Below are 70,671 nucleotides of genomic sequence, written 5' to 3' on the forward strand. Positions count from 1 at the left end.
TAACAAACGTCGTGGTCAGTTGGTTAGGCTTCTGACCAAATTTTCCCCAAAGAGAATTCAGAAATAGCTTTGAAATTTGTCTCTTGGAGGCTATGTTTTCACTCTCCAATAATACACCTTCTTTTAAGAAATAGTCATCAACATAGCGCCGGCGATACGCTTCGTCCCAGGCCCACAATGGCCAGCCAGAGGCCTCCTGTTTGCCTTTCAGATGAATTTTGATGTACTCGGAAAATAAATCTGCGGTACTCTGTTCGTAATGCCATATCTAATGAATTTTTAAAACTCTGTACCCTTTATCTAAGGCTTTGAGTATCTCGATGCTGCACCAGGTTCCTGTTAAAGACCTTTCCGGATCATTGTGACGGCAAAGGCCGGTGGACGTCTGGGTTTCTGCACATGTACAACACAGAAGGAACATCAATTTAGCACAAATTCTTAAAGGGAGGACCGGAAAATACAAATTGCGAGGGGCTAACATGGTGATTTTAATGAGCCCGAAGTATTTCTTAAGATCGGCAAACTCCTCAAAAACAAAGGTCGGATGGCTGATCGGGTAGGTTTTTGTTTTGTTGACGTAAGGGTACAGACTTGTAAAATCGTAATAATGCATTTGCTCTTCACCTTGAACTTTATGATATAATTTGATAGCGTTAGTGCGCCCTCCATACAGGGCATCACGGGGATTGATAGGTTCAGAAAACTCAAAGCGCCTTAAGAAATCCTGAAGTTCCGAGTCCTTTTTTTTCATGCATTCCCATTGATTTTCCCAAAGCACTCTCACCATCAGATTAAATTTTTGACGCAATTTCTTGAGTTTGTTGTCAAATGTTCAAAACAATTTGCCATAAGGCGCCCCTGTGAGAGAATGTTTGGCTTGCGCCTCGTAGCATTCTGGACATCCGTGATAAAAGCAGCCAGCAAACTCAAAGGCTGTCGGGACACCCTGAACTTCGGCGTAACCATCTAGATAAAAGGACCCCATCTTGACTTCACCGTGCCGAATGTTTATTTTTTCCTTCCCGGAAAGAAACATTAGCCATTGAATAGAAGCATTAGAATAAGCTTTGTGAGTGCTTTTGTAATGGTAACTCGAAATGATTCTGATTGCATTATCAGGCATGCTGTTTTGTCTGTACATGGACAGGCAGAGAGAAGTTAGGGTCATACACTGAAAAGGATCAATATCACCGATCCTGAGCACTTCCTCTCTAAATTTCATGCACGCCGTTCTCAAAATAACCATGTCATTTTGACAATAGTAGGCCATTTCTTGTCTAAAGTTGAAGGTACCGCTTTTAATCAAGTTGTACCAAGACAAAAACTCCTCTCTTTCCTGGCTCATCATGTGTTGAAATCTGTAATATTTAGGCTCGGGTTACGGTCCAATGTAATTTTGATTTTCAGCGGTGTTAAAGAAATGGGGAAAGTACCCTTTTTGAGCCTGGAATCCCAGGGCTTTGGGCATACTGCTCAATTTCATAGGTAAGAAGTTCAACGAATCTATAAATCTCAAGTTATAATCTTCTTCTATAAAGCACATTAGTTTACAACCCTAAGATGTAACAAACAAAGTTTGTCCACTTTTGACGAGATATTTCATAAGGAAATAGCTGTCATACCCCTTAGAATTGTGAGCTTTTAACATGTAATCTTGGTATTTTGGGCAGAAAGACCCACCAGTTTTATCATATCATCAAATTCCAGGTCATATTTAGTCCACACATTCATATGACCCTCATGATTAAGACTACGCTTACAAAACTCATTTGCCACACGGCGGGTTACAGAGTAGGAGTATTTATCCATTTCATAAAATGACTGCATTACAGTGTCATAAATAGAGCTGGTATTTTTAAATTCATCCACAGTCTTTTCAACCACTGTGTCTATTTTGGGAATCGGCAATAGAATATTATAATACCCCAGAAATTTCACCGTCAATTGTTTCATCCAAGACTTATGGAAAATCTTCAGAATCTTCTGAAAACGACCTTGTCGGTAGGCGATTTCAGGTTCAAAAAGGCAGGTATGTCTAGACTGTCCAGGGTGATTTATATCACAGCCTTGACATTCTTTTTTCTGGTCGTAGTAGACAATAATGTCCAGCAGACATCAGTCCTTTAACAATTTGCAGGGCCTTTTTCCAGGTTTCAGACAGCACACCATCAGTGCAGTCCATATCTGTCTCAGAAAGTCCGATCGACATCGGTTCCTCTGGAACTTGTTTGTTCATCCAAGGTTGTCCTGGAGCTAGGTAAGAGGTTTCCGTCTGATCACCATTAGCGAAGACGGGGTAAGAACTCACCAGCCCTGGAGACTGAAATCCACCGTCGGTCTCAAGGTCTGTAGCCCAGAGAGTGTAATCTGGTCGTACAGTAAAATAACGCGGGTCACATTCTTGGAGGTCCTGAATGCCATCCACCCAGCCCGCATATAGAATTGGTAAGATTCAGGCTTTGGAGCCTCAGGCGGGGAACCCTGAGGATGTTACGCCAACCTCCGTCATTTCAGAGTCTGTAGCTGTCGAAATGCGGAGAGCTCTAGAAGCTTCAACGAATTCTGAGGTCTGGTCATTTGCCTGGATCCGGTGACTAACAGGTTGAGTATTTAGGGTTAAGGGAGGGGCGTGGCGTAGACTAAAGTTGGGTTTTCCTTATCGTTGCCGCCTGATTCTACCTTTGTTTCGCACTACTTAGTCCGACCCGTGTCCGCCGCTTCAGCTTCAAGAAACTCGGGCAACAAACATCTTTTAACCCTGCGGATCCGACGCTTCACTGGGACCTCAGTCATAGATTCCATTTCCTGGTCAGAGTCTTTAGAAAATGCTTCGCTATTTTATACCGCACTTTTAAAAGTGGCTGGGAAGCGTGGGGAGGCTGCCCGTTAAGTGCGGCCTGACCCGGGGGGCCGAAACAGGGTGCGATCGCACTGACTGGCTCAGACCGTGTCTGCGATCTGACAGTTTGTCTGTGAGATGGAAAAAAACCCTGGAGCTGCAAGTCATAAAGCAAAGATGAGATAGATATTTTAATTTCATGTTCATATTAAAAACATAGATAGAAACGAAGAAAATGCTTCGCTTTTTATACCGCCCTTTCAGAAGGGCTTTCGGCAGGGAGCACACGTCCTCCGGAGAGAGGACTGGGAAGTGTGGGGAGGCTGACCGTCAGGTGCTGCCTGACCGGGGGCCGAGGCAGGCCCTTCAGGTCAGCAGAGTATGGATGGGAACGTGCTGGGACTTGTCCAGGGCCAAGGCAGGAATCTGCCTGGACTTGTCAGGACATGCCCTGGGCATGTCTGATCTTGTCGAGGTAAAGGCTGAAACATGCCTGGTCTTGTTTTTTGGGAGAGGGGTGGGGGTAGATATCCATCAAACTTCCCTTGACAGTTTGTTTAATTAAGCAGGTGGGTTCAAGGAGGGGGCAGATATCCATCAAACTGCCCTTGGCAGTTTCCTGGAGCAAGCAGGTGGGTGTGGGGTGGGTTCAAGGAGGGGTCAGACATTCATCAAACGGCTCTTGACAGTTTCCTTAACCAATCGGGTGCAGGGGGCGGGTTCAAGACATAGTCTGGGTGGGGACAGGGTGCCCTTCACCAATCCACCATTAGGGGGCGGGGCTAGGTCACGTGGAGGGGCGGGACTTCCTGTGTGACACCATCAGGTCACATGATTGACAGTTTGACAGAAGGTGCCGGGCTTATACTACTGAAATGTGTTTTCCCCACCATGCCCTTGGATTTTTGAAAGGAAGAGACTTTGAAATGTTTTTATATATTATAGAGATGCTGTCTGAGTCTGAGTAGTGGGGTTGATGAGAAGTTAAATTTGAAGTGTGTTCGTAGGCTTTAAACACAATATCCATGTACAGTGATCCCTCGCTATATCACACTTCGACTTTCGCGGCTTCACTCTACCGCGATTTTTTTCTCATACACGCTTACGTCACTACGCATGCGCTTTCTGAGAACTTTTATCTAAGCCCTACGATGGCTCCTAAACATGCTGCTTTTTCTAAGCCTTCTGACAATAAAACTAAGCGCCGGAGGAAGATGCTTACTATCCAGGAGAAGGTGAAACTCTTGGATATGATTAATGGCAATACCCTACAAAAGCCTCCTCACGCATATGAAAAGACAGTGCCAGCAACTGCCTATCAAGATGTTCTTCAGCCGCTTACCCAGACACCCACTGCCTACTCCTAGTACTCCTTCAGCTGAAGAAGACAACAACGCACCTGCTGAAGATACTGCACCACCTCTGAAGACTCTCCTACTGAGGTCGTGCCTTCATAGGTCAGTGGTTGTGTGTAAGAACTGTGTGTGTTTTTGTGTGTTTAAATGTACAGTACAATAATCTACTATATAAAAGCATTCGGGATTGTCCTTCCGTCCCGTGAGTGCAAAGCGTATCGGTATTCCGCTTATTACAGACTTACTACTTGCGGCTTGAGGTACAAAGCGACGTGATGTGAGCAGAGTTCTGGTGCTCTTATCGTTCCCTTGCTTTTGTGCGCGATGTGCTGGAAAAATAGACAAAATTATGTCTCTGGAAATAATTAATGTTGATGGAGTACAAATACCTCACCGTGTAGTAAATATCAGGGGAGATGGTGCTTGCTTATTCTCATCTATAGCTTATTTAGTGCATGAAACTCCGTCTTTAGCGGTACAGATTCGGCTGACATTGTACGACTTTGGACAGGCACTTGAGGGATAAAAACATAGGTTTTCGGGAGATGTTATGAATGGGCACTTTGATGTTCTCATTCCCTACATTTACATGCCTGATGTACACATGGAGCGCACAAAAATTGAGGATAAAAGTCGGTCGCCTTAAAAGGTGAGCACGTCTAGTAATATGATATTTGTAACATCTAATATGTCTCATTTTCTCTTATTTTGTCTAATATATTGGGTAATACGAGTGTAATGGTGACTAAAGGGTGTTATTTCATGTCTAGAGGGCTCTAATAATGTTAAAAAACTAACATAACATAAACAGGTTTTCTATACTCTAACTGCGAAAATATTCGATTTATAAATAAAGAATCCTACTTCGCGAAAATTCATTTATCACAGTAGAGTCTGGAACGGATTAACCGTGATAAACGAGGGTTCACGATGTTTGAGAGTGTTGGAAAAGGTGTTTGTCATGCAGAGATGCAATAGATAAAAGCTTCTCTGTCTTAAAGTGCTTCCTACATTAGTTTTATATTCTGAGTAAATGAAGGGCAATTGGATTATTAGTGTCTTGAAGATTATTTGTATTTAATGGAGAACAAAGCTCGGAATATAAAGAAATACTGCAAGATTTTAATTCTATTGCAGACCAGGCTTGTGTATAGTCATCGATTTGTGACAATGTCCGGGTCTTTATAGTTTGTATATTTGCAGCCTAGTATTATGGGGATACTATGAAACAGAAAAAGAAGCTTGGGAAGGATGTTTGTCCCAACAGTGTTGATTCTCCCTGTTAATGTGAGATGAAGAGTAGGCCATCTGTTTATTTCTGGTTTAATTTTTTCCATGCAGACAGAAAAAATGTGTTGAAAAAGAGCTTTATATTTACTTATGATATTTAACTCTAGGTATTTAAACTGATCTGCTAAAATAAATGGGAAGGTGTCCGATCTAATACTGTGTACTGTAGAGTTCACTGGAAAAAGCACACCTTTATTCAAATTCATTTTGAGTCCAGATATCTTTTGAAAATCTGCTAGTGCTTTTAGGATTGCTGGCACAGAACATTATGGGACTGATACATACAGTACTATATCATCTGCATATAATGATATTTTCTGTTCAAATCCTTCTCTGAAAATCCCCTTTATCTCTAATGCATTTCGACAGTAAACAGCCAGTGGCTCAATGGTGATTACAAGGAGCAATGGTAATAGAGGGCATCCTTGTCGAGTACCACATTATAGTTTGAAGAAGTCTGAAATAATGTTGTTAATACAAACTGAGGCTTCTGGACTGATATACTGTAGAGTAATTTGATCCATACACATGTGTTTGTGCTGAACCCAAATATGTGCGCTGTGCTGAATAGGTAGTCTCATTCAGCCATATCAAATTCTATTTCTGTGTCCAAAAATAATAAGATCTCTAGCATGTTAGATTTAATGGGTGAATATATTGCATTAATCAAGCGTTGAAGAGTAAAAGCCAAGCTTCTGCCATTAATAAATCCAGTTCGACTTTGTGATGTTACAAACAGAAGCACTCTCTCAGTCCTTCTTGCCTGAACTTTGGAGAGAATCTTAATGTCATTATTCAGAAGTGAGATTGGTCTATATCAAGATTTCCCAAAGTGGTCGATTTGAACTTTCTAGGGGTCGATAGTTTAAATAAAAAAATTTGGGGGTCGACGACAGCAAAAATACACCCCCTTACTACTGCTATTTGTTTCTTACTTCAAAATATCTAGGATTCCAATAGGCACCAAATTAAGAAGTAAAATAATTTAAAAAAATGCTTTTTTGATAAAAACACATTACATACCAAACTTGCAAACGAAAAGGTAAAATGTGTCATTAAAAGAGTCACACGTGAGAATGCATGAAAATATATGTAGCAGAAACATGTCGGTGCATTGTCTTATCGAACGTATCAAAGCAAGTGTGGACATGAAAAATCGTTGCATATCCGCACTTGCTCGCGGTGGGACGAGACAACGGATATGTGATATTAGCAGAATCTATCAGTCTTGTATGTTCATGCTACTATAAATTGGTTCGTTTGATGTGACATGTACTTATTTGTGATTTGAACTTTGAATATAGTTATTTATTTAGGAGCAGTACTACGAAAAAGAAAATCAGAGGACACAGTTTATTTATTCGAGTTTGAACAAAGATCTTCTGTTTCAAGTAAGTACATACTTTATTGGTTTTTTTTTAATCACAGGGGCTGTCGAAATTGTTTGTTAATAAATTTTTTATTTCTTCAGATAATAATATGACTGAACCAAAAAAGAAATGCAGACAGTACAGCTTGGACTATTTGTACTTATTTTGAATTTACATATTTATTTCATAAATGTCAAAAATGTAAAAAAAACTCTGCTCATATATTTTTGCTTTGATTTTCATTAGTGCAGGTTTTGATATTAAATGTTGCACAAGATAATGCCATATTCCGTAGTCCTTTAATTACAAGTGATTAAAATGAATAGTTTGATATCTAGTGAAATATTTAATATCGAGTACTGTACAAATGTATTAATTTGAGTAAGTTAAGTAAATGACTATGGGGTAGACGGTTTTAAAAGTTTTTGGTAAAGGGGTCTGTGGCCGAAAAAAGTCTGGGAACTCTTGGTCTATATGATGCACATTGTAGTAAGTCTTATTTTTAATTAGGAAAGACGGTAATTAATGCTTGGAGAAATGTTTGAGGTAGAGATTTGTTGTTTCTAGCTTCTATAAACTTTCTAATAATAGTGGAGCTAACTTGTTTGAAAACTTTTTATAAAATTCCACTGGGTAGCCATCAGGGCCTGCTGCTTTCCCACTTTGAAGTGAGTTTATAGCGTCTAATAATTCTGAGAATATCAGAGGTTTGTCTAATTCCTCTTTATTAAGAGTATCTAGCTGTGATATCTGTAATGCATCAAAAAACATTAGATTGTGTCTTATCTTCTTTAAATGGAATAGAAAATAAAGATTTATAGTACTCTCTCAGTGTGTGGGTTATATTTTTATGGTCAGTGATTTTATTTCCATCAGTGTTGGTAATTACTATTCTTGTATTGTGGACTCCCCATGTATGGATTTGTTGAGCAAAGATCTTATTAGCCTTCTTTCCGTGTTCATAATAATAATGTTGTGGTTTAAAGATGAGTCGTTCTGTTTCTTTAGTTGTCAAAAGGTTAAATTCTGATTGGAAAACTTCTCTTTTCCTATAAAGTGCCTCATTTGGAGACCTGGCATATTTTCGATCTATTCTGGTAATTTCACTGATTAACTCTGACATCATCTTGGTTTTCCAATTTATTTTTGTGAGAAAGATATGAAATAACCTGTCCTTTTAAAAACGCCTTCAGAGTATTCCTGCAGTGTCCTGTGAGGATACATTTGTCTCTTGAAAATAATCAGTTTACTTGTATATAAATTCTGTACAGTTCTCATCAGCTAATGATGGGTGTTAAGATGCTAGCCATGAGATAAGTGTGTAGGGCATAGTGTTTTAAGCTCCATGATCAGAGAGGCATGGTTAGACATGACAATAGTGTTGTACTTGCAAGACTTTATGGTGGGCAAAAATGATTATCTATGAAAAAATAATGAAATCTTGAGTAACAATGTACTGAGTTAGATGTACTGGTGAGAAGAAGGAATTTGCATTTAAAAATCTCCATGGGTCTGATAAGTTAAGATCCATTACAAACTGTGTAATTATTTTTGCAGTATTGTATGTTATCAGTACCGTAGCTGAAGACCTATACAGATCTGGATTTAAAACACAATTAAAGTCTCTGGCCGTTATAATTTTATGAATGCTCACATTGGGAGTTGATGCAAATGACAGCAGGGATAAAAAGGCCATCCTCAGTTCCAATAATCCTCCAGGAATCGACAGATTCTCCTTGCCTGTTTCAGCCTGAGTTTTGCTCCTACTTTCGCTCTCGGCTGGAGCTGATGTTGTAACAGGTCCTAGCAGATCTGTTCCTTCGTCTGTCTGTTCCAGGTCAGTCTAAGGCAGGCTGCACCATGAGCTTGAAACTTTAGCTGCCTTATCCCTTACCTTTTCCCTTTCCTTCTCTTTCTGAGCCCTTTGTTTGTTGTTCATGCTTAAATATACTTGCATATAATGTAATTAAATTGGATTGGATTGGATTGCGTAAAAACAGGATACCTCGGGATGATGGTAAGAAAGGTAAAACAACACTGCTAATAACGGAGCTCTATCTAGACATCCATTTTCTACAATGGACGAGACCAACACAGATTTTTTTAGGATACTAGGGGGCTTTGCTCCCTGCTCGCTTCGCTCGCCAACACCCGTGTTTGGTTTTCCGGATACACACTTGTAAGATTTTTTTTTCTTTGAATTGTTGCTATTTCATTAGTTTCACTTTTATTTCAAAACTTCTGTAAAAATAATATTTGGAATCTGTCGTGTCCCAATATGCTGAATCTTTTAAATGAGGTCTGTGATACTTGTGTTTAATGACTTTGTACCATAATTTAGGATAGGTTCATCTGTTTGGAATTTCAGCACAGACAAAACGATCCACATCATCAGCAGTTAATAATTTATTTTGCAAAGTAACCAATACATGCATATGAGTTAAACCCGTTTTTGAAATTCTCTGACAAACTAATTTCCTTTTGTTTGTGTCAATGTGATCTGTACTATCTTTTTTTTGATACTGTAGCGACTGACGTAATAAAGTGTCACAAAAGTTCTACTTTAACAGTCGCCGACTGTGTAACCCCAAACACAACTTTCTAGCACCCTCTCCAACCCCTCCTCCCACAGGTCTCGCCCTTACCGCATCAATCAGCACCCAGCTATCAGTCTTCCATGCTGCACTCTGCCCTGCCTCGATCGGACCTAACATTCACTTAAAACAAAAAAGGCTTCAGCTTGGCTGGGACGTTACAATACTTTCGACTGTTACTGCTTTCATATTCTGTACCTTTCTCTGCATATGTATCGCGCCTTGGGTCTCTTTTCTCCGCGCTGCTCTTTCTTCTTTGCTGAGTGCACAGGATCTGTGTGTGCCACGTGACTTTACATGACTGAATATTTTGCTGGCTGTCCGTGTTCTTATTTGATAAGAAGGTGTGTGTCTTGCAAGAATCTTATGTTCCATGTCCCCGCGAGACTGCTCTGGGACAATCTCTTGGCACCAAGTCTCATGTTTATGGTCCCCGCCAGACGCTCCGTGGCCAGTCTTTTTTGTCTCACAGGTCTTTAAAATGTCTTTCGAGAACTTATGAGAAGATCACGTATTGTCACCTTGCTTTTCCATTCCAGGATTTTTTTTATATATAGAGAGAATTTTTTTCTACTGTATTTCCATGACTTTCATGATCGAGTTGACTGCACTAAGTCTGTGTACCAGTGTAAAGTATTGAATTCCAGATGTACCCAGGGCTTGCTTCACACAGCATGTAGAACTTGATAGCAAATCGTATCAGTTCAGATGCAATGTACTATAGCCATGACAGCCTTGCTTTATAACCCATGAGAATTTTGTCAATACTTATGTCATGATCGGTAACACGCACCTGCTGCATATTTTTAATGATCACCTGATACACCTTCCACAGTTTGTAGAGTTTGGTGCTGGGGGATTTTCTTTATCATAGTCATTGTCATTAGTGAAATGCAGATATTTCATAATGACTGAAAAATGACATCATATCTTTGCCAAAAATGTTTATCTGCAAAACTGGTTTGTGGACCAGTATCATCGCTGGACTGGTTTAACCATTATGCCTTTCAGTATCAGGAGACTTTAAAACACACACATGTCATCTGCAGCAAGAGGCTGGCAGTGACATGCAAATGATTTATTGTGAATGTTGTGACACTGCTCAACATAGCAGTTTGTTTCAACAACTATTTTCTCTACCAAACTCTCACTGCAAAAGCATAAGTAGACCAGATATGACAATCAATAAACATATTTAGAGCAGATTTACCTTTAAATGGGCAATGAAGAGGTGTAAGATTGTCAGCATTAGTATGAAACCAGTCCCAAACACAAACATTACTGAAAAGGTTGTAATCTACTGAACAGATGTAAGTTTCACTGTCCTTATAAACACCTATTGACCTATTCACATTGTCATCACTGTCCTTATAAACGGCTAATGAACAATTCACATCATCATCACTATTGCTTGATTTGAGCAGTGGTTCAGTTTCAGTTTGTTCTAAAACTGACTTTACAATTTTTCATTTGCCATTGTGTTTTTGGTTGAACTCCCTGTCCCACTCATGAATATTGATGAGTTACCATAAAGTGGCAGAACACATTGAATATTCATTTCATTCATTAATGGCAGCAGAATGCTGTCCTGAAAGATATTCTGGCTTAACACTGTATTCCAGGTAATTATATGCTACCCCAAGTCTGAGTCGTGCATCAGGTTAATGCTAAGGAGGTTAATGAAGCCTGCGGTGTATACCAGGCATATCAAACTCACTACCATTGGTGGGCCACTTCGTCTGCCATACGTGTGTCAGCGGGCTGCACTGTAACAAATACTATTATACAAAGCTACTGTAGCTTTCTTTCCAATACTTAAAACTATAAAAAAAGTAACACTTAAAGTTTAAAGAAAAGCAATTTATTTCCATACAATCTCCATGCAACAATGTGTACAATTAGAGTCTTAGCCTCTTAGCTAAGTCCTTATATTATTATATTATATTCATTGCTTATATAGGAGTCTTACAGTGTGAGATTTATTTCATTTGTCCCAACACTTGGCATCTCTTGTTAGTAACCAGTTCGTCAATATCAGTCTTGAAATCTTGTGCAGCTACAACTTTTATGAAGGATGAAAGGTGCTCGGCAGTTAGTCTTGAGCGATGTCGGGTTTTGGTAGCTTTCATTAACGAAAACAATTGCTCACAAAGGTAAGTGCTTCCAAACATAGACAGTACTCTCGATGCCAACTTACGGATCTGCACATACAAGGGTGGCAGGAAAGCATACAAGCCTGGCACACCAACTTCGTTGTATTTTGCCATCAGAATAGAATCTGACTGCAGTTCAATCAATTCCATTTGGATATTCTCAGGCGCGTTCTCAACGTTGTAAGAGTATGGTGACATAAACAGCACAAAGTCCTCTTCGTGTGAACTGAAATCGCGAAAACGCTCACTAAATTCATTGCTCAGTAATACATGTTGGAAAACAAATCCTCGAAAAATCAAATTTTACTTTACTAAGTTTACTTCAAAGTTAATATTGTAAAATAAGCCGATATGCAAAAAGCCCCCTGACCTACACTAATTATACAAACTCAAAATCACAAAAATCTGTTAATAAACAACTCCCCAACTTCTCACGTCCACTTCAGATCTTCAGCTGTAGTCTGCAGTAACTGTTCGTTACAATACTAGCACAAAATTACATAAAACTATAGCAAAAAACGTGAAAATATGTGTGCTATTACTACTCGTGATGGTCAGTTCTGCCCAGTGGCCAGTCTCAGCAGCCCAGCCAGTAGTGTAACCCAGTGGTCCACAACCTTTTTGACACCAAGGACCGCTTTACGCATAAAATTCAGCTCTGCCCTTCAGAAACATTAAATATGGCACTATTAAATGTTAGAGCTTTAACTAACAAGACATTTTTTATAAACAATCTATTAGTGATAGAAAAATTGATTTTATTGCACTAAATGAAACGTGGCTTAACTCAAATGGGGCGGCAGTTTTAATCGAATCTGCGCCTCCGGATTACAGTTTTACTCGTGCAGACCGCCAGGGGAAAAAGGGGGGCGGATTGGCAAACATTTACTCGAGCCGATTAAAATGTAAAGATGTTAGTTTTGGTAAATTTAAGTCCTTTGAGTATCTCGCCGTTGTTATTCATGGAGATTCTCACGTTCTAGTATTATCCGTGTATAGACCTCCTAAATATAACGCGTCTTTCCTTGAGGAATTCTCTGACTTAATGTCAATTTTAGTTACAAACTATGACGCACTCTTAATAGTCGGCGACTTTAACTTTCATGTCGACAATCAGTGTGACCAAAAGGTAAAGGAATTCATGAACCTCCTGGACTCTTTTGATTTGAGGCAGCTCGTAAATCAGCCTACACATAAAGCAGGTCATACGTTAGACTTAGTGATTACTAAAGGACTTAAAGTTGATATAAAGCAGGTCATTGATATTGGTCTATCAGACCATTTCCTTCTACTATTTAATATAGAAATAAAGATAGAAAACGCTCATGAGAAGCATTTTGTTAAAAAACGCTTCTTTGACTCATCAGCAGCTTTAAAGCTTACAACTATTCTAAGCAATCAGTCCGTTTATAATGCCAACTATAATAGCGAGGATAATGTAAATAGTAAAGTGGAAAACTTTAATTCTAAAGTAAGAACTGCTGTTGACATAGTTGCACCTGAAAAGACAGTTAAAAAATCCTCTAGTATTGTTATTCCATGGAAGACCCAAAGAGTGTCTGATTTAAAAAGAACATGTCGTAGAGCTGAGCGTAAATGGAGGAAAACTAAACTAACTATCCATTATGAGATATTGAAGTTAAAATAACAGAATACAATAACACTGTCCGTCTTGAGAGGCGCTGCTATTTCTCTAATATTATAAATAACAATGCTAGTAATCCCAGAGTCTTATTTTCAACAATTGATGTCTGTTAAACCCAGGTAACACAAAGGAATGCCCCAGAATACTTCCAATGAAACCTGTGAGAACATTGCTGTATTTTTCAATCAAAAATTAATGATATTAGAGATAACATAGTATATCTCCCCAACACTGCAGAACCTCCAAAGCCCGGTACTCCATTATAAACAAATTAAATGCTTTCACCAGGATAGATTTACCTGAATTACATAGTATAATCTCTCAACTGAAACCTCCACCTGCGTCCTTGACCCAATACCAACCAGGTTTTTCAAAGAAATATCAGGCGTCTAATTGACAATATTCTGGACATAGTAAATTCGTCATTAGATACGGGGGTCTTTCCAGACTGTCTTAAGACTGCTGTAGTTAAACCCCTGCTCAAGAAAATAATCTTGACCCTCTGCCTTTGAAAATTTTAGACCCATCTCTAACCTGCCCTTCTTAAGTAAAATTCTAGAGAAGGCAGTCATTATGCAGTTAAATGACCACCTCAATAAACATGCTATTCTTGATACATTTCAGTCAGGCTTCAGAACAAATCACAGTACAGAAACTGCACTTGTTAAAGTAGTAAATGACTTGCGGGTAAATGCAGACAGAGGCCATTTATCTGTTCTCATCCTCTTAGATCTGAGTGCTGCATTTGACACCATTGATCATAATATTCTTAGAAATCGCCTTAGTCAATGGGTGGGCCTCTCTGGCAGTGTCTTAAATTGGTTTGAATCCTACCTGGCAGGGAGAAAATTCTTTGTGAGTTGTGGTAATCAAATCTCAAAGACACATGATATCCGATATGGTGTTCCACAAGGCTCTATCCTGGGTCCGCTGTTATTCTCAATCTACATGCTTCCGTTAGGTCAGATTATCTCAGGTTACAATGTGAGCTACCACAGCTATGCTGATGACACACAGCTGTACTTATCTATAGCACCTGATGACTCTGACTCTTCGATACACTAACACAATGTCTTACTGGTATTTCTGAATGGATGAATAGTAATTTTCTCAAACTAAATAAAGAGAAAACTGAAATTTTAGTAATTGGCAATAATGGATTCAATGAGGTTATCAGAAATAAACTTGATGCACTAGGATTAAAAGTTAAGACGGAAGTAAAAAATTTAGGGGTAACCGTTGACTGTAATCTGAATTTTAAATCGCATATTCATCAGACCACTAGGACAGCATTTTTTCACTTAAGAAACATAGCTAAAGTTAGACCTCTTATATCATTGAAAGATGCTGAGAAATTAATTCACGCTTTTGTTTTCAGTAGACTAGATTACTGTAACGCACTCCTCTCAGGACTACCCAAAAAAGACATAAATCATTTGCAACGAGTGCAGAATGCAGCTGCTAGAATCCTAACTGGGAAAAGAAAATCCGAACACATTTCTCCAGTTTTGATGTCACTACACTGGTTGCCTGTGTCATTCAGGATTGACTTTAAAATACTGCTTATGGTTTATAAAGCCTTAAATAATCTCGCTCCATCTTATATATCGGAATGCCTGACACGTTATATTCCAAATCGTAACCTTAGATCTTCAAATGAGTGTCTCCTTATAATTCCAAAAGCTAAACTTAAAAGAAGTGGTGAGGCGGCCTTCTGCTGTTATGCACCTAAAATCTGGAATAGCCTGCCAATAGGAATTCGCCAGGCAAATACAGTAGAGCACTTTAAAACACTGCTGAAAACACATTACTTTAACATGGCCTTTTTATAACTTCACTTTAACTTAATACTGATACTCTGTATGTTCAATTCTTCATAATAACTATTCACAGTGGCTCTAAAATCCGTACTGACCCCTACTCTCTCTTCTGTTTCTTTTCCGGTTTCTTTGTGGTCGCGGCCTGCGCCACCACCACCTACTCAAAGCATCATGATGCACCAACATTGATGGACTGAAAGCCAGAAGTCTACGTGACCATCATCATCAGGTCCTTCCATGAAAACCCTAAATACAAAGAGGACTGTTTGACTAATGTTAGGTAGATTGCCCAGAGGGGACTGGGCGGTCTCTTGGTCTGGAACCCTACAGATTTTATTTTTTCTCCAGCCTTTGGAGATTTTTTTTTTTGTTTTTCTGTCCAGCTTGGCCATCGGACCTTACTCTTATTCTATGTTAATTAATGTTGACTTATGTTTATTTTTTATTGTGTCTTCTATTTTTCTATTCATTTTGTAAAGCACTTTGAGCTACATTTTTTTGTATGAATATGTGCTATATAAATAAATGTTGATTGATTGATTGATTGATTGATTTACTGGAAGCAAATTTTTCCAGGGACGGATGGGTTGTTGGAGGTTGGAGTTTGTGGGGTGATTATGGGAGGGTTCATTGGGCAGTTTTATACACAATTTACATTACATTTCTATTATTATTAAGTTATAATTTAGTAATAGAAATTATACAGCTTACCATAATGCAGAATCAGTGAGAACCCTGAGCTTGTTTTCCTGTAACCAGAATATCCCATCTGAGGGGAGGATGGAAGACAGTCGCACGCGAAGTGTGTTGATTATGTTCAGTCTACTCCGTAATCTCATTTTGGTTGCTGTCACTGCATAAAATGTGCATCACAAAGATAGGATGTTGGAAATGGAAGCAGCTTCAATAGCTTCATTCGTGTTAGTTTATCTTCTCCTGTCTACAAGTTATGCTGACGAGAATTTTTCTCAGCATTTCCTTGCGATAATACACTTTCAGGGTGCGAATGATGCCCAAACCCAATGGCTGAAGCACTGCCGTGCAATTGGGCAGGAGGAATTCAACGTGAAAATTATCTGAATGTGGAAGCATGTTGTGGTCAGCACAGTTATCCTTTTCTTCTTCTTCATATTGTGAGGTTTTTGAACTCTTTTGGGATCTGGGATCCACCCCACCCAACGGGAACGACACGCTGAAGTGCATCCCGAAGCGCTATTGCCACGTGTGAGATTGTTTGTCCGGGTCCCAAGAGAGTTTATAAACCTCATATTTTCTTCAAAGAGTGTCGCATTAATTGGAATGTTTCTTGAACAAGCATCACTGCAATCACATAAAAACGGCTTTTTCGGCGTCTTCAAATGCAGCAATTTGCATACGTTTGCAACCCAAGATTTTTCTTCTTTTTTGCATATAGCAAGTATGCCGTTTCTATAGAAGGGTGACTATGAGTTAAATTCCAATGGATGTTTTTCAAATGTAGATGAACAATAAGGAAAAGGTATTACTTAAAACCACACAAAACAAAAACAGCAAAAAAAACAGTACAAGGAATGTTCGAAGAAAGAACATTTTTTTTACAATGTTTCTGTTTGGGGATTGTTGTGCAAATGTCCACAACTGAGCTGTGACCGCAGAAATAACTGCTCTGTGGATGATTCATTCAAGCATTTCATGGTCACTTCGTTGTAATGAAAGTATCTGCTGCTGAACGTACTTCGTAGTAACGAGATTTCTGTGGACTCGTGTCATATGGGGAAACTGTCAGGAACATAAAAATGCAGAATGATTCAATCACAAATGATAGTAATCATTTTGTACAACTTTGGTGCCAACTAGGATCTGTCGTGCGGGCCGCATGCGGCCCGGGGGCTACGTGTTTGACATGCCTGGTGTATACAGTTTGTCATCTGCTCATAACTGGACTTCATCAGTTGCTTCAATGAAGAAGAAAAATGCCTTTTGATTGGGTACAGAACTGAAATCTGCTACCATCCAGCTGTTCACAGGTGGAGAAACACTGCCCTAATATATCCTTTGTACCTGTAGCTGCCAAGATGGACTGTTTTTGCTACAATTAGGCACAGTAACCTTAAAAATAATTGGAATAGATATTGTTGAAGTGGTTGGGCAAGTATTGTTGCCTGTATGGTTTTCTGTCTCCATATGTGGTTTTAAATGCTATTTGTTTATTTTTTGCATTGTTCTCCTGAAATGTGAGAAAAATCAACTTGCAAAAATGTCCGTAATGTTAAGTGGCCACTTAATTACACTCCACTTACCTCCCCCACTGGCCAATTTAGGCTAATAATATCATTTGAAAACTAATCTCTTTACCAACATTGAGTAATTTGGCAGTTTTAATGAAGCAGAAAATTATAAATTAAGTAAGTAAAGGAGCATAAACATCTTTATCATCCCAACAAATAAGATTTACTTCTCATTTCAAGAAGAATGTCTACAAAATGAAGAATTCTATAATTGGACTGCCAAAGATCCAAAATGATTCAACATCTGCAAAAGGCAGGATATGTCACTTTCCCTTTACTGTTACATACAATGGCATTTCTGCTGTAGGATCCTAACAGATATTAGAGGGACAGACATAGAACTTGTGCTTTCAAAAAAACAAAATATGTCCAAATTCTTGCTTGAAAAATATCCTGCTATATATGGTTGCACCATGGCTGCACCAAGGCTGCCAAACTGACATTTTTGTATCATGGCATTAAGCACCCTTATTCCAAGCAAATGGTAGGACAAATAGGCAAGCTGTACTATGTAGACAAAGGTAAACAATTTTTTTAATGGAAGTTATGTTTAGCCTCAGCATATTGGGGGCATTAGTCACCTCAGTTAAGTTAACTAACATGATGTATGATGCTTTAAGGAAAAGAAAAATACTGGTGACAACAGCAAAATCCAAAACAAAGCACAGCTGGATGAAACATTTAGGGTTACATTGATTGACTTTCATAGTGTAGATGGGGTGTGGGCTTGGCATTTTGTTTTCATTTGTTGAAATTAGAGAATTCCAGGTTGACCTTATTTTGAGCAAGGGAGTACGTATTACTAAAAATTCTCAAATCTGTTTAATCTTTAAAGCTGCATCATACTACATTTATCCAACATCTGAGATACAATTAGTTAACAATTCTGCTATTTTTCCAATTGGAGCACAGGCAGGTGAAGTGACTTGCACATGGCCACATGGTGTTAGGAGTGATATTTGACCCCAAAACCTCAGGGTCTGAAGTCCAAATCTTAACCAGTATGCCACACAACATATGTGGAGCCCTCCCCAACAGATCAAGTGCAAAATAGGAACCAATCCAATGGGACACTCCTCTATTGCTAAACACACACACTGACAGGAGTACGATCCACTTGCAGAGTTACACATGGGCAATTTGGAGTTGACTTAACACATCTCTCTATTATGATGAAAAAATCCTGGGATAATGGAAGTACGCAAATTCAAAAGTCTCAAAAAAAATGATAGTAAAGATCGCAACGGAAATTATTACTCGTTGAAATAACAGAAGAGTGAAATGAGATTGTATATATTGTTCGAATTTAAACTCGGAGACTTGTAGATCGTCTAATTCATGTTGTCATCAGGGAAAAGTAGTGTTTCTTCCCAATGAAGCGGTGTATCCACAAGAATTAAAAGATTGGTTGTTTGGTGAAAGTGAAATCCCACAAGACAAGACCTTATGCAAAGAGATTTGGAAAAGTCCTGCCCACATCTAAAACATTTACAACCATGCACATGGTTTAATCATTTCTCATTTGTGTGAATACTATTGTAAGACACAGTTTGTGTAGAGAGAAAGAAATCATATTCACTCACGGGCAGTTATACGTTGCATTGGAACGATGTAATTCCAAACACGGAATCAAAATTCAATGCAATATTGACGAAAAGGTAAAAGCAAAAAGAGATTGAATATATGGACATAGGTGATATGACAGAAGGATGTAGATATTGTTTGGTTTTAAACTTTAAGTCAGAGACTTGTAGATCATCTAATTCGTGTTGCCATCAGGGAAAAGTAGTGTTTCTTCCCAATGAGGAGGCCTATCTGCGAGAATGAAAAGTTTTGTTGTTTGCGAGTGGCAGAGATGCAAAGTTGCTGGTGCGTACTACAGGCAGGGGGGTTGGTGAGCGAAGCGAGCAGGGGGCAAAGTCCCCAAGTACATCTTTAAGATTTAGAAGGAAAAGCAATGCAGACAAAGAACATGCAAACTTCACATGGATACACACAACCACACTCATACAGTACATGGTTAATTCATCCTAGCCACACACATTTAGTATATGAGAGAAATTCAGAACTTCAAGAGAAATATCTTAAGATATGAGGGGAATGAGATTAAACATAACACAGTGATCAGTCCAGTCACATTGTAGACTTCATTGTTTTGGCCTGAAATGTTTGAATGTGAAAATGTGTTTAGCATGCCTTAAGACTGAGCAGCATCACATCCAGAGTTGCTTCTTGCACTGTGTCCTAATAGGTTCTGGTTCATTCTGACCCTGAAATCAAAGTAAATTGACATTAAAGAAAAGAGAGTGGTCAATTAAAAATATTTGTATACACAGTGCTTTATTTGAAAATGAATTTATTACTATTACAGTCATTTAGTTGGAACAGACAAATACTTAATTATATTAAATGTTGGATTTTGTGCAAGGTTTACTTTTAGGTGAAAATCAGAAAACTTAAATTCCACAATTTTTTTTTAAAGTTACCAGACAGTGTTGAGTTTAGAAAAGAAAAGCTTCTACCTTTCTCTGCATAATGCTTGGTAGGCACAATGCTAGGATTTTTGAATTCCCAATTCCATTCAGATGAAAATCTACACTGACTGACATTTTTGACTAAAATCTAAAAAAACAAAATCTTTTATTATTTTGTGTTTCTTACATGACCTCCTGAAATTGCTATTTTGACATATTAGTTATCCATATATTCATTGCTAAAGTGGAAAAGCTAAGAATTTTAATATTAGTAAAGAATGAATGCAGTAAAAAACATTCAGTAACTGTTGGACATTCAGCCTTTTTCCATGTCCTTATACTTTTTCATTGTATAGATATCCATGATCGATTTTAATTAAAAAAATATATAGTTTAAGGTCTATCAATTTCTCATTTCAATGATCTTTTTTAATTTTAGATAGTCTTTTTCAAGAATAGAAATGTAATAATTTTTTTAAGTTAATGAATGCCTATTACCACATTGCCATAAGGAGACATTAGCCATGAAAAGGACTTGGGGGTGAACAACCGAAAATGCCCTAACTGTTACTATAAATAGCTTTGTGAAATTATTAGCAGTGTTCATCAGGTGGGTGGATCACAGCAGTTCACACAGTTGACCACATCACCACAGCCACCATCCCAGAAACACTTTCCTACTCCTTATTCAGACACAGAATTCTGAAGGTATCGTCTGATACAGTGTTACAGACTGCCAGTTTAGCCATCAAAAAAAAACAGACATACAATCAATAATAATCAATAATAAAGAGAACTGACTCTGTTTCTGTATTTAGATTCTAGGTCCTTCTTCATTTTGTCTGCATCTGAATATAAGCAAAAAGCGAAATTTTCATATCCTTCCACCAAACCTTTTATTATTTGGTATTCTGCTTCTAAAACACAATAAAAGAATCTTTATAATTTAATGAGTTAAGCAATAACATTAACACTTTCAAATTTGAAGATCTGAAAAAGTATTATAATTATATAAACTGATATCGTGAACTTGTTGTTCGTTGTAGGATGAAATATTGGGACAGCTTAGCTATTAGCCAAACAAATGAGCTTAATGGACTGAATTGGCTCCTCTTGTTTGTCAAATTTCATTTGTATTTATGAGTGACATCAGTAGTAATGGGACCAGTGAAATGATGGAGACAACAGTAACTATGGAGTCTCAGTGCTTTTCCAGGTAAAGCAGAAAGAATATGATTTTGCTTCCACTCCATGAACATTATTACATGGCACAGTTAGTTTAACCAAAATACTGTAACTACCTTCAACACAGATTTCACAATAAGGAAATAAACTCATGAATTACCTAATTTACATGTCATTTGAGTTTCCACTGCCATTGCATATAGGAAGAGATGTGGTGTAGAGAGTCACTTAGAAATAATGGAGGACATTCTTCTAGAGCTTTTCAGAATCGCACAGCTAGCAAATCATTATGATGCCTTATACAATTACCTTGAAATTTTAGAAAAATGTGTTTCCTTTCATTATCCCATTAAATAAACTATCTTCTAAACAAAAATTAACTCCTGTCCTGTCCTTCTGTACTACTGACATGCCATGCTGAGATCTCCAGAAAATGACATGGCCTACAGGTGCCGGTAATAAAATTAGAATATCATGACAAAGTTGATTTATTTCAGTAATTCCATTCAAAAAGTGCAACTTGTATATTGGATTCATTCATTACACACAGACTGATGTATTTCAAATGTTTATTTCTTTTAATTTTGATGATTATAACTGACAACTAATGAAAGTCCCAAATTCAGTATCTCAGAAAATTAGAATATTGTGAAAAGGTTCAATATTGGAGACACCTGGTGCCACACTCTAATCAGCTACTTAACTCAAAACACCTGCAAAACCTTTAAATGGTCTCTCAGTCTAGTTCTGTAGGCTACACAATCATGGGGAAGACTGCTGACTTGACAGTTGTCCTAAAGATGACCATTGACACCTTGCACAAGGAGAGCAAGACACAAAAGGTCATTGCTAAAGAGGCTGGCTGTTCACAGAGCTCTGTATCCAAGCACATTAATAGAGAGGCGAAGGGAAGGACAAGATCTGGTAGAAAAAGTGTACAAGCAATAGGGATAACCGCACCCTGGAGAGGATTGTGAAACAAAACCTATTCAAAACTGTGGGGGAGATTCACAAAGAGTGGACTGCAGCTGGAGTCAGTGCTTCAAGAACCACCACGCACAGACGTATGCAAGACATGGGTTTCAGCTGTCGCATTCCTTGTGTCAAGCCACTCTTGAAGAAGAGACAGCGTCAGAAGTGTCTCACCTGGGCTAAAGACAAAACTGCTGCTGAGTGGTCCAAAGTTATGTTCTCTGATGGAAGTAAATTTTGCATTTCCTTTGGAAATCAAGGTCCCAGAGTTTGGAGGAAGAGAGGAGAGATACAGAATCCACGTTGCTTGAGGTCCAGTGTAAAGTTTCCACAGTCAATGATGGTTTGGGGTGCCATGTCATCTGCTGGTGTTGGTCCATTGTGTTTTCTGAGGTCCAAGGTCAACGCAGCCATCTACCAGGAAGTTTTAGAGCACTTCATGCTTCCTGCTGCTGACAAACGTTATGGAGATGCAGATTTCATTTTCCAACAGGACCTGGCACCTGCACAAAGTGCCAAAGCTACCAGTACCTGGTTTAAGGACCATGGTATCCCTGTTCTTGATTGGCCAGCAAACTAGCCTGACCTTAACCCCATAGAAAATCTATGGGGTATTGTGAAGAGGAAGATGCAATACGCCAGACCCAACAATTCAGAAGAGCTGAAGGCCACTATCAGAGCAACATGGGCTCTCATTAACACCTGAGCAGTGCCACAGACTGATCAACTCCATGCCACGCCGCATTGCTGCAGTAATCCAGGCCAAAGGAGCCCCAACTAAATATTGAGTGCTGTACATGCTCATACTTTTCATGTCCATACCTTTCAGTTGGCCAACATTTCTAAAAATCCTTTTTTTGCATCGGTCTTAATTGATATTCTAATTTTCTGAGATACTGAATTTGGGACTTTCATTAGTTGTCAGTTATAATCATCAAAATTAAAAGAAATAAACATTTGAAATACATCAGTCTGTGTGTAATGAATGAATCTAATATACAAGTTTCACTTTTTGAATGGAATTACTGAAATAAATCAACTTTGTCATGATATTCTAAATTTTATGACCGGCACCTGTATAGAATTGTCTGATTAAGACTGTAATTACTGCCAGTTAATGAACTTAAAGTACAGTACTATATTTATATCATGATTAGGATCTGTGTGCAATTAAAGCAGTTGCCAAGACTAGGAAGATTAACTGAGTCAGTTTAAAATAGCTGCTTAAAAAGTATGTAGTGATGCTTGTTTGCTAACACCTTGCGAGGACAATAGTACAAACAATTACTGCAGACGAAAATACTTCCATAATTGTCACCACCTTGCACATTTTACTATAACACATTCATTGTCATGTACACAAAGGTATTGGATCAGCGTCTGCCATTGATTTACATGATGACCCTGAGTCACCTTACCTGCCTGTGCTAAAACTGTAAACAAAAAATTATATAGAAACCGCTGTAGTGCAGCTGTGTTCTTGTAAGGTAACCTAGGATGAGAGTCACAATAAAAGGTTGCTATGTAAAATAAATTATTTAAGTGGATATCGAATCATTAAAGAAAGTTTGTAATACAAGATTCACAGAAGTCATTAAAGGAGCTGTTTTGTGAGGTGCATGCCATTTCAGATAAAAACACTGGGAGCTCGTCTCTGTTCTTCTTCTTGTTGTTGTTTCTGTGGTGAAGAGACTCGAGTTCGACATGATCGATCCAGCAGCAATTCTTTTTCCCTGGCAAGACAATGCCCTAGTTCCTGATGCTTGTAATTTCGATAAACCTTCAGAAATGAAAGGATGGCTAGGGAAATCCACAGTACACTGATGCACCAGAGGCCAAACTGTTGAATAAACAAGAAAAAGAAATATTAAATGCAGTATTTAGCTTAGCATGGTACTTCACAAAGCTGTCTTATAGATATACAAACGTGGCCTGTTTTTACCTTTGGTCACCCAGTGTCTGTGGAGTATTTGCATGTTTTCCCTGTGTCTCTATATTTTTTAGTCATATAGGTTACCTCCCACATTTGAAAGATTAGTACATATTAGTATATCCGTTGAGTTTAAATTGGTCCGGTGGGCATTTGTATCAGTGTGTTGTGTAAAATATGGGCATTGCATCCAGAGATGGTTGCTGTATTACATCTGGTGCTGCTAAAATAGACCCTGTTTCCCCAGCAATCCTGAATATGATCTATTTGTTAAATTCACAACTCCAAATAGATATGAAATAATCTTACATATGTAAGTCTTAATGTATGAAAGATTGTTCCCACAATGAATTTGTATTTCATCCATTATAAAATTGAATTAAATGAATGTAATAGATGAGGTGGGTGGGTGCCCTGCCCGGGGTTTGTTCCTGCCTTGCGCCCTGTGTTGGCTAGGATTGGCTGCAGCAGATCCCCGTGACCCTGTGTTAAGATGTAGCGGGTTGGAAAAATGGATGGATGGATGGAATAGATTGATGAATATATACATATACACTACACTAACTCCATACACTAACAATATAATAAAAGGTCTTTGTGTCCTGTCCCTCAGAGCAATTTGATTGATCAGTTTGGTTTTGGTGATTTGAAAAAAGACTTGATGATATAATCCCCTTCAAAGACAGCAAATACAAAAACCAGACAGGAGGCAAGAAAGGCACCTTGAAAATAATTACAGAGCCTGAAAAGCTGGCTTTACACTCACACACACACACACATATATATATATACTAGCAAAATACCCGTGCTTCGCAGCGGAGAAGTAGTGTGTTAAAGAAGTAATGAAAAAGAAAAGGAAACATTTTGAAAATAACGTAACATGATTGTCAATGTAATTGTTTTGTCACTGTTGTGAGTGATGAGTGTTGCTGTCATATATATATATATATATATAGTATACAGTATATATATATACTATAGATATATATATATATATACACACTCAGCAAAAAAGAAACGTCCTCTGACTTTCAACTGTTTTACTTTCAGTAAACTTAATGTGTAAATATTTGTATGAACACTAAAAGAGTCAACACCATAAGACATAAACTAAAAATGTTTCACAATGTGTCCCTGAATGAAGGGAGGCTCAAAATCAAAAGTACCAGTCAGTATCTGGTGTGGCCACCAGCTGCTTGAAGTACTGCAGTGCATCTGCTCCTCATGGACTGGACCAGATTTGTCAGTTCTTGCTATGAGATGTTACCCCACTCTTCCACCAAGGCACCTGCAAGTTTCTGGACATTTCTGGGGGGAATGGCCCTAGCCCTCACTCTGCGATCCAACAGGTCCCAGACGTGCTCAATGGGCTCTTCCACTGCGAGGATGATCAGCTGTCCTTCCTGTCTCCCTGTAGCGCTGTCTTAGGCGTCTCACAGTGCGGAGATGGCAATTTATTGCCCTAGCCACATCAGCAGTCCTCATGCCTCCCTGCAGCATGCCTAATGCACGTTCACGCAGATGAGCAGGGATCCTGGGCATCTTTCTTTGGGTGTTTTTCACAGTCGGTAGACAAGTCTCTTTAGTGTCCTGCGTTTTTAGAACTGTGACCTTAAATGCCTACCTTCTGTAAGCTGTTAAGGTCTTAACGACCATTCCACAGGTGCATGTTAATTAATTGATTATGGTTAATTGAACATGCATGGAAAACATTGTTTAAACCCTTTACAATGAAGATCTGTAAAGTTATTTGGATTTTTAAAACATTATTGTTGAAATACACAGTCTTGAAAAAGGGACGTTTTCTTTTTTTGCTGAGTATATATATATATATATATATATATATACACACACATATAAACATATATATATACTGCTCACAAAAATTAAAGGAACACTTTAAAGAAACACATTAGATACATCAGATCTCAATATGAAGTTGGATATCTATACAAATAACAACAGGGCAATGTCTTAGGAACAAAAGGATGCCAAGTCTTTTAATGGAAATAAACGTTTTCTGCCTACAGAGGGCTCAATTGTGTAGACACCCTAAAATCAGAGTGAAATGAAGATGTGGCAGGCTAGTCCATTTTTCAAAAACTTAATTTCTGCTACTCAAAATGCTTTTCAGTATCTTGTGTGGCCCCCACGAGCTTGTATGCATGCTTGACAACGTCGGGGCATGCTCCTAATAAGACTACAGATGGTGTCTTGTGGCATGTCCTCCCAGATCTGTATGAGGGCATCCCTGAGCTGTTGTACAGTCTGAGGAGCAACCTGGCGGCGCCTAATGGACCAAAACATAATGTCCCACAGATGTTCTATTGGGTTTAAGTCAGGGGATCGTGAAGGCCATTCAATTTTTTCAATTCCTTCATCTTCCAGGTACTGCCTGCATACTCTTGCCACATGAGGCCGGGCATTGTCGTGCATTAGGAGGAAACCAGGACCTACTGCACCAGCGTAGGGTCTGACAATGGGTTCAAGGATTTCATCTCAATACCTTATGGCAGTCAGAGCACCATTTCCTCGCAGTAGATGTCTGTGCGTCCCTCCATGGATATGCCTCCCCAGACCATCACTGACCCACCACCAAACCTGTCATGTTGAACGACGTTGCAGGCAGCATATTGTTCTCCCTGTCTTCTCCAGACTCTTTCACGTCTATCAAAGCTGCTCAGGGTGAACCTGCTCTTGTCTGTAAAGTACAGGGCGCCAGTGGCGGACTTGCCAATTCTGGTGTTCTTGAGCAAATGCCAGTCGAGCTCCACGGTGCTGAGCAGTGAGCACAGGGCCCACTACAGGACATCGGGCCCTCAGGCCATCTTCATGAAGTCTGTTCCTGATTGTTTGGGTAGAGACATTCACACCAGTGGCCCTCTGGAGGTCATTCTGTAGGGCACGAGCAGTGCTCAGCCTGTTCCGCCTTGCACAAAGGAGCAGGTATCGGTCCTGCTGATGGGTTGAGGACCTTCTACGGCCCTGTCCAGCTCTCCGAGAATAACAGCCAGTCTCCTGAAATCTCCTCCATGTTCTGGAGATTGTGCTGGGAGACACATTAAACCTTCTTGCTGCAGCACGTGTGGATGTGCCATCCTGGAGAAGTTGGACAACCTGTGCAACTTCTGTAGGGTTAAGGAATCGCCTCATACTGCCAGTAGAGATGATTACTCAAGCCAAAACTAGCACGAGTGGAAAACCAGCCAAAAAAGATCAAGAGGGAGAAACTTGAAATGACCTCCACATGTAAAACCAGTCCTGTTTTGAGGGTTTTCCAATTGTTGCCACTTTAGTGCACCTGTCATTAAGTCCATGAACACCAATACAGCTGAAAGTGATTAACAATGACCTCAGCTGCTTAACCAACCAGAAAATTATCAGACAGGTTTAATTGATTTCATGCCAGGCCCAATAACTTCCTTTAATTTTTGTGAGCAGTGTATATATACATATACATAAATATACACATAAATATATATATATACACACACACATACATATACATACATATACAGTATATATACATATATACACATACATCCACATATATATACATATATATACATACACACACATATATAAACATACATACATACAAACCGGATTCCAAAAAAGTTGGGACACTATACAAATCGTGAATAAAAACTGAATGCAATGATGTGGAGGTGCCAACTTCTAATATTTTATTCAGAATAGAACATAAATCACAGAACAAAAGTTTAAACTGAGAAATTGTATCATTTTAAGGGAAAAATATGTTGATTCAGAATTTCATGGTGTCAACAAATCCCAAAAAAGTTGGGACAAGGCCATTTTCACCACTGTGTGGCATCTCCCCTTCTTCTTACAACACTCAACAGACGTCTGGGGACCGAGGAGACCAGTTTCTCAAGTTTAGCAATAGGAATGCTCTCCCATTCTTGTCTAATACAGGCCTCTAACTGTTCAATTGTCTTGGGCCTTCTTTGTTACACCTTCCTCTTTATGATGCGCCAAATGTTCTCTATAGGTGAAAGATCTGGACTGCAGACTGGCCATTTCAGTACCCGGATCCTTCTCCTACGCAGCCATGATGTTGTGATTGATGCAGAATGTGGTCTGGCATTATCTTGTTGAAAAATGCAGGGTCTTCCCTGAAAGAGATATGACGTCTGGATGGGAGCATATGTTGTTCTAGAACCTGAATATATTTTTCTGCATTGATGGTGCCTTTCCAGACATGAAAGCTGCCCATGCCACACGCACTCATGCAACCCCATACCATCAGAGATGCAGGCTTCTGAACTGAGCGTTGATAACAACTTGGGTTGTCCTTGTCCTCTTTGGTCCAGATGACATGGTGTCCCAGATTTCCAAAAAGAACTTCGAATCGTGACTCGTCTGACCACAGAACAGTCTTCCATTTTGCCACACTCCATTTTAAATGATCCCTGGCCCAGTGAAAACGCCTGAGCTTGTGGATCTTGCTTAGAAATGGCTCCTTCTTTGCACTGTAGAGTTTCAGCTGGCAACGGCGGATGGCACGGTGGATTGTGTTCACTGACAATGGTTTCTGGAAGTATTCCTGAGCCCATTCTGTGATTTCCTTTACAGTAGCATTCCTGTTTCTGGTGCAGTGTCGTTTAAGGGCCCGGAGATCACGGGCATCCAGTATGGTTTTACGGCCTTGACCCTTACGCACAGAGATTGTTCCAGATTCTCTGAATCTTCGGATGATGTTATGCACAGTTGATGATGATAGATGCAAAGTCTTTGCAATTTTTCGCTGGGTAACACCTTTCTGATATTGCTCCACTATCTTTCTGCGCAACATTGTGGGAATTGGTAATCCTCTACCCATCTTGGCTTCTGAGAGACACTGCCACTCTGAGAAGCTCTTTTTTTACCCAATCATGTTGCCAATTGACCTAATTAGTGTTAATTGGTCTTCCAGCTCTTCGTTATGCTCAAATTTACTTTTTCCAGCCTCTTATTGCTACTTGTCCCAACTTTTTTGGGATTTGTTGACACCGTGAATCAACATATTTTTCCTTTAAAATGATACATTTACTCGGATTAAACGTTTGATCTGTCATCTACGTTCTATTACAAATATAATATTGACATTTGCTATCTCCACATTATTGCATTCAGTTTTTATTCACAATTTGTTTAGTGTCCCAACTTTTTTGGAATCCGGTTTGTACATATCTACATATATACATATACACACACACACACACACACACACACACACATATATATATATGAAAAATGAAAAACATTATTTGTACAAAATCTTAATTTATTTATCCATTCCTAAATAATTAAATGGGCAGGCTATTTCGTATCAGTGCAATATGCTGCTTGTTAAAACGAATGACTCCCGCTCTTTCGTGCAAGTCTGCGTGGATATTATGAACTATCATATCTGTTCAAGTTCTATTTAAATTTTAAATAGAAGGAATTTTTATTTAGTCAACAGAAATATCTTTGGAAGGAATGTAAGTTAAATGTAGGCATCATATCACCTTACATTCCAACCAAAGATATTTGTGTCGACTAAATAGAACTTGAAAAGATATATTTTTTCGAATGTGATCGCGCAATTCAGATCGAGTTGACGCGCACTACATCAAGCCCGCATGCTATTGTGGTTTCACCTGCGTGCTTCAATAAGTCACCTTCCCCTCGCTCGTACTTTTTACTGTTCATCTAATGCTTACACTGAGTATGGCTTTACCAAAACAATCATTGATGGCAAATAAAGTATCCATTATTCATAAAGCTTCAATTGGTCATCTGTATTTGTGCGTTAACCGCATATTTTTTCATACGTCTCAAACCAAGGGGATGCGAGGGTATATATATATACTGTATACTCGCGCTTCGCAGCGGAGAAGTAGTGTGTTAAAGAAGTTATGAAAAAGAAAAGGGAACATTTTAAAAATAACGTAACATTATTGTCAATATACAGTAATTGTTTTGTGAGTGTTATGAGTGTTGCTGTCATCAAGGATTTGATTATCATTATTTCTTTCAATCAGGTTCGTATTTGGAGGATGTGTTGTGTTCAAGTTACATTCCGTTTTTGTCAATCGTTGTAAAGATAACAGGTTTCATTCATCGATTCGTTTCTTACTGCATCAATAAACAGCTCGTCTTCCTCTTTATCTGAGACGTGACACACTGCATGCACGGGGTTTTTTTTACACTGTCTTCTAGCGGGACATTGACTTTTTCCACCGTGTGCTTTGTTTCCACAGTAGCTGCACTTATGAATATGATTGTATGTGTCAGACGCTTCATATTTTTTTGCTGCCTTCTCAATTGTGTAATTCAATTGTGTTTGGAACTGTTGCTTTTTGTCTGTGCACTGCGTCAGTTCACGTGAGCCGCTCGGTGTACATGCATCGAAGCGTCCCAGCTGTGCTGGTGCCATCTCGTGCGATGTCCACGGCTGTATTTAATGTTAGCTAAGACCCGGCACTTAAAAGTTTCTCTCGCAGTTTCGCTGAGTTTGTGCCAAACACCACCCTGACCATCTCATCTTCGCCTGCATAAGCACAGTCCTTTACCCGTGAATATTTAGTGGCAGTGTTTCTATTGGATTGCCGCTGACGGACGGCCTTATATGGGTAAGCACTAAATTACACAATCTATTGGATTGCCGCCTCCCACGGCCATCAAGCAGAAGTCTATTATAGTATATGGACGAAAAAATAGGTTCCAATTATGACCATTACGCGTAGAATTTCGAAATGAAACCTGCCCAACTTTTGTAAGTAAGCTGTAAGGAATGAGCCTGCCAAATTTCAGCCTTCTACCTACACGGGAAGTTGGAGAATTAGTGATGAGTGAGTGAGTCAGTGAGGGCTTTGCCTTTTATTAGTATAGACTAGCAGAATACCCGCGCTTCGCATCGGAGAAGTAGTGTGTTAAAGAAGGTACGAAAAAGAAAAGGAAAAATTTTAAAAATAACGTAACATGATTGTTAATGTAATTGTTTTGTCATTGATATGAGTGTTGTTCTCATATCTATCTATATATATATATATATATATATATATATATATATATATATATATAGAGCAAAATACCGCTTGGCAGCGAGAAGTAGTGTGTTAAAGAAGGAAAGAGAAAGAAAAGGAAACATTTTGAAAATAACGTAACATGATTGTCAATGTAATTGTTTTGTGTATTTGGTGGCAGCGTCACAAAGTTATTTTCGTCTAGCTGCATCAGAAAATGTACCACGACGCCTGACATGCCTCCTTTTTACTGTTTTATCACAGCTTGATTGCTGCTGTCATATATATATATATATATATATATATATATATATATATATATATACACACACACATACACATACATACATACACACATATATATATATATACACACACATATACATATACACACACACAAATTATATATATGTGTGTATGTATGTATGTGTGTATATATATATATATATATAATCTAGATAGGGGTGTGTGTGTATATATATATATACACATACATACATATATATACACATATATATACTTGTGTGTATGTTTGTATGTGTCTATATGTGTGTGTATAGCTTTGGTCACTGATTGCAAGGGAAAAATAATAAAATGTAGTCTATAAGTTATTAAACAGTAAAACATTAACGCTTTAAGAAGTACAGGTACATTGAGCACTACTGGAGTGGTTATGGTAAACTACATTTTAAAGACTGTGTAACACAACAGGTAAGTAACTAACAGCAGCTAAAATGTATATGGATCATCTCTCGGTAGTAGATCCCTTTTGAAAGGCGCTACACGACAGCTGTGGTATAGAAATTACATTTTCTATGTGAACTTTCAAATTTGTACCTCTGGTAATGTGCCTTACCGGCAATTAAAGAAAATTATTTTTGTGTCCTTTGCAATGTTAAGAGAGAAAGGCTTTGGTTTGGGATAAAAGGAAAAAGGTGTAAAGAAAGGAAAGTTGCCTTTCCTTTTATATAGTATAGAGAGATGTGTTCGCTGACGATATGAGCATCTTCTGGGACAGTCGCAGTGGGTCTTGTGTAGACTGGTGAGACGCCCCGCCATTAATCGGCTGTGATGGCACTGTCAGTCTTCCACTCCTGTGCGTATCTTCATAATCCGAGCTGAGGACCTCATAATCGTATACGTGCAAAAGAAAGTGTGAATCGCCTTAATATTATTTTGCCGTGGTGTAGAAAAGGGGTCCCGTGTTTGCACTTGTCTGGGCTATAGCGCAGGGGAGGAAGAAAAAAATTAAAAGTGCTCACTTTGACTTAAGGCAGAAGCGCAGTCAGCGCCTCAAAGGCCGGCACAGCTATGCACGCGCTGGCTGCTCGACTTTGCTGGGCAGGAGACCCCTTTTGTACACACGCTCATGATATCAAAAGTCTCAGCGTTCTTTGGAGGTAATTGATATATTATATATATAGCAAAATACCCGCTACGCAGCGGAGAAGTAGTGTGTTAAAGAAGTAATGAAAAAGAAAAGGAAACCTTTTAATAATAACGTAACATGATTGACATTGTCATGAGTGTTGCTGTCATATAAATGCCTGCCTAAATAAGTCACCCTCGCTTTGCTCTTACTTTTTTGCCGTTCATTTAATCATGGCTAGTGGCGGAAAACTTATAAAATGGAAGGAGGATGGCTTTACCAAAACAAATATTGATGGCGAATCGATTATTCATAAAGCTTGAATTGGTGATCTGTTTTTCTGTGTTAACCTCATATTTTTCATACTTCTTCTCAAACTAAGGTGGTGCGAGGGTAAAATGAATCGGGGTGCGCTGATCAATGTAATCGGTGTACCAGGAAATCATGCATTGACAAAAGCTCCCCTTTGCTTGTAATGCAAAGTGTGATTAAATGCATTATTTTTTAACGCGTTATGGAGCACATGCATCGAAGCTTCTCAGCTGTGCTTGTGCTAAGAACGAAATGAGATGAATGGGAGGGGTGATGATGACGTGACTCCCCCACCCGCCTTAACTGTCAATCCCCACAAACACAGTCTCGGAATTTGCATAAGCACACCCCTTCACCTACAATTTTAACTTAGTTACAAAGTGATCAAAACTCTCGTTTATATCCTGCGTCCTCTCATTAAACTTGTATCCCGCATTCCCGTGGGCATGTGAAACGCCAGCGGTAGCCTGTCTATGAACTTAATTTAAAGTTTAGGTTTGCACCTTGCTTTCTTTCCGAGGTAGCAGGACTCATAAATATGGTAGTATATGTCACTCGCTCGCTTCTTATTGTTTTTCGCTGCCTTCTCAATTATATAATGCAAGTTTTCTTAAGCGCTATTTTGGAGGTCTTCCTGATTTTCTACGCACTGCGTTGACAGTCAGTTCACGTGATTACGTGGGAGGCGTGATGATGTCACACCTAAACTCCGCCCCACGCCTTTCCAGCTAAACTCTATTACAGTTAATGGAGAAAAATACCTTCCAGTTATGACCATTAGGCGTAGAATTTCGAAATGAAACCTGCCCAACTTTTGTAAGTAAGCTGTAAGGAATGAGCCTGCCAAATTTCAGCCTTCTACCTACACGGAAAGTTGGAGAATTAGTGATGAGTCAGTGAGTGAGTGAGTGAGTGAGTGAGTGAGTGAGGGCTTTGCCTTTTATTAGTATAGATATACATACACACACACTGTACACATACACACACACACACATATATACTAGCCGTTCCCCATGATTCCGCCCGAATATTAGTGAAACAAGACAGTGAGGAGAGCCCTGCCTGGCCCCCCACTCCTGACATCACGCTTCCCCCTCCCCTCAATCTGCAGCTTCTGTCTCGGATTAGCAGGAATATATATCACTCCTGCAAGCGAACTATGATTCTTAGCACAATGAGAAAAGTCGCAAAATCAACCGGAATGTTCAATAAATTATAGAAAAAAAAAAACTATTTAAATCCGTTAAGTAATTCTCTTGTTTGTTAGTTAAGCGGATGTAAAATACACCTCGACCTGGCACTTGAGTGAGGAGGGTCCCGCCCCCCTCCCCTTGGCCCACTGCGTGTCCCTCAGATTTGCGCAAATAAATCAGTACCACAAGCAAATTATGATACATAGCGCAATGTTCAAGCAAATTATAGAAAAAACCCAATCTAAATCTGTTAACTACAGATACAGACAGTGTCGCCAAAGTGAAACCTCCGACGAAAGATAAACTTGCTTAGCTGCTAATACACAAGCGAGGCGAGAACATCAGCAAAACGAAACCTTTAAGGAGAGAGGAATTCACTTAGCTGCTGATAAACAAGGTGGGGGGCAAGCACGTCTGCAAAACAAAACCACTGACTCTGCATTAAATTTTTCTGATGATTTCAATAGTTTCTGGGAGCCCAGGCATTTTACAGCACAGGCTTACACAGCTAGTATATGTGTGTATATATACAAGTGCTATTTGAGTACATTGAAGGCTATAGCACCATCTACTGTCACACTAAATTATATATATATATATATATATATATATATATATATATATATATATATATATATATATATATATATATATATATATATATATATATATATATATATATATATATATATATATATATATATATATATATATAGGAACAGCCCGGACACAGACAGTCAGACATCATTTAAAGCACCACAACACATTTATTTACAGCTACTATATACAAGCGAACACAGCACACAACCCACTTTCACCCCAAAGTCCAGGCCTTCTTCCTCACTGTCTTTCCTTAGGTCCGCCTCCACTCCTCTGCTCCGAGCTCTATCCTTCTACTCTCCCAACTCCAGCCATCAAATGGAGGGAGGTGGCCCCTTTTATATTCACCCGGACGTGCTCTAGGTGCCTCCCGATTAGCTTCCGCCGGCCCTTCCTGGTGTGGCGGAAGTACCGGCTGCGCACCCGGAAGCAGTCTGGGTGTCCCTGGTCTTCGTCCCCCCAGCACTTCCGCGTGTGGTTGAAGTGCCAAGGCCAGGGCTCTTCAGGCATCCGGGCGCCCCCTGGGCTTCCAAGCTCTGTTCCTGTGGTCCCCATACCATCCAGGGTGGCTGCCCTCTCGTGATCTGGAGGAGGCGTAGTCCCTCTTCTGGTCCTTCCAGGCATCCCGGCTGGGTACCACCCCCAGCCGCTTGCCACTATATATATATCTACTAATAAAAGGCAAAGCACTCACTCACTCACTCACTCACTCACTGACTCACTCACTCACCGACTCATCACTAATTCTCCAACTTCCCGTGTGGGTGGAAGGCTGAAATTTGGCAGGTTCATTCCTTACAGCTTCCTTACAAAAGTTGGACAGGTTTTATATCGAAATTCTACGCGTAATGGTCATAACTGGAAACTGTTTTTCCATTTACTGTAATGGAGATGAGCTTGAATGCCGTGGGGGCGGAGTTTCGTGTGACATCATCACGCCTCCCACGTAATCACGCAGTACATAGAAAACCAGGAAGAGCTCCAAAAGCGCTTAAGAAAACTTGCATTATATAATTGAGAAGGCAGCGAAACAATAAGAAGCGAAGCGAAGTGACATATACAACCATATTCATGAGTTCTGCTACTTCGGAAACAAAGCACGATGTAAACCTACACTTTAAATTAAGTTCATAGACAGACTGCGCTGGCGTTTGTAATTTAGTGCCTGCCCATATAAGGCCGTCCGTCAGCGGCAATCCAATAGCAAACTCCCACTAAATATTCACAGGTGAAGGACTGTGTTTATGGAGAGGAAGATGAGATGGTCAGGGTGGTGTTTGACACAAACTCAGCGAAACTGCGAGAGAAAGTTTTAAGTGCCAGGACTAAGGTAACATTAAATACAGCCATGGACATAGCACGAGATGGCACCAGCACAGCTGGGAAACTTCGATGCATGTACACCGAGCGGCTCACGTGAACTGACGCAGTGCACAGATAAAAGCAACAGTTCCAAAGAGCGCTGAACAAAAAACGAATTACACAATTGAAAAGGCAGCAAAAAATATGAAGCGCCTGATAAGCATATTCATAAATCCAGCTACTGCGGAAACAAAGCACACGGTGGAAAAAGTCAATGTCCCGCTAAAGGAAGACAGTGTAAAAAAAACCCGTGCATGCAGTGTGTCAGGTCTCAGATAAAGAAGAAGACGAGCTGTTTATTGATGCAGTAAGAAACGAATCGATGAAAGAAACCTGTCATCTTTACAACGATTGACAAACACGGAATGTAACTTGAACACAACACATCCTACAAATACGAGCCTGATTGAAAGAAATAATGATAATCAAATCCTTGATGACAGCAACACTCAGTAACACTCACAAAACAAATACTGTATATTGACAGTCATGTTACGTTATTTTTAAAATGTTCCCTTTTCTTTTCTAGCTTTTTAACACACTACTTCGCTATGATACGCGGGTATATATATATATGTATATATATATATTCCGATCTACATACTCGAATAATGGATACTTTATTCGCCATCAATGATTGTTTTGGTAAAGCCATACTCAGTGTATTCATTAGATGAACGGTAAAAAGTAAGAGCGAGGGAGGATGCAGGCTGTAGTCTTGGCGTCAACTCTATCTGAATTGCGCGATCACATTTCAAAAAATATATCTTTTCAAGTTCTATTTAGTCCATATGTGTCAAACTCAAGGGCCACGGGCCACATCCGGCCCGGCGTGTAATTATATCCGGCCCGCGAGATCATTTTATATACTGTATTATTGTTATTAATGGCCCAGGTATATGAAGCGCTGGTAACACAATAAACTACAGATCCCATAATGCAGCGCTTCAGCTGCCTTGCTAACACTTACGCGTTAATCAAGTCTAGCTTATGATGCTGCAAGTTATTGCGAAGCTAGCTCACACGATGCTGAGAGAAAAGTTGATTCTGAAAATAGAGCCTTTAAAAACCGATGGGAGGCTGAGTATATGTTTACTGAACCTGTGTGTCTCATTTGTGGAGCTAATGTGGCTGTAATTACAGAATTTAATCTAAGACGGCACTATGAGACAAAACATCAGGGTAACCTGAATGCAATGCAGAAGATACAGAAAGCAGAACAATTAAATAAGAATCTGACACTTCAGCGGACGTTTTTACCCGTGCACAATCACAAAGTGATTTCAAGTGAAGCTGCTTTTATGGGAGACACAAATGCACCAGTGCAACGCCCCACTTTCCCTGTTGCCAAGTAATGTTAAACCAAGTCGTCACTACGGTGTTCCCAAATACGCACTTTGCTGATAAACTGAGCGCACTGAGTTTGCACGGCGCTTTGGTGACTTTGAAGAACAAAAAAAGTCCGTCTACATGCGGCTCGAACCTTGTGCATGTTTGGTAGCACATATCTGTGTGAGAAGCTCTTCTCAGTGATAAAGACTAACAAAACAGCACACAGGAGTCGCCTCACTGATGAGCACCTGCAATCCATCCTGAGAATCTCCACAACACAGAACCTCACACCAAACAGAAACGAACTTGTGGCCAAAAAAAGATGCCAGGTGTCCAGCTCTAAAATGACATATGAGCAAAGACAACTGAATGATTTGATTTGTTATTGCTGAAAGGAACACATTTTATTTATATTTCCAGGTTTTGTTATGCAGCATGTTCATATTTGAATTTGTATAATTTTGACAGGATATATTTTTATGGAGAGCAAAATCTTTTGGGATATTTAAAATCTAAGTTTATTTTTTATGTAAAATTACATAAGAGTAAAGAAATTTGAATATTCGTCGCTCCCGTCTCTACATTTCCTTCCTTGCTTCGCCACGGGATTCACGTTTCCCTACTGATATCTACAGCCTTTTTATTTAATCCACAGCTTCTCCTCTGTTTTATTGTTCGTTTATTACGATTATAGTTATTGTGTAGGTATTTTAGACTTACTTTACATCGATCAGGTACCCATTTCCTTTATCATTGCAACCCCCATTACCATGTCTATTGAGGTGATCACCATCGATCAAAGAACTGTCACTTACCGAGTGGTTTCCATGCCCGGAGATGGCACCAATCTTTTCCATTCTCTTTGTTACATATTGCACGGCCATATCAGGCTCACTCTTGATATCCGGAGGAACATTGTGTCTTATGTATTGAATGACTGGGACAGGTTCAAGGTGTGGACTGATGACGGTACAGGAGATACTTATACTACACAGGAGCATTAGAAGAGTGAAATGTTTAAGCCCTTCACCTATGGTTCTGCATGTGAGTTGATGGCTGCCGCTGAATTGTTCGGTTTTCACTTTCAAGTGTACCGAAATGGCCAAATATTTTACACCTTTCGACAACCGCCAATGCCTCTTAAACATATTAGGCTCACAGGTGACGATTTCAGTAGTGGACACTTTGATGTTTATGAATGTTTAAACTCTCAAAAGCTGGATGTAAAGTTATCGATGAAACTGGTTGTATACTTACAACGCTTGACAGATGCCGAATGTCACTTCAACACAAGTCCTGCAAATACTGTCGTAATTGAAACAAACCATGAAACTCAAACTGATTATGACAGCAGCAATCCAAGCTGTGAGATTTGAAACAAGATTACTGTTCACATGGCCAACTGTACGTTGCATGCTCAAGAGTAAGCTCAGCGCACAGCTTGGTCATATTACAACCGGAGGGCCGAACACACAATGTGGTATACAATGAGATCCTTAACAAATAATTTTTGGTATATTTTCCCTCAGTTTAAAAAGGTTTAATTTTCTTCTTAATAAAACTTTTAAAGCAGTACTTTGCCTCTGCGAAGCGCGGGTATTTTGCTATATATATATATATTTGACAGCAACACTCATCACTCACAATAGTGACAAAACAATTACATTGACAATCATGTTACGTTATTTTAAAAATGTTTCCTGTTCTTTTTCATTGCTTCTTTAACACACTACTTCTCCGCTGCGAAGCGCGGGTATTTTGCTAGTATATATATATATACACAAGCAAAAAAGTTCCACAGCAGGACATTAAGACAAGACAAAGTCTAGAGAGTATCTTACAAGCAGTGACCTTTATAAAAACAAAAGAATTGTCCACAGTTTTTTTTGCACTTTGTATTGTGTTTCACTACCTTAATTATTGCCATCAGTCTAAATGTCCAAAAAGAGCTCTCACTAGGATAATAGCATCTCAAGTAGTGTGAGCCATTAGCTAAACCATTACACTATTACATTCTATTTAACTTTAGTGGCAATACCCTGCACCACACCTTGATTCTGGGTGCAGGAGTGTCTATCTATCAATTTTGAGATATGGCTGGCCGTTCATCCCGGCCAATACCCCCACGCCGCTAGATGGAGCCCTTCTGGCAGCATAGAGATGCCCCGAATTCCAGCAGGGCATCATGGACATTGGAGTTTTCCTTCACAGACAGATGAGCTGATTTGGGAGGAAGGGTGGCTACGCGTCTGGGAGAGTGGATGATTTATTGTAAGTGTATTGAGTGGTTATTGTATGAGTATTGTGGAGTTTATGGTGCTTTGTGCACATTATTATTATAATAAATTCAATATTTGGACTTTTAACTGGTATCTGATCTGAGGGTTCATGGGGACGACAGTGCCCTCTATCTATCTAGTTGCACTGAGAAAGGGCACAATTTCTGATCTTAGAAGTTTTCCTTTCATTTTTGAATATCTTGACATTTTGTGGGCTTTCAGTCAGTCATATTTTAAGGTAGAATGTGGCCTACATGTATTCATAGAAGTATTCGAACACCTTTATGTATGTTTGTGTGTGTGTTTTTTTTATTATATGCTTGCCATTTCAAATTTTATATGGGGAAAGATTCAAATTTTAAACAGTTTATCCCAAGCAAATTATTGTTGTCTATAGTGTACTCTATTAAATTATTTTTAGTTTTTCCCAATTCTGAAAGCAAAAATTCTATAAAATTTTAATTTTGAATAAATTTGCAAAAATCTCAAGTAAACTTTTTTCACGTTGTCATTATGGGGTGTTGTGTGTAGAATTCTGAGGAAAAAAATGAATTTAATCCATTTTGGAATAAGGCTGTAACATAACAAAATGTGGAAAAAGTGATGCGCTGTGAATACTTTCCAGATGCACTGTACAGTGCAGGCAAAAATTATTTGTACACTGTGAAAAAACTACATTATTTGAAAATTATGTTATTATATTTTGAATAAAAGTTTTTCTTGTTTCTTTATATAGCACACAAATAATTGAAACATTTTAGGCAGCTTTTAGAATTTGTTCTTCAATATCCTCAATTTCGTTTCCATTTTTGACCATTTTTTCCACAGTGTACAAATAATTCTTGGCCGCACTGTAGTTTGTCTCAGTACGAGTGTGTGAATGTGCCATACAAGGACAAATGCTCCTTACCTATGTCTGATGCTGGCTCATGCTTCACAAACTTATAATAGATAAAATAGATGCATAAAACTAATGTTTTTTTTGACTGCTGATAATTTACGTCAAATGATGGCTCCCTGTACCATCATTCTGAATCAAAAGCACAACAAAGTGATGAACTGTAGTATATTTTTAGGTTAGATAAATTTAGTCAGATCCATATCTTTTGGTTCCAGTCCTGCACCACCACCTTTGTACAACTATGGAACCATTTTACCATTGTGTCAACCTTTCTTCTGTTGCTCTCTTACCTGTGCAATTCCAAACTGTGTGTAAAACGCTGAGGTGTCCACATCTAGCTGCAAGTTGGTATACTGAGCATCTTCACAACTGTGGCTGTAGAGAGACAAAGAAGCAGGTATTGTTAAGTCTAGGTGGAAAACCGCACCTTTTGATGTAGTGGCTTGAACAGTGGTTAGCGCTACATCTTTAAATGTCCAGATTTCTTGGTACAGATATCTCTGTATGGACTGTTTATATTCTTCTCATGTGGTAATGGGTTTTTCATTATGTTGCTAGTTTTAATTTCAAGACATTTTAGTTTAATTGGTCATTTTAAACTGGCCTGTGGTTCTGTCTGATGGTAAAATTGGCACTCCAGCCTCCATAAAAAACCTCACACAGTTTCATTCCATTTGAACTAGTGTGGTGCTGAGGTGTCACCTGTTGCATGGCTGCACTCAGGTCTTAATCTGGGATCCTGAGGAGGTTTGTCATGTGGTGGGTGTGGCAACAAGCTGTATCAGCACATGCTCCTAACCTCTAGTGTGACTGTGAACTTAGCCTACAAAGAAATGGGATCCCACCAAGGGTTTGCCCCTGCTTTATGCCCAGTGGTATAATGACACAGACAACCTGTCTACAGACCCATATTGTTTTGAAAAACTCATCACAAACTTCAAAGGATTATGTTGGACAGTTATCTTATCTAAAGATCTTGACCATACATTGTTCCTCTCTCTCCTGTTTAATTAATCTTAGCCTGAATGAACTTATTAATTTTTTACATTTAAGATTTTTCATTTAAAGATTTACCATTGTTGTTTCTTGTCCTAGTGTGTCGATATAAACACAGGAAACTTCAGTTTCTGTATTACATCTTGCCTGAAGAAGGGGCCCGAGTTGCCTCGAAAGCTTGCATATTGTAATCTTTTTAGTTAGCCAATCAAAGGTGTCATTTTGCTTGGCTTTTCTCTACATTCATAATGGCTAACATGGTACAACACCCTAGTACTACGTATTTCATAAGAAACACAACTGGTATCTTGTGTTAGAATAATGTGAGAAACACTCCTAAAACACATGTGCATGTAGAGTCTGTGGACAGTGGGTTATCACTTGCTACACACAGACAAACAAGAGCAACAAAATGTCATTTGTGACTGCTGTATGCTTAATTTGAATTTCTAACAAATAACAAATTAGAAAAGCAGTCTCTCTCAGTTCACAATTTCTTTAAAGTATACTAAAATAACAACAAACTAGTCCATCAAATTAGGTAGATTGTCAATATATTTGTTTTTATATATAGGTGTAAGGAGCATTGTTTTGTCTGATGATTTATAAAAACTAAAGACACTGCATGAATGAGCAAGTGAAAAAAAAAATTCTCTTAAAACTGTCAATCAGAGGAAAAGAACCAGCTTTGAACCGATTCCTGCAACCCTGCAGTAATATACCCGGAACTCATATGCTTAAGTATGGAAGTCTATAAACCTGCTTCTGCCACTTGATCTTCGTCCCTGCCTTCGTTCTAGTCAATAAATTATACAGTTAGTATAAAGGCGCTGGCAAGGTGTTGCCAGGGGAAGGATGTGGTACACGGTAGGGGAAGCTTCTTTTAAGGCTGAGAGATAAAGAAAGTCGGCAGAGAATTTCCTTTGGATGCTAAAGAGACTTCCAATTAGTTCCAAGGTTTGTAATTGCACACTTTTCCATAGAGGAAAATCTTCCAGGAGCACCCTAAGGAGGAAGATAGATAGAGGAAGAGAAAGAAAGAAAGAAAGAAAGAAAGAAAGAAAGAAAGAAAGAAAGAAAGAAAGAAAGAAAGAAGATGACACCTGGGAAAAAACCTATAACACTCCCTAAGGACACTAGGGGGTAGACAACTCAGTATACAGTGTCTTTAAAGGCAGCTAATTGTACCTAATGACTCTAGTTTCAGACGGCCACAGCTAACCAAATAAATGATTCTGAAGCCTGCCCAGAAGTAACTCCTGGAAGGATTTTTAAAGGTTGGTCCCTGTTAGAAATTAGCAGATCCCTGAGTCAGCAGAGAAGAGTCACTGCAGAAAAAGGAAAGGTCAGAAGAGACACGGAAAGAGCAATAAATATGAGAGATGAAGGGAACACACTTGTGTAGTTCTGAAAGGGAGGAGTATGTGAACTACTATACTGCTTATCATGAAAGGGATAACATTTTGCATGTTGGCCGGACATACAAATAAGAATGTAAACTGAAAATCAGTATACAATGACTACTCCAAGTCTTTCTTATATAATGTACTTTAGCTAACTATACTGCAATGTTTCTGAGGGTTTCCACAAGGCTTTAGTAACTGGGAGCATAACACTGACCTAGTGGTATGGAAACAGGAGAATGGAGTATATTGGGTAAGGGAAGTTGTATTTTCTATTAAGTAAAAAAGGAATTTTTTCTTTAAATACACTCCTGTTTATCAAAGTTCCAGAGAGTTCTGACAAGCTTTATATTGATCAGACTTGCAATTAAAAATTTCACTGTACTCTGTATATGTGGCAATACTACTACAACCACTTGGCTTAGAAGGGTGATGAAGCCTGTTTAGCTAAATGTTTTCTTTTTTACTGTGTTCTCCCTAAAATCCCCCCTTTGATTGATTAGTGAATTCTTAATTTTAATAACTTTGGGCTCTGTTGACACTAGAGAGCACTTTACTATGACATCATAATTCAATCAATCAATCAATCAACATTTATTTAAATAGCACATATTCATACAAAAAATGTAGCTCAAAGTGCTTTACAAAATGAATAGAAAAATAGAAGACACAATAAAAAATAAACATAGGTCAACATTAATTAACATAGAATAAGTAAGGTCCGATGGCCAGGGTGGACAGAATTGTAAAATGTACTGGTATTTATTATGATACTTGTGATGCTATAGTTAGTGATACGAGCACTTGCTTCAGGAACCCCAGTTCCATTCTTAGTTCACTCACTATCTCTCTGGATTTCACACATTCTTGTACTTTCCATAAGGGTTTTTCCTGAGTACTCTGTGTTTACCCACATCTCCGTGCCATCTGGGTTAAGTCAGTTAGTGAGCATGGGTGTGACTGGTCAGTGAGTTGTACTTGCACCCCATCCAATGTTGGTTCCTGCCATATCCATAAAACAACCATAATAGACTCAGGCGCACCATTAATGGAAGCAGGGTATATTTTTGTAAACCTGATTTTTTAGTTAGCACCATCCATAAGTACTTCATAAAATTAGTAAAAAAAGAACCTGTAAAGATTCAAATCATCTGTTTTGATACATTGTAATACAACCAGAGTGACATGCTTAGCATTACACAGTTCTCAATGTATCAGTCATACAAATCGGACTGACACTGAATATATTGTAATCAAACCAGTTTCTGAGTGCAATTATTTTTTGTCACTGTAGTAAGTTATCTCTAGTTGAGATTTGTCTCTGCCTAGAAAGTAAACATCATACATAGTGTAGTAATGTTATCAAGTCAGTAGAGTTAGAGCAATTTCTGTTTGTGGTGGTGGTGTCGTCGAGGTGTGTCACAGAATATCATTTTGAAAATGGGTGGAGAAGTTAACTTTTAAAATACTGCCAAGACCCTGTTAGAGTTCATCCTCTCATTGCATTTCTGCTTACAATGACTAATGTACAATTGAATGCATTCACTTGGAATAATTAGTGCCAATCACGTTGTGTTGCCAGAGCAGTCAAATCATGTGTAGACATTTCTTTTAAAATTGCCAAAGAGCATTATTCAACTTAAATATGATTCCCATCAACCTTGCCTTGAGAGAAGAGTATGTTGCCTTATGTGGTGGAGAATGCATATGGAACCTATAATATTGAGGATGAGGTGAGCTTAAATATCATTATACAATTGAGAGCCAAAAAGCAAATTGTAGTTAAACAACCTTGTCAATATGAAATTTTGTTCTTGTATAAAATGTACAAGGCAAATAACACTAGGGCTAGAAGTAGGGTGTCATGAGAGCATGAGAACAAAGGTTAAAAGGATATTATAAAGCAATAAGGCAGTCAGAGAGAAATATTGCAGAAAAGCTTAAAAATAACTAAAAGAGATTCTTGCTGTTTTATAGTAGTAAAAACAAGGAGATGAAGTGTATCAGGAATATTTAAGGTGAATCAAAACATATAGACAATAAAATAGTGAATGCTGCAGGACTTGCATTTTTCAGAAATTTATACGTGTAAAGAAACTTCCCAGTAGTAACAGGGAATCTCATGGTATGCTGACGGATATAAAAATTGTAGGGGAAAATGTGCTGCTTCAATTTAAAAGGAGTTAAATATATATGGATATATACACAATTGATAAAAGTCACTGCTGCCAGGGGACATTTTGAGGACTTGAAGCTGGCAGATATTATCTCCTTATATAAAACAGGTGAATGGGCTGAGCCAAGTAATTATAGACCATTGAGCTTTACATGCATCAGAGGTAAATTAATGAAAGCAATTATTAAGGAAAGGTTGAACATCACATTGCAAAAACAGGTGCATTAGTAAACAGCATGGGCTCAGACTAGTGGATCATCTTTCATTAATATGCTGAAGGCAACAAAACAATGTGATCAGAGAGGTGCACATGAAATTATTCATTTTGATTTTCAGAAAACTTTTTATACAGTACTACATGAGAAGCTAGGCCTCAAACTATAAGAAGTGGGAGTTCAAGATACACAGCTTAGAAGGCTGCAAAATTGTTTCAAATACAGGAAGGGTTATGTTAAAAATTATTTCCTTTATGGGTCAGTGGTGGGGCTAAAGCTCTTTTAATGCATATCTCTCTATTATAATAAAAAAATCCTGGAATGAGACATTTTAGCCTGGAACAAGATGTGACTTTTTCAAAGAGATACTTTCACTTCCCGTGAGACGAGACTTTGTGCCAAGAGATTTAACCACGCCCGGGGCTGGAAATTAAAGACAAAGAGTAGATGAAAAAGTAGAACGTTGTAAAGAATTCAAAAACATTGGCACGATACACATGCAGAGCAGGTTACAGATAATGAAAGTACTAAAATTTGAAAGTCTCAAAAAAATGATAGTAAAGATCGCATTAACACAAATAAATGGAAATTATTACTCTGTGAAATATTGGAACAGTGAAACGAGATCAAATATATTGTTCGGATTTAAACTTTAAGTCAGAGACTTGTAGATCGTCTAATTCGTGTTGCCAGCAGGGAAAAGCAGTGTTTCTTCCCGATAAAGAGGCATATCCACAAGAATTAAAAGATTTGTTGTTTGGTGAAAGGGAAATCCACATATGCAAGCGGCAAAGATGCAAAGTTGCTGGCGCATAGCACAGGATGGGGTGGGATTGGCGAGCGAAGCCCTATATTTGTAAATATTTATTCACCTTAATAAAAGGATAGGTGTCTGTCTTTGTGTCCATCTGTTGGTTATGTCTCTGTCTTTCCAACAGATGACATATCTCAAACATTTGTAGCACCATCTGCTGGAATGACAAATTCAATGCATGCACTATGAAATAGATTCCAATAGGTGCATTGCAAATATTAACTATGAGGTCTATGTTGATTGTTTAGATTTCAACCCATCTTAGATGGGTAAAAATGTGTGTGTTTGTGTGTAATCTATATTTGTAAGAATAAAACTAACAAGCTGCTTAAGTTTGCAGATGGTACCAAACTAGGTGGAAGATAGATAATCATTACAGAAGGACCTTGACATAACACAGGTTTGTGGCAGACATTTAATGGAAAAAATGTAAAATATTACATGAAGGCAATAAAAATGTTAGATTTTAATACACAACAGAATGTCTGAAATTTGAAAACATACAGTATGAGAAGGACATAGAAATCGTAATTGACTCATTACTATTTACTTCTATAGACAGATGCTATCATGACGGCTAATAAAATGTTAGGTTATATAACACAATGTATAAAGTACAAGTCAAGGAAGGGTACTCTTTACCTATATAACACACTGATGAGTCCACACTTGGAGTACTTCATGCAGTTTGGGTCTCCAGGCTACAAAAAAGACATAGCAGCGCTAGAAAAAGTCCAGAGAAGAGCAACTAGGCTAATTCTAGGACTGAGAGATATGAGCTATGAGGAAAGATCAAAGCTGTTGAATCTCTTCAGTTTAAGCAAAGTGATTAAGAAGTTTTTTTTTTTAAATTATGTAAGGAATTTGTACCATGGATCTCAGTTGTTACTTCAAATTAAGTTCTTTGACAATAATAAAGTCATTAATGGTAAATTTTACATAAATATTAGACATTGTTTTTTCATGGAAATAACCATAAGCATGTGGAATAAATTATTTAGTAGTGTGGTAGATAGTAGTAGGCCTACCTTAGGGATATTCAAAATTCAACAGAATGTTATTATGGATAAATTAGGCAGATAGGATTATTTTGCTTTCTTGGACTAAATGACGTGTTCTCATCAAAATTGTCCTACTGTCCTTATGTTCTGTTTATATTAGCACTAGATTGGCAGGAAACTACTTTGGTGTTTGTTACTGACCCTTGCATTTTTGTATATTTTTTGTTTCATAGAAAATATCAGCCTTTTATATTGCAATATAGAGACTTATTTAGAAACTTGACATTGTGTAAGAAATGTAAGAAGAAGTGCATTCTTCATTTGGTTCAATAATAAGAGAAAGAAGACAAGCTGTTAATTTTTTTCCTGGTCAGACTAAATGTGGTATCTATTGTATAAAATTCCAAAGTGGAAGATAAATTGTTTTATTTTTCAGGATCCAATGTTTTAGTTTTAGTTTGTGTTCTTTTGTTTTTAACCAAAATAACACTTTTAAAAATGTATGGGGATAACAGGAGGTTTTACGTTGTTTGGAAGGAAGGAAGTTAGGTTTATTAATTAAAAACTGTTTTCTTTGGAAATGTGTATGAAGTATAAGGAGTTGTACAAGGAAGTGGAGATACTGTAAATCGTGAATTTACAGACTTTTAATTTGAAAATTTGTATGACGTGGGGGAAATTGCGGTTTAGTTTTTAGGGAGACAGTCAAATGTGCTTGAGATGCAGCAAAATGTCATAAAATGAATTCATGAACAATAATATTCCATTTGAAAATGTGTGTGCAGCTAATTGGGTTTTGATATAGTAATGAAGTAGGACAATGTTGTTTCTTAAGTCTTAGTCATTTGATGATGTAAATGATATAAGGTATTATGTTTTTAATACTTGTTTGTGAATTTATCCATTTCTTATGAATTAATACAACTCCCTAGTAATAAAAAATCCTGGGTGAATGAGTACATGAATAAATATTTATAAAACCATTATTTAATTTGAGGCTACTATAACCATATACAGTGAAATTACATGATTCAATTTAAAATTAACCCATGTATGTTAAATACAACCTAAAATGTTTGTTGATATTATAAGAAGCATATATTGTCCAAGAACTCATGACAAAAGAAATCTGATATTAACTGTTAATCAACAGCAGTCAAAACTGCTGCAGTGACATTTTCATATTCTGCCTACTTTATTTTAACAATGGTGTCTCTTTCTCGACTGCTGCTGTTGGTACAATGGTTGACCACAGCCTGGCTCTGCAATCAAAATGAAAAAAAAAAACACACACACACAATCAGTATCACGCTTGACTAACTCTGAAATGGCATTTTGTTCTCTCTGGTCAATTATGTTTGGGATGTTTTCAGAAAGAAGAAACAAAACAAAAAATCAAAATCAATTATTCTTTTTAAAAGATACCTTTATGTTTTATTTATGGACTGAATACACCAGCACGACTAATTAGTTACTAAAATCTAAATTCCTAAAATCTTTAGGATTTTGAAAGATGTGTCTGTAGTTTATAGTATCACCCTGGACTTGGAATAATGCAGTTTACAACTTTATTCATATTATGTTTTGTTTTTATTTTGATAAATATATCCTTAAGACATTCATTTTGAATCAATGTGTTACATTGTCCCCTTAATAACAAACCTAACAGAATAAGCTTAACATAAGATAACAATTCAAAGCTTAATTTTTGTTGTGGTTTACTTTTTTAATACACTCTCTGTCTGTCATCACAGGGTAAGCTATAAGATATAGACTGTGATTAAGCTGGATGAGATTACACTAATCAGGATATACAGTTTGAGGGATGACGTAAGGCAAATGGTCATTGCTATTTTTCTCCCAATGGGATTAGAGGAAGCATAAATAAACAGTTTTTTACGTTCATTCAGATTTGCTAGACCAGTCATAAAAAGTCATTGTGAAGTGTTTGGGTTTGTTAATCAAGAATGCACGTGCATAATGGGGGTCTGTGTGAAACTCTGTAACCAAATCTTTGATAGCCACATATGAGATAGACCAGTCTAATGTATCAGAAGCATTTTGTGAAAAATGTTACATAAGAATAGCTTTCCCAATAATAGATAATTCAGCCAACTGTAGTACATTGTTTTCTAGTTCATGTAATGTTTCTAAAACATTTTAAGGTTCTGTTTTTAACTATTCTGCTTGATAACTTGCTCAATTGAATTAATGTTCTCTGTGTGAAGAATTATTTCCCACACCTTATTCACATTAACTCCCATTCCCAGTCTGCTAAAATGAAAATATTTCACTTATTCTGGCTTTCCTCATAGCTCAAATGTCACAGTCCTGGAAGAAGTCACATAGCACTGCTATTAGTTTTTCCAGCTATATTATGTGTTTTTTATAATACTGAGATTACAATTGCACACAGTTTTCTAGATCTGATCACACAAATGTGTTGTATACTGTATCTTAAGTATAAAATCAGTTCACTAGTACTTCACAAATAATGGACTTTATATCAACCACCATGCTAGTGACTTTGTTTACTGAATGTGTACATTGACTGCATGACCACACAAATGATTACACGAATACTCCTAAGTCTTTCTCATAGATTAAAATTCAAGTTTATTGTTATGTGTACAGTATAGTAATATTCTTTTTTGCATATCTGACACACATTTTGCCAATTTTGGCACCATGATCAGCAAACATTACTAGTCAAATGTAAACCTAATTTAGAGCATGTTGTGCTGGTGCATGTTGTGCAAGAAGGTATATAAAATAAAGATTGATTAATTATATGTCAGCCATCACAAAGGACATCATCCCAAGATATTCTACAAAGCAAATGTGTACACTTCAAATTAACCAACTAAAATTCAAGATCATTTAATACAAATAAATTGAATATTTGTGATCCGATAGTAAATGGGAGGAAACTCTGTCCAGACCCTATCTCCAAAACACCTTACTGTGTATTTTTTATTGATATTTTATACTTCAGATGTTTGAGTACTTAAATATGTTGTCATCATACATAATACATAACATTATGCAAACATTATGCATAATATTTCATATGTATGCACATATCTACATTTTATTCTGGTCCTACTATAAGGATTCTGCTACATGTAGGATTATTTGCGAAACCTCCTATTTGCAGAATCCACTCATTCCTTATCAGGGTTTCAAGGGGCAGAAGCCTATCCCAAGAGCATAAAATGATTTGGAGCAACCAGTCCAGTCACACATACAGTCTAATGGGAACAGTTTCAAATCGCCAGTTAACCTGATATCCAGATTTTTTGAATTTGAGAAGAAAACCATTGCAGAAACAGAGAAAACATGAAAAATTCACACAGACAGTGGGTGGCTGCTAAATTCATACTCTGGATGCTAAGTATTATAGCATGATTCTAATAATAATAATCAATAGTCTTTACATCCTGATTTTTACTCTATATTACTGCAAAATGTTTTCATTGATGGTAAACCTGGCCTGCCACTATTTCCCTGCAGTTACCAATCCCCATTTTAAATAGTCTTCATGTAGAATGTAAATATCATTTCCCAATATCTCACTGTGAAATGCACGCTGTCACTTGCAGATAAACCAGAATCTCTTGTTTTATACTTTTTATTAGTACAGAAATTTTAGTTGGGTTATTTACTTGAAGTCAGACAGAAATTATTAAAATCAGTGTATTTTGAGATGTATTATCATAAATTATTGTAAGTTTTTTTCAATGCTTCAAATATATTTTCAAAATATTTTTAAGTCTAGATTTCAAAAAGTGACACATTCTTCTAGTAAAACTATTATTAGTAATGAATAATGCAAATTAAGTACCTTATTAGCAAGTCTCCTTGGTCAGTGACAGTCCTGCACCAGGACTGAAAACCAATAGTCACCAACATGCTGGCCACAACAGCGAGGACAAAAAAAGAGATGCTGAGTAGTAAAGTGAGGAAGGCAGAGAAAAATGTGCTGAAAAAGGAAATATATGAAATATTATTGGCAAAAAATGCATTTCTCCTACTTTAATAAGTTTTTTTTCACCTGAACAAGTGAGATTAATCATTGTAATATCTAATAGTAATATCTTCACACTGAGAGCTAGTTTGGTCTTGTTATAGAGATAAATGGGGTAACAGGTTAAAAAATACATGGACAGATGAATTGTTACAGCATTAAAGTTCATGAGAGACTGAAATCCATAAAAATAACAAAGGAAAACTGAAATGAAGAAATTTGGATGTTTTGAGGAGAAATAAATCACATAAAGAGGTGTCTTATGGGTAGTGATGAGAACAGGCATCAAATGAAAGACATTGATGTTAGCTTAAAATGATGCAAACCAAAAGATGCTTCTCTGTCAAATTGTATCAAAGAGCAAACATGTCTGTCCTTCATGGAAATAAGGGTCTAAAACTTCATATTGCAGAACAAATAAAATGCAAAGCTTGTAAATGAATTATGAAAGTACCTCCAGCTAAGAGTTTCTTGATCAGCACATGTAAACTTCTAGAATTATAGTACACACACTGTGAAACATAATGTGAGATGCCACACTCATTGCCAGGCAAGGTTCAAGACGGCATTGATGCTCAGTATGTCTAATAGAACAATATAGTACATAAATATTAAAGCAAATTGTCTATATGTTTTATTTAATATAGTAAATGTACACATTATTTATGTTTTAGTGATAGCGACGCAGTGAGCCATTAACCGGTTGGATTAAAGACCAGTACCTTTTGATTTACATTTATTTTATGTATTTTTATTGATATATTTATCCAAAGTGATTTACTACTCATAATTACACAATAGTTGCCATATTTCTATAATAAAGCATTGACAAGTTATAGGACTTGCAAGGAGTCATACAGTTTAACATGCTTTTAAAAGTTTAAATGCTTTAACAAGTTGGCTGCGCCATCTTTTGCTGAACAACATCATTCTTTAACACCTTAGATGAGGAAGGTTTTATATAGATACATTTAGAGTACAGACATGTTAAAAATGTTTTCTTAGTGTCACACAACATGGTAAGATGTAAGGGAACCTTCGACCATGCAGATCTGGAAATTCAAGTAATCCTTAAAGAAAAGAGAAGCAATAAATGACAATACATTTCAAATTTTGTTTGATCTAATTCATGGTTAAAGGAACGGAAACCTATGTGAGCAGCACTAATTTAAATTTGCCAAAACCACAATAGAAACCCTTCACCACAGAAGGATAACATGCTCAATTTATAATAAACATGCTGTCTGGTGTTGTGGCATCAAATCCTATAGCCCTTAGGAAATAGGACCGTACAGTTAACAATAATTGAATTCTGGAGTCATAATATGGTAGAGAGGCATTGCCCAGAGGGGACTGGGCGGTCTCTTGGTCTGGAACCCCTACAGATTTTATTTTTTTCTCCAGCCTTTGGAGTTTTTTGTTTTTCTGTCCACCCTGGCCATCGGACCTTACTCTTATTCTATGTTAATTAATGTTGACTTATGTTTATTTTTTATTGTGTCTTCTATTTTTCTATTCTTCATTTTGTAAAGCACTTTGAGCTACATTTTTTTGTATGAAAATGTGCTATATAAATAAATGTTGATTGATTGATTGATTGATTGAGATGGTGAAACTTTTTTGTAGAAGTGTAGGATAGGATAGTCACACAATATTACTTCTTTCTGCCTTTTGAAACTCAAATGCAGTATTCTGATACATAATATCATAGTATCACAAATATAAACTGAGCCATCAGTGTTTCGGTACTAATATCGTGGGGATTTTATGAGCTTAATTTATCAAATGACAGTATTTGATTTTCATATTTTATCTACAGATAAACTAATTTAATACATTCTTAAATACAGAGACTTTTTATCTAGTTTAAAGCTTTTTGCAATGTGGAAATGGAGATAACATTCCTAATGGATTCATCCATTAAGGACATTAAGTACTTGATAACCTAAAGATTCGAGAACATTAACTTTAATCAGTCACTTCTAAATACTAAAAGAATTGTCTATAGTCTACACCATCAATTTAAAGCACAGTACTCTAAACAACCTCACCCCATTTCCCCAGTCCACCCATCCCCTAGCAGCCCCCCTCAACTCACTCATCATGCCCCTTATGTAGGTAGAACAGGCTCCTCCAGGTTTGCACGGCTCCAAACAGCACAGTAAAGACAGCCACAAAGGTGGTAAACTGGCAGGCAGCTAATGGACCCCACTGTTGTACCACCAGTCTGGGAGATGCTATGGAATCTTCCATGCTAGAATTAATCTCATCAGCCCCTGTCCCATTTTCCTGCTTCCAGAATCCCTGTGTAAATAGCAGACATCTCCCTTTGAAATGGCTCCCATTCAGAGCCAGCGGTATGACCACCAGTAAGCCTCCTAGCACAGAAAGAATATAGGAAAAACACTGGCTCACTAGGATTACTCTTTCCAGCTCCATAGCTTCCGAGTATTAGCCCAGCTCATTCACTTCTAAATATCTTAAAATTTAAAAAGTAAAAACCACCATTCATGTCTGTCTCATTCACCCCTACTCTAATATAACGGAGAGGGTGACACAGTTTCTACACACGTCGCAACAGCTGCGTGTAAATTTCAGCACAGCAGAGCCTGCTAGGAGCTTAAGCAGGGTGTGGCCTCCAGTCAGCCATCATTTGTCAGTTGGGGGGTGGGGGGGGTTGAGCTGTTTGGGGAGCTGGGGGATAATGAGCTTTTGCTCAGTATGTTGGGGGATGGTTTAAAAGAACTATGGAAGCCTACAAGTGACAGAAAGAGCTTCATCTAAAGATTTTTCTCCTGGAAAAAAACATGATATGATCATGTGTCTGAAAAAAATTATTGTTATAGTGAAAATATCATGACATCCAATATTATTCCTAATGTATTTATGAAAGGGAAGACCATTAAAATATTGTGAAGAAAGATTAATTGTGAACAATTATATTGGTTACAGTGTCTGCAAGGTGCATTAGGAAGACAGATTTGCTAGTAGTGGGCCTTCTTTTACGTAACACTTTCATAGTTTGTAATGGTAACAGACCCTTTTAAAGGTCACAATAAGCAACACTTTTTGTAATAAATAATTAAAAAACACTTTGGTAATACAATGTATTGCTCACTTTAAGAAAGTTTCAGGACAAAAAGGGTGGGCATAATGGTTTAGTGATTAATAGTATTGGCTCAGTGTATCATAAATCCAAGTTGGATTCCTGCCCCAGTTTTTCTGAGTGCAGTTTACTCATTACTCCTGTGTCTAGGCTTTAATCTAGATTCTCCTGTTTTGTCACACATCAGCTTTCCTGTGTCAAACACCTGAGTATAGTGAGTCTCTTATGGGAACTGAAGTAAAGGTGCACAGGAGGGAAAAAGAAAGAATTTCTGTGAAGACTAACATTGATATCACATTTACACCTCTTCTGGCACATGAAGTTGATGTCATTTAAAGGAGAAACACCCTTGTTAATGCATTGGTGTTTCCAAAGGCTCAGCTATATTTTTGCCTATGTTTTTTCATTGATTTTGCCAAAGGAAATTATACAGGTCTTTCCTAGATGTAGCCTAAACTCTTCTTACATTTTCCTCTTTGTATCATTCTATTGCAGCAGATAAAGGGATGATGAGGCCACAAAAATTGGCAGAAGGGAATACATCATCCTATGTCAGGAGAATTGGAACCAAGTTATCCTTTTAAAGACACGATCACAGAGGATTAGCAAAATGTCAGTGAAGTGGCTCTACATGATGCTTGAATGGAACTACTAGGATCATGAGGCCATTTTACGTAGGACACCCCTGAAACTGCGTAAAAGCCCTGTACTTTCAACAAAGTGAAACTGCAGTCCACTTATGAAGCTAGTCACGTAATGCCCACAACAACATGTAATAGCCACAACGTCAGTCACAAAACACCAGTCTCATGTCAATAGAATCTCGGTTGTCAGTGTTATGAGATATTCCTACACTGCACTATGGTTAAGATTAGGGTTGTGGGAGTATTATCTAACTCAAACAAATAATTATTGCCAAGTAAACCAAATGACATAAACATGATGTCGAGACTGACATCAGATGCCTTTTTGTGACTGAAGTGCACATTCCATGATGTTGTGGGAATTACATGACTGACATCATAGGTATTGTGGGCTGCACTTAGACTCATATCTGTCCTTTTAAGTGCTACAGAGCACTTACAGTATGTGGGCAATGCTTTTAGGAGTCACCAGATTTCATTGTGGTTTGATGTCCTTAAGACATTATAGACCTTCCCTGATCCATTATGAAGTTTAAAGTTCCCTTGTATCTAGAGTCAAGTGTGGAAAGGTGAGATTGGGAAAGATGCCATGTAAAAGAAGCAGAAAAACAGGGAGAAACAGAGAGGTGAAGAAGGTATTGCTGTAATTGTACTTTTAGGTGGACAATCACCCCAACAAGTAGACTGGAGTTCAATATACATTTACTGTAGGTAGGACCATGGAAGTAGCAAAGCTTTGTTGCATTCTTCTATATTTATCTCTTCATTATGGCTTTTGAACAATAACCATCCTGTCTTTTATATTTTGGCCATCTGTGCCGGAAGTTTGTGTTGTTACAATGATATTTTTTTACAGTTTTTACAGTACCTACCAGCTTTCTTGGGAAGATCATATATAAACCAGAATCAGAAAATACTGTTCTGATAAGTGTGAAAGGGCAAATTCACTAAATATAATGTTCGGAGTAGATCATGGTGTGAATAGATCATGATACAGGGCTTTTGAAATAATGTTGTATTTCTGTCTCTTCTTGCCGCAAACAAACTTCCTGTATATAGTACCTATCAACTTAGGTTTGGTATCATTAACCCACGTATTTCATTTTTCAGTGTATGAAAGGTGCTTTTGGATGGGAGTTCAGAATTTTGTCATTTATAATCAGATTGTTTCTCTCCTTTTTTGTGGAGAAATGTTTCTGTCAAATATATTTATTGGATATTATGCTATTCGCCTATACTGTAATTAGACCATGTGAAACTATTGATTATACACATTATCAAACAGTTCAATATAATATTAAAATGCAAATAAATACTTGAATAAGAATAAGGCAGACTTAGGATCCTAGCTATTGTTAATGTTAAGTGCTATTGAGTCACCGTGAACTTATGGCAATTCCATGGATAGTTAGGCAAATGGCCAATCTTCGATTAAGGGGAATACATAGATGTAGATATTGTATTAGTCCATCACATTGCAGATCTTCCTCTCGTGCATTTGTCTGTGACTTTGTTATCTTTCTCCAATTACCTTTCTCTTTGCACAATGAAAGTTAAAGTCTTGTCATTTTAGCTTTAAAGGATAGCTTTAATGCCAATTAATTTGGTTTTCCACAGTCCACAGTTTATGTGGAGTTCTCAGTGAGGACCAAATCAAAGGTGTTTAATTTTATTTTTGTCAATTTTCTTCCTCGTCCAACTTCGGTGCGAAGACGATTCTTCATGTCGTCAGTTTGCACACTTCTTGATGGTCCGGGATTTTTCGGGTGATTTTCTATGTAATAAACTTACTAAGTTATAGCGTAATGAAAATTGCATAATTAAATCTGGACCACCCTATATTGTAGCAGTATCATCAGCTTGGCAAGGTTGTTCATACTGTACTGTGTATACAACATTTTTCCTCATACATTGTTGCTCCTCTTATAATTTGTTCTGTGTATAAGTTACACAATCATCCTAAGTAGTACAGTACACCTTTTTGATTCTGAACTGTTCTTTTTCTCCTTGTTCATGAACTGTTGCTTCTTGTCACTATTTGAGGTTGTACATGAGAACTATCAGGTCTTCTGGTATACACGTGCATCAAAGTGTGACCCAGAGTCCCCCCTGATTTATGTCAAATGCCCTAATGTGGCCAATGTAACACATGTAGATATAATTTTAATATTCTTTTGTCTTTTCAAGTTTCCAGTTCACGTCCACAATGATATCCCTGGGTCCTCACTCTTTCCCAAGTTCTATTTGTTCTTCAGGCATTTCTTATTCCAGGTAAGGTTATCTCCACTAATTAATCTTAAATAAAATCTTGCTGGCATGAGATCAAAGTGATTGTGCCATAGTTTCCACAGTCGATGAAACTGCATTTCTTTAGAATTGGCATAAACACAGATCTGTTTCATTTCATCAGCAGCAATGAGGTCTTACAAATTTCTTGGCAGAGCTCAGTTAGTATTGTAACAATACCATACTACTGTAGTAATTTGATGGGAATGTCATCAGTGCTAGGTGCATTATTCTTTAATAGAATTTTCAATGCTGCTTCTACTTTTTTCATCACCAATGGTCCTTTGTCATAAGGTACATGTACCTTTTGATTTGCTTGTTTGTCATGATAAGATGGCTCAGTGTATTCCTTCCATCATTTCTTAACCACTTAGCGATGCTAAGTATGAAACCTTGAGTTAACATTTCAATGGGTCTTTGAAGTTTTTGAAGGCCAAAAATTTCCTTTCACACGTCATTGTAGAATTTATAAAATTAGTTTTTCTGTAGATGACAAATGAAAAATAAGTTCCCCTTATTAGGAAACAGAAAACAAGATTAAAAAATAAAAACTACAAAATGGGAGTAGTACAACTACAACATAATTAAACCTTCAACTAGACCAGTGTTTCTCAAATAGTGGGGCGCGTTTGACCTCAGGGAACATGCTCTTTTATTTTTCTTTTAAATTTTTTTTGAATTTAGAATGCACTTTAAATCTTTTCTGTTACATTTAATAAAGCTATTCTTTGTTGTAAATTGGTCCATATTTCTTTCTTTTTTTATTCTCTTATATGTTAATAAGGATACAGTGTTATGCAGAGGTGTACTTATAACAATTTTATAGACAAATGATACTATTTATAGTCGAGCGGGGGGCGTGAGATGTTTTCTTCTTCCAAGAGGGGGCATGAGAGAAAATAATTGAGAAGCACTGAACTAGACTAAGACAAAAAACAGTATTCTAAACTCTTTGTCAGTACAATATTTTCAAAAGACCCTTAAACATGAGCAAATTGGGAGTAGTCTGAATAGACAAAGGGAGATTTCCACAGCTTTGGAGCAAAAACACAGAAGCATTGGCTAGTTGTGGTGTTCACATGTCATTATAGAATTTATAAAATTAGTTTATCTGTAGATGACAAATGAAAAATAAGCTCCAGTAGGCTGAGTCAAACTCAATGTTCATGGGCTGGATCTGGCCCTTCGATCTTTTTAAAGCAGCCCACTTTATCAGTATTCAAAACATTTTAGATATGGCCTGCAATGACCATTAAAGATCCCAGTATCACATTCAAATGCATCTCCTGTGTCTATTCATGTTTATCTGTGCAGTACAACACACCACTGCTACCTACTAACGTGTAGCTTGAATGGAAACTGGCTGCTGTTAATAACATAGCAAGGAAAAATGAATAGAAAGTGACATACCAAAGATGTAATGATCTCATAAAGGAGGTTGAAGCTGGACTTCACATACATTGCTGCTACCACTCTGCTCAGTTTTTAAAGCTGCACAGGTGTCAGGGTTGGGCCCTTATGCAGTTTATGTCACTGCTGCCACTGTCCTGCACAATTCTTTTGTCTTTTCTGCTGACTTGATTGTGTATGTTGATTTAAAATGCATTTGCATTTCCACTCATGTTAAATGTTATTGCTGTCCCCTTCTGATGAACTCTGAATGTGACCTGTGGGATTCATCAGTAGTGTGTTTACACCCATTTAATTCAGGTGTAAACAGTTGTACTTTGTGTTAGTTACCAGTTCTCATCATGGTATTAACCACTGCTCTCACTCAACTATATCCACTTATATAACTTTTTCACTCAGTGCTTTTTATGGTTTCATGGCTACTGCTAGCATTCCTAACCCACTGAAATGTCCAAGAAAATAAAAGCCGATAAAGGTGGAAGACAGTTTCAAGAGAGATGCAAGGTAGAATACATGATTATAATGAGCAGAGAGGTACCTGTAAGTCTTGTTTGTAAATAAAATTTGGTGATAGTAGTTTGTTAATATACTCTATCTATCTATCTATCTATCTATCTATCTATCTATCTATCTATCTATCTATCTATCTATCTATCTATCTATCTATCTATCTATCTATCTATCTATCTATCTATCTATCTATCTATCTATCTATCTATCTAAATAAACCCTGTATTGGTAAATGTGTTTGCATATGTTTGAGAGTATCTTGCAATGGACTGCCAATGATGCCAGTATAGACTCTACTCCTGTGCTTCTGTATTTTAAAAATTAAAAGGAAATGGATGGATGAATTAGGAAATGTCCATTGAAATAGCTAATTTAAATAAAAGTATGATAGAATTCTAAACCAAATTACCTAGACACACCAGTTTGCTCCTATTACCCCAGTAATAGCTTCAATGCAATTCCAACAATCTTTATGAACTTGTTTCAGTCTCATGAGGAAATCTGTCAAGGTTAAAGAAAATGTATTAACCTAACTTTTTGATAAAATCCTGCTGCTTATTCTTTGTGTAGTGATGATATTTCTCAACCATCAAGGTAAAGTCAACATTTGATTAGTAATATATGCAAATTGAGTCACTGGGAAATTATTATTATTAATTTATTTAGCACTCACCTTTATCCAAGGTGACATACAAAGCAAGTTGAAATATATGTAAGAATGATTTGAAGGTGCAAGAATCAAAGGTAACAGAAAACAAGATTAAAAAATAAAAACTACAAAATGGGAGTAGTACAACTACAACATAATTAAACCTTCAACTAGACTAAGACAAAAAACAGTATTCTAAACTCTTTGTCAGTACAATATTTTCAAAAGACCCTTAAACATGAGCAAATTGGGAGTAGTCTGAATAGACAAAGGGAGATTTCCACAGCTTTGGAGCAAAAACACAGAAGCATTGGCTAGTTGTGGTGTGTTTGGCAAAAGGAGGGACGGTCAACAGACAGGCAGAAGCAGAATGGAAACTTCTTGAAGGGATATATGGAGTGACCAAAGAATGGAGATATCAAGGAACAGAATCATTCAGAGAACCATTGATTAAGACAACAGTTTTGAACTGGATCTTTGCAGCAACAGGAAGTCAGATAAATGACTGATGTAGAACAGTAGAAGTGACATGTGGAACAAAAAACACTAGTAAGGCAACAGCAGAGGTTGGGGTCAGAAGATGTTTTAGGAGTCTTGAATTGTTTTTGGATGTTAGTGACTTTGGAATTGAAGAAGGAAGCAAAATCATTTGGCAAGAGTGATCATGGTTCTGGAGCAGAAGGATTACTTAGAAGACAATTGAAAGTAGAGAAGAGTAAGCAAGCATTTTTTTCAGAGGATGCAATGAAGTTTTGAAAGATAGATTTCTTTGCAGATAGCAGAGATGCAGAGAAGGAGAAGACAGACCTATACTTATCCGGAAGGAATGTTTGTTTCTTCTGTAACCAAGCACTTTCAGCAGAACACATATCCCTGCAAGTAGAGCAGAGAGTGGAAGATAGCCAGGCCTAGGGAAGAGAAGTATAAGCAGGGCGACAGACAAGAAGACAATTGGTATTGAGAGAAGAAGAGTGGAAAGAAAAGAGAGTGCCTGTTGCAGAGTCCAATGAGAGTTGGGGAAATTAAAACACTGCATGGAGTGCAGACAGAACAGCAGCAGGAAAGATGCTAGGACATAGAGAAGAAAGACTTTGTCACAATGTGATGATGAATGAAGATGAATGATAACGAGGGGGACAACGTACCAGAAAAGAAAAGGAAATGAAAAAAGTGGTCTGAGATATGCAATGGAGTGATGGCGGAGATGGAAGAGAGTAGAGTTGCATGTGAAAGTGAAATTAAGGTTTCTTAATTTAAATTAAGATTACCTGATTGAAATTAAGATTACCTGATGAATGAGTAGGATTGGTTAGAAACAGAAAGAAGGAAAAGGAAGAGATGAAGGTATGAAAACTAGACGAGGTGGGAGAGTCAAGTTTTATGTTGAAGTCTCCAAGAAAAACAGAAAAGAGAAAGAAATCAAGTTCGCCTAACAAAAACAACATTTATTTCTATAGCACATTTTCATACAATGGGTGTAGTTCAAAGTGCTTTACAAGATGTCAAAGATGTAGTTAAATGTGCAGAAGAAAAATTAAAATTAGATATGAGTAATAAACAGTATGCAAAAAACAAATACAGAACACTTGCATAAAATAGATAATTAAGAAAGAAAAGCAGGCTGCAAGAAAGGTGCTCAGACGATCAGGAGCAATAAGTGTTCAGTTAGGAAACAAGAGAAGAGCAAATGGCGTGTGAGAAAACCTGTAAAAGCAGTTACAGAATTACATGAAGTGATCCACGTTTTTGTCGGAGCTAGAAAGTCAAGAGAAAAAAAAAGAGGCATGGGTAGTGATGAAATTAATCTTATTGCAAGTTGAATGACAGTTCCAGAGTCTGTGAGAAATCAGTGACCTTAAGGGAAAGAGAAAGAAAAATCAGCTTAGCAAAAAATGGAGGTACTGGCGTCAGCATGGGAGGCAGACATGGTACCAAGAAGAAAGAACTGGAAAAAGGTGTGTGAAGGAAAGACATAGTTAGAAAAAAAAAAAACAAATATCAGTGACAAGCTGGATATTGATAACTATAACTACTTCACTTGAATGATCAATAAGGCAGCTAATATCTACTTAAGTCAAAAAGTTATTGATCAGCACTAGAGAACTCCCTGATAAATAAAGGGCTAAAAAACATCTTAGGAGACCCAGATTTTAGCAGACATTTCTCAACAGATTCCTAAATAGATAACTCACTCTATGGTCAACTAGCCCCACTTAACAGTGAATCACCAAAACACCCAGTAGAAGCCAAAGAAAACTAAGGACCGTGATCTTACCTGAATAGGTCATCAACAGTACCTTGCTTAGAAGCTGAAATATATAAAAGTAGACAAAATGCTGAGAGTAGTATACCGCAATAACAACAACAACAACGACAACAACAATTAATGCCCAGTTCCTAACCTAGACACTGCACAAAGTTTACTTTAACTAAAATTTTCTCTTAACAGCTCCTTGAATAGCTAACTCACTCTACTGTAAACTAGAACTAGTAGCAATATAAAAATGAAGAATTTTGTTAAGACATGTGAGTAACAATTTCAATACACAAATGTGCTAACAATTTGAACTTGATATACTACAAAAACATAGTTTCATATTAAAGATTGTTTCTATGTGAGATTTTAGAACAGTCCTTTAGTATATATATTAATATTAATGTTTAAGATTGTTAGATATTATTTAAAAAGTTAATGGTTAAGGAAACACTTTGAGTTGTTTTCTTCCTTTCAATGCACCTTGACTCAGATCTTATAAAAGCTCCTTTTGCCAAAGAAATCAAATGTATGTGTGTAGTTTACATTTTAGCATTAGTTTAATTTTGTTCTTATCTAACTTTTAGAAAACTACTGAATCAAATCAGTTGACAAATTTTACATATGCAGATTTTATTCTGCTGTAACTGAACCTTGCTTTTCTTTATTTAAATTGGAACTACTTCCAGTTGGGAACCATATCCTAACTTAGTCATACTAATGCAATTGGCACGTATACATTTAGGAAGTGAACCTCTTATTTGTAAGAAGCTCAGAATTAAATTTCCATTATTCTTTTAACTTACATAAAACGTTATCGATTTATTTGTGAGAGGACAAATAAATACCATTTGGTGACGCCTCTTTGAAGATAGAATAATGTGCACATTGCACACAATTTGCACATTATTTTATATTGTTAGTATAGTTCAGGAGTACTCCATTACATTCCTATAGGTCTATAGGGGTTGCATGTTGTAGTTTCAACCAGTTTCGTTATTTAAAAGTCAGGCCTAGCAGATAATGAAAGTTGGAATTTAATTGTGGCTTGTTAGTATTTTCATTTTTCTAAGACACATTATATCTTTTTTATTTTCTGAGAACTCTATCCATATGTTTTGAGATGCTTCCCCTCTCTTTCATTTATTTCAAAAAGTTACATTAACACAAATATTTCATGATTCATATACACATGTTTTAATGGAAGCATGTTAACCTTATTATTAACTGATGGCTTGTTAAGAAAACATGCCACAATTAAAACTTTAATGCAGGTGTTTAAAACTAAAATAGGCAGTTAAGGGTTCTGAATTGTAACAAGCAAGTTAACTAAAACTAAGACCAAAAAATATTGCTTTACTGGTAATTAAACAGGTTCTATTTTAAGAATCTTGTTAAAACAAAAACCTCCAGCCACTGCAGACCTCCAGAACCATAACTGAATACCCCGGTATAATTGGTTAGTTATAGTTAGATATAGTTATATTAATTTAGATGATAATAAAAGATTATGAGGAAAAATAAGTGCAGTCTCTTTATTGAAGCCATAGTACTGTAAAGGTACCATGTACCACTATACAGGTATATTTCCTGCTTTTCCTTTTAGAAAGAACAGAAAACATATCTTAGTTTCAGATGCTAATCTTTTAAAGTTCCACACAAACCAAATGATTTTCTCTTGCCTTCAGGTGCCTTTGCATTTTAAGCTTTCTAATATCTGATTCTATGCCCTGATCACTTTGCCATTAAGATACTAGAACATTAGAGCATTGGAACAATTTTGACAAGAACATGGAATGCAATTCCCCAATTCCATCCACTTCATTTCTACAGAATAACATTGAGATGATACTTGAGGGTTACTAATGCCCTTCTGCCTGACACACTAGTTAGTAATTTATTTAATTTGTTTGTGGTTCTTTGTGTGAAAAATATCTTTCTAATGTTTGTGTGAAATTTTCACTTAATATCCCTCCCATAGTGATATGGCGGTAAGAACTCACATAAGAGAAAATAACGTAGCTTTCTTTAATGACGATTTACGCGGCATTACAGACGAAAGGAAGCCATGACAAGACTTTATCAAGGTGGGATCTTGATGTATACAGTCTGCTATTTTTCGGCGCTGCGCTGGAAGGGTTTTCAGGACGGATGACAATGTCACCCATCTGTCCGTCAGCTTCAAAGTGTTTGGCTGCTGTCCATGTCTTTTATACTGGTTTCTCCATGTGCAGGCCCTTACTTAGGTTCCAAACAAGGGAAAAAGATTTTGTGCTGACTTTTAACAGAGGACAAAATAGTATACATCTGTCTTTAGGCTGACTATACATTCCTCCAGCTGTCTTTGTCTATCTTGTCCCATGTTTGGCCCAGCAATTGTAAATGCTGAACCTCTTTGTACTAAATCTGGCTCAGCTATGCATGTACAAAGAAAAGAAAAACAGATTTAAAATGTCTGCAGAGACAGTGACATTAAACTTAATATTATAACAAACTTATCATAACACCATGTCCCTGTGTTCTTGTTGAAGAATTTGTTTAAAAATAAAAGGTGAAATCCACTGTACTACTACTTTTCAGTAGTACATAGCAAAATTGCAAGAAATAAATGGATTAAAAATGTTTGCAATTTTATGATGTAAGCTTGTATTTAAGGTAATATATTTTTCAATTCTTTTGTCTATCTATGCATATGCTATCCAGTTGTCCTCCATAGCTATCTGTATGTACTGTATCATACTATTTGCATACATTATTTGCCTAATATGTAGGGGTTGTATACTTTTTTTTTTATCGCTGGTGGCGTGTCTTGGCTCGGCCAGCCTTTTCAAGTGGGTATCCAGCTACTTACTGAAAATTATACCCCGACTCTGGGATTTTGCAAAGACTTAAAGGCATATGGATGTTGTTGTGTTTGGCTTTTTAAGCTTGCAGAATTTATTATTTGTACAATTATAATACTTATTTTTGTATATTCTCAAATTAGAGGTTATGTTTATTATTTATATCCTGGGTTAATTAGTAAATGTTTTTATTTAACAAAGTTGGTTGAAATGGATCACTCGTGTGAAAAAATAATCTGCCCCTTAAATCATTGTTATAAAGTCACTCTGCGGGTATATTAATGGGCGGTTATTCATGTTTGATAGTTTACACAATGTTTAGTTGAATGTGACACAAGATACCATTTGGCACCTGAAGTACTCCATAATCTTACTCAATCACTTGTATTGATAATAACTGGAGTTTTACTTAATACCAAAGAACCACATGGTAGAATCAGTTCTGGATTGTTGTGCCTGATGTGAGTACTTAAAGTGACTTAACTGGACCACAGTACAGATACTTTCCACCTATCTAATAATTTCCAGATGACTGCTTCCAATAGCCTGCTGAAAAAATGAAACAGAGCATCTGGTCGATGTTATTAACAATAGACCAGGAGATATGTGTAAGTTTTGGAACAGAAAGTAGAACAAACAGGCTCCTAACTAGACAGCAGATCCCTTTCAAAAACCAAAGGGCTTATCCGTTATCATGGTTAAACAAAGATTTCCAGGAGTTTTTAATAAGAGCATGATAATTAAACCAGAGTCAAAACACTGGGAATCCAATAAGGATTTAGAAACCTACAAGTTATTACCAAATAATCAGAACCTAAAAGACTCTTCTTCTTCCCTCGGCTTCTCCCGTTAGTGGTTGCCACAGCAGATCACTTTTTCCATATCTTCCTGTCCTCTACATCTTGCTCTGTCACACCCATCACCTGCGTGTCTTTTCTCATCACAACCATAAACCTTCTCTTAGGCCTTCCTCTTTTCCTCTTGCCTGGCAGATCCATTCTTAACATCCTCTTCCTAATATATTCAGCATCTCTCCTCTGCACATGTCCATACCAATGCAATCTTGCCTCTCTGACTTTGTCTCTCAACGGTCCAACCAAGGTTATTATAGTTAACGAAAACTCAAATCAAAACTGAAACTATTATTAAAAAAACATTTTCGTAAACTAAAATAAAATAAAATAATTAACAAAACCGAAATGAAAAACTAAAACGAAACAAAACTATTAAAGTAGCTGGAAAGACTAACTGAAAAAAAATAGTAATTTACTAAAATAATTTTAGTTTTCATTTTTGAATGAATATTCTTGCTGTTAGTTTCTAACCCTTATAACGTTTAACTCTAAAACTGGACGTCATCCACCAAGAGCCGACCGCACATATTCATCCAGTGAACGGTCGCTATTGACGGAGGGTGGGTGTTTTCACAGCATTTGCGGTGACAGAGTAATAAGCTGAATACACGTGTAAGGCATGTGAAATAGAAAGTGATTTACACGTCGCCTTTCTTTTCACTTGTTGTATATCAATATGTAATTCAGACGCCTGAAATTGGAATGTGCTGATCAACAAAAACTTTACCGTATGGACAGAAAAATCACGAGTAACGTTTCATTTTATTTCTCAGGTGCCTGTTGTTGTTGACAGTAACCTGCCACTTCGCACAGGAAGTATAGAGAAAGTAAAGTAATCATGAAAAAAATGCATGCTCGAGATTTTGGTGAATCTTAACATTTTAGACCTCCCTGAGTCCGAAAATACCGTTTTTTGGAATTACATATGTGTGTGTAAACACGATAACTGAAAAACGCAACTAGATAGATGGATGAAATTTGGCATGTTGTTGCACCAGAATTGTAGATCTGTATAAACTTTTGGGCCAAATCCCTTAACCGGAAGTGGTACTTTATCTGAACACTTGCTTCATTTTTTTTTTATTCATGAAGCTGCAGAGTCGGATTTATTCAACTTTACTTTTATAATAATTGTTCAATATATTATTAATTTGATTTGTTGTTTATGCTTCTTTAATGTACATAATATAAAAATATAATGATTGTCTTGCGGTTTACTCCTCAAATATCCATCCACATATCTGAGTACCGGCGGTGGATTGGCGCTCTGCCCAGGGTTTGTTTCCTGCCCTGCCCCCTGTGTTGGCTGGGATTCGCTCCAGCAGACCCCCGTGACCCTGTAGTTTGGATATAACGGGTTGGATGATGGATGGTGGATGAATGGATATCTGAGTACACAAGAAAGACTAGCAGAGACCACTCCCAATTTTTGAAAATAAAACAAAACAATACAGTCTTATCGAGAGACTGACAAGGTCATCATACAACATGAGCATATTGTTACTGACAAATCACTTTTGCTTTAAAAACGTCATTTAACAACGAAGCGATACAAACCTTGTAAAATTCCTGAGTTGGCAATATCTCTACTAAACTACAGGTAGGTAGGTGATGAGAGTCTGCCAAGTGATGAAAAGCTAAACGTACTAATGTGTTTTTGTATTTATGCTATATTTATTAATTTATCTTTTTAGTTAATATTCACAGCTCAAAATACCTGAGATTGTGAGAATAATCGAGTAGCAGAATTATGTTTTAAAATATCTGTCCCCATTTTTTCAATGTTTCTCTCGCTCTCAAAATAGATAGTTGAAATCATAATATTCTTTTTGTTCTTAACATCAGCTATATCATACATATTGCATAACAGGGATTTTTCCTGCCTTGCATCCAAACCTGCTAGGGTAGGCTCCTGGTTTCCTGTGATTCAGCCCTGATAAACAGGTTTAGATAATGTATATATTGTTCTTAGTCTCAGATGTTGTCCCTGTCATTTTGTGCCTGTCCATACACTTATTAACTGCTCTTAATCTACTCATTAAGGGTTTACTATTTTTATACATGGGCTATTCAAGTCTCACCCTAACCTTGACACTACATGTTTGTTTTTCTTTGTTTCCCTCAATACAGCTAGGTGGGGTCTGCACACTGATTCAAGCCTAAGAGCCTTCCTAAGATCCTGTGATTTTCATGGTCACACCTGTCAGAACACAATAGATTCTGTTTTCAAATTTTTGATATCTTTTCAGGCTTGCAGGTGGCAAAATTCTGTCTATAAATTGTCTGTGCCTGAGGTGGAATCAGAGATCAATGTGGCTGGTAGAAAATAACAAACCATCGTATGGGAGATTTTTTAATGGATTCATTATAAGCACATTGTCATTGGAGCAGGATATGCTGTGTGCTGTAAACATTTACAGTAAAAACCCTCACACCTTAAAATTCACCTAAATTTCATTACAAATTGGCCCATTCTGTGCAATAAAAGGAAAAGAAAAAAAGTGCCAACATTCGGCACAGATTTTTTCAGCACAAATGACATAGAAAATATTTTAAAAATTATAAAATTGTGTAAAATTGTTCATATTCAGTATCTGGTTTTGATTATGCTTGTTTTTATCAGAGAAAAACAAAACCAAATATTAAACTGTGTTGTGTAGTGTAGTAATTCCACTAACATTAAACTCATATTATATCCAAACCCAAAGTGTACAGTTCTGTCTGATTGTGTCACAAAAACTAAACTCCATAGTAGCTCTTTAAATTTACCATAAATACTAAAACTGAAACTAATATATATATATATATATACATATACACGAGACATTAAGCCCGTTATTGTAACGGGCGCTAGAACAGTAGTGCATAAACATTAGTAGGAACAGTCTATATTAAATGGCAAGGGACCTTGTATGTGGCTGTAATATGCGTCACTGTATTGTGTGCCTTTAATTTTCTCTCTCAGTAATACTGGTTCGTATTTGCGTAAAATGCCTGTAATTTTGTCTGACAGTAATACAGTGGAACCTCGGTTCACGACCATAATTCATTCCAAAACTCTGGTTGTAACCCTATTTGGTCATGAACCAAAGTAATTTCCCCCATAGGATTGTATGTAAATACAATTAATCCGTTCCAGACCGTATGAACTGTATGTAAATATATATTTTTTTAAGTTTTTAAGCACAAATGTAGTTAATTATACCATTGAATGCACAGCGTAATCTTATCTATACTAATAAAAGGCAAAGCCCTCACTGACTGACTGACTGACTCACTCATCACTAATTCTCCAACTTCCCGTGTAGGTGGAATGCTGAAATTGGGCAGGCTCATTCCTTACAGCTTACTTACAAAGGTTGGACAGGTTTCATTTCGAAATTCTACGCGTAATGGTCATAACTGGAACCTATTTTTTCGTCCATATACTGTAATAGACTGCAGCTCGATGGCCGTGGGAGAAGGAGTTGTGTCTCGCATCGTCAGGCCTCCCACGTAATTGAGTGCCTGCCCATATAAGGTAAATATTTGTGGGTGAAGGACTGTGCTTAGCATATTCATAAGTAAAAATATCTGAATCACAAACTGATGTTAATTATATTTTGTCCATGAATACTTATTAAATAATTTTAAATAGTCTGTCCGCTTCCTTTCATAGTTTTTCCAATGGTTGTGCTGCTTCTGGGCATGTATTTTCGTATTAAAGCATTTAACCAATCACATTTCAGTCATCATTTGTTGCCAGGCACAGAGGCCTTCACAATCCATTGTGCAGGCACTCTAACACAGAATAAATGTCGATTAACCTGTTGCTTCAAACAATCAGATTTTGAGTTGGTGTCAGTCCGGCCCTCTAGCAGGCGTACGGCAACGTTACCGTATTCAGACCCATTGATTGGATAGAAGCTGCAGGTTCGACTTTCAGCATTAGTTTCGATGGCGATAGAAAGAGACTTTTTGATGAAACCGAGGCGCACGGATAATCCGTATGACAGAATGATTGAACTGTTTTTGAGGAAAGAGAGGAGGATGGATTTTGTTTACAAATAATCTGAATTTTTGGTGAGTAAAATGTTGTGATTTTCCTAAATAATATTGCAAGTTTATGAGTTATTATTGATGTTTTTTATGTGTGTCGCGGCTGTGGCTACAGTAGAAAGGAACTTGTTCACCCCTGGTTTGTCTATTCAATAAAGGCATGTATTGTGGCTACAGGAGTTATCTATCTGCGATGCAGCGGCTCTTTATACTGCATTTCTGCATATTAAGATGGTTTTTATAACCATAAATTAGTTTTTGAGGGGCGGGTTGATTCAGACGGAGCAGTACTGAAGGCCTAGGTGTGAGATGCATGGTCCGCCAATGGACCAGAGGATATGTAAATTTAATTTACATTACAACCCAAAAATAAACAAAACTGTAGAGAGGCCCATGAATAAATGAACGGTAAAAAAGTAAGAGCGAAGCGATGGTGACTTATTGAGGCAGGCAGGCGAGAGCACAATAGCATGGGGCTCGATGTAGTGCGCATTAAGTCGATCTAAAATGCACACTCAGATTTGAAAAAATATATCTTTTCAAGTTCTATTTGGATATAAGTAGGTTCTATTTAGTCAACAGAAATATCTTTGGTAGGAATGTAAGTTGAATTTAGTCTTTACATTTCTATGGTGAAGAAAAATGTATGCAATGATCACTAAATTTAACTTACATTCCTACCAAAGATATTTCTATCGACTAAATAAAAATGACTTATATTTAAAATTTAAATAGAACTTGAACAGATACGATAGTTCATAATACCCACGCAGCACTAAGTGCACGTAAGAGCGGAAGTCATCCGTTTTAACAAGGAGCGTATTGCACTGATACGAAATAGCCTGGCCATTTAATTATTTAGGAATGGATAGATAAATTAAGATTTTGTACAAATAATGTTTTTCATTTTTCTTCCTCGATGGATTCTGGCAAGCCCAGCAACAGCTGCTCGCACCCCAAAGACAGATAGGGGGCGCTCTCACTCCCTTGAACCCCTGTCCACGACTCCAGACACCAGGTAAAAGTCCAATACTTGACTTTATTAAGTTGCCACAGTGCACAAAGCATCCTCTCCTCCACTATACTTCAACAAATACACACAATAACTACAATAAATAATCCTCCAACTCCCAGACACGTTGCCACCCTTCCACCCAGCTCAGCTCTCCCTCTGGGAGCTCCTACAATCC

General features: G+C 37.4%; 1 protein-coding gene across 2 annotated transcripts; it reads right to left on the reverse strand.

Moving 5' to 3' along the window:
• Positions 1–22,983: 22,983 nt before the first annotated feature.
• On the reverse strand, positions 22,984–53,523 carry zgc:153018 (uncharacterized protein LOC767701 homolog). Of its 2 annotated transcripts, XM_039760736.1 has the most exons (4): positions 52,986–53,523; positions 50,705–50,842; positions 40,546–40,630; positions 22,984–23,804 (listed from the first exon to the last, which is right to left on the reverse strand). In XM_039760736.1, exons 1-4 carry the CDS (start codon positions 53,324–53,326, stop codon positions 23,592–23,594), a joined length of 777 nt encoding a protein of 258 aa, XP_039616670.1. In that variant the 5' UTR covers positions 53,327–53,523; the 3' UTR covers positions 22,984–23,591. The 2 variants fall into 2 exon arrangements, with proteins under 2 accessions (XP_039616670.1, XP_039616671.1); XM_039760737.1 differs by lacking the exon at positions 50,705–50,842.
• Between the last annotated feature and the right edge of the window lie 17,148 nt (positions 53,524–70,671).

This window comes from Polypterus senegalus, chromosome 8, assembly GCF_016835505.1.
Source record: "Polypterus senegalus isolate Bchr_013 chromosome 8, ASM1683550v1, whole genome shotgun sequence".
NCBI classification, from domain to species: Eukaryota; Metazoa; Chordata; class Cladistia; order Polypteriformes; family Polypteridae; genus Polypterus; species Polypterus senegalus.

What these genes read in the sequence shown, in the direction of transcription:
- zgc:153018 (XM_039760736.1), bottom strand. Translation starts at nt 53,326, where the DNA reads ATGGAGCTGGAAAGAGTAATCCTAGTGAGCCAGTGTTTTTCCTATATT. An exon ending in CTACATAAGGGGCATGATGA is followed by an intron (nt 50,843 to 52,985) that starts GTGAGTTGAGGG and finishes TTCCTTTTTCAG; the next exon opens with CACATTTTTCTCTGCCTTCC. An exon ending in CAAGGAGACTTGCTAATAAG is followed by an intron (nt 40,631 to 50,704) that starts GTACTTAATTTG and finishes GTCTCTCTACAG; the next exon opens with CCACAGTTGTGAAGATGCTC.